At 39.0% G+C, this 71,833-nt stretch overlaps 5 protein-coding genes across 5 annotated transcripts in view; 2 read left to right on the forward strand and 3 right to left on the reverse strand.

Moving 5' to 3' along the window:
* Positions 1–5,494: 5,494 nt before the first annotated feature.
* LOC145466458 (uncharacterized) lies at positions 5,495–21,132 on the reverse strand. The gene is made up of 15 exons (XM_081450179.1): positions 19,741–21,132; positions 17,684–17,808; positions 16,204–16,269; positions 15,713–15,770; positions 14,930–15,007; positions 14,544–14,644; positions 12,576–12,672; positions 12,000–12,068; positions 11,099–11,188; positions 9,725–9,782; positions 8,719–8,837; positions 7,724–7,804; positions 6,623–6,669; positions 6,432–6,499; positions 5,495–6,335 (listed from the first exon to the last, which is right to left on the reverse strand). The coding sequence occupies exons 1-15, from the start codon at positions 19,822–19,824 to the stop codon at positions 6,109–6,111; spliced, it is 1,368 nt and encodes a 455-aa protein (XP_081306305.1). The 5' UTR covers positions 19,825–21,132; the 3' UTR covers positions 5,495–6,108.
* A 551-nt stretch (positions 21,133–21,683) lies between these two features.
* Positions 21,684–37,637, reverse strand: LOC145466459 (uncharacterized). Its single transcript, XM_081450180.1, has 15 exons — positions 37,416–37,637; positions 37,202–37,326; positions 35,430–35,495; positions 34,599–34,656; positions 30,836–30,913; positions 29,617–29,717; positions 28,908–29,004; positions 27,766–27,834; positions 27,352–27,441; positions 26,993–27,050; positions 26,340–26,458; positions 25,885–25,965; positions 25,674–25,720; positions 24,917–24,984; positions 21,684–24,262 (listed from the first exon to the last, which is right to left on the reverse strand). Exons 1-15 carry the CDS (start codon positions 37,497–37,499, stop codon positions 24,042–24,044), a joined length of 1,362 nt encoding a protein of 453 aa, XP_081306306.1. The 5' UTR covers positions 37,500–37,637; the 3' UTR covers positions 21,684–24,041.
* Positions 37,638–46,432: 8,795 nt separating this feature from the next.
* LOC145466426 (uncharacterized) lies at positions 46,433–64,738 on the forward strand. Its single transcript, XM_081450143.1, has 18 exons — positions 46,433–46,963; positions 48,710–48,920; positions 49,329–49,445; positions 50,195–50,424; positions 51,020–51,218; positions 51,533–52,487; positions 53,305–53,565; positions 54,205–54,332; positions 55,057–55,295; positions 55,621–55,713; positions 56,191–56,245; positions 59,238–59,490; positions 59,910–60,030; positions 61,012–61,073; positions 61,552–61,643; positions 62,201–62,313; positions 62,763–62,970; positions 63,914–64,738. The coding sequence occupies exons 1-18, from the start codon at positions 46,858–46,860 to the stop codon at positions 64,278–64,280; spliced, it is 3,810 nt and encodes a 1,269-aa protein (XP_081306269.1). The 5' UTR covers positions 46,433–46,857; the 3' UTR covers positions 64,281–64,738.
* Positions 64,739–70,385: 5,647 nt separating this feature from the next.
* The window catches only part of LOC145466423 (rotatin-like), a 193,396-nt gene continuing 191,948 nt past the window's right edge, over positions 70,386–71,833 (reverse strand). The window contains exon 35 of the transcript XR_014041887.1: positions 70,386–70,397. The gene's annotated coding sequence lies outside the window, so the exon portion shown is untranslated. The remainder of the gene's footprint in view (positions 70,398–71,833) is intronic.
* LOC145466465 (beta-1,3-galactosyltransferase 6-like) overlaps positions 71,575–71,833 on the forward strand; it is a 6,219-nt gene continuing 5,960 nt past the window's right edge. The window contains exon 1 of the mRNA XM_081450186.1: positions 71,575–71,833. This exon is cut by the window's right edge and continues 63 nt beyond it. The gene's annotated coding sequence lies outside the window, so the exon portion shown is untranslated.

Consider the following 71,833-nt stretch of genomic DNA (forward strand, 5'->3'; position numbering starts at 1 on the left):
TTTTTTAAATTGTCAAAATTTTCGTTCACGTCAGTCTAGAATTCACAGACACACGTACGTGGCTCATAATTCATAATGGTTTTAAGTTAAGTCTATATCTTTCCATAAATTAATGCTAGTTCTTCATTGATTTATTACAATTTAATGGTGATAGTATTACATGAATGTCAGTCCAGAAATTAAGGTTGCAGTAAATCTCTTTAATGTCTTGAAACATACTAATCATCCAAGTGTAGACGCTCAGTAATTGATTATACTTAAATTGTTCACAAATTGAAAGTATTTGCAGCTAAATGTAAGAGTGTGTTTGGCAGCTAATTGCATTGCTGTGGTAACAAAGTATGCCCTGACTTTGGTGACAGTATCTTGAACATGATCTGACTATTGTATCAGTTCATTAACGGATGTAGAGGAAGCACAGGATCTCTTATAATTAAGAGTTCAAAATATCAGGAAGATGTATTACATATGGATCGGTTAGATCAGAAATATCCTCATTTCGAGTTCAGATACTTTTGCAGTGCTGAAAGATCTTAGAAAAGCCGACATGTTTGAAAGAAAAATTCTCCCAGTGAGAACTTAAAGAATGTATAGGAAGAGTTAGAAGAATTTTGATGTTGAGAGTTTTGACCTTGGAGCTAAAAGAGTTTTAATTAACCAAAATAACAACAAGACAATAGAAATTGTTTGTTCATCCCAAATCACACCATCAGCTAAACCTCTCGAAAATAGTTTTAAAGCTCTCTGATTTATCGAAATATCGGATAAAGGAAAGAACTTTAGACTCTCGATTCAGGGACCGCGGAGGGGGAGGGGCTAGTAGGGCTACAGCCGTACCACTTTTATTGCTGGGATTTATTTTCTAGGGCTCCAAATGACGCGCAAATGCAAGATAAATGGCGAAACACTGACCTTAACGTTTGTTTGTATTGGCCAGATTCTTTAGCCCTACCACTTAAAAATGGTCTCTGCGATCCCTGTTATTTATAGTGTTTTCATCGCAATAAAGAGTATCTGATTGAACGTGGTTTACACAGGCTAGCCTTCTTCAACATCCTTGGCTCAACGGATAAATGTGTGCCCTGTTAATTAGACACAAACAGAATAGCGACAAAGTTTCTCGTCTCAAAAATTGGATACATGTACGTTTGACATTAAAAGAAAAACGGTGAGGTGTAGATATTAGAGATTTCATTGACTGATTACACGTTTTATAAGATATGTGCCAATGCCAAAACGCTTACGCTTCATGCACGTGCAGAGTGGCGGGACACCTGTGCATGTTGATGATCTTTTTCCCCAGCCTAATCTGAAACGGGTCTTAAGCTTGAATACTCAGTCAAAGTATCATACTTATATAGAGACAAAAAGGGCTTAATTTCAGTTAAAATGGACTCACTAAAGGCTACATTTTCAGCGGAAACCTTCAAGACTAAAATGTAAACTTTATCTCACGAGAAAAGTCCTCGATTCTTGCATTCGCTGTGGGAATTGTGTTATGATAAATGTTGAAATATTCCTTTTCTTTCTTTGAAGAACGTTGTAGGTAATTTCTTTTAACCCTCATGGTAAAGGTGTTGGGGTTAGCTGAAAACTTGAGACTTCGTAAACGTAAATTAAACTCCCAAGGCCTTGGTTTTCTGAATTTTAACCTTGCCAACTTCAACTAAGTTGATGATTAAGTGTTTACAAGACACATTAGTGTTTATTCACATGAATAATCAAATATTCGTTTCGTCTCCTTTACAGCGGGCTTAGCGGCGAGGAATGTGGAAGAGATCTGAAGGACATAGAAGAAAACCTGGTTGAAATCTGCCGACTGGAATTCAACAAGAGAAAGACCAAAGATGTAAGGGAGTAATAATTATAAGCTCGTGATCTAAGAATCGCTTTTTCTGATCAGAAGTTTAAACTAACCAGCATTTTCACTTCGTTATCTTTAGCGCCTTTTATTTTCTTGCGGTTTTCGATTTTCAAAACATTGTTGACCAAATCTTTGCGGAGAAATTCTCGACGAGCGACGGACATGTGCTCGTTTAATTTCGTAAATATTTAGCAACCGCTAAATGACAGAAAACAGAATCCGCCAGGAAATGAAATGCTTCAAGATTAACGCAAGAAGTTTATAATTCTCAGCAACATTCTGTCATATTCGGCTAACGAATATCGAGCTTATCCTTGCGTCACTGTAACTGTCGTAGCAAAACTGACGCTGTCACTTATATTCTCGCACAAACAGCCGACAAGCTGCGCAGTTTCTAGTTAGAAGTAGTCAAGTGAGCTAACAGTTTGCTAAAATAACGATTACACGGCGAGGAATCTAGTATTGATGCTCTAAACCCTCCAACACGGCGACTTGTCAATTGCACGTGTTCACTACGACAACGATTTTACTACCCATTTTGAGAACTATTTGAAGGAAAATGTTACAAAATAGATGCTTACCATCGGATTAAGTGGTGCAAAGGCCGTTTCCCACCAGTCGTGCAGGATTTCCAGAGGTTGTCCTCCCTTCAGGGTACAGAATCCTTCTTGCCCGGAAGAGACGACAAGCCACGTCCGCACAACTTCACAACTTGCTTAGTTTGACGCGAATACCTCACTTGTCATGAATGTGGATTAAGAACTGCAACCAATGGCTGTAGAACTATGCCACGTGCTTTGGACAGAGAATGACTCATTTGCATACTTTTCTCGTCACGAGAAAATTCTATTCATCTATTTTGTATTCAATTTGGCCTACGTTTGTTCCAACAGGCTCGTCAACTATTCTTCTTTCTCAGTACTCAGTACTGTGTAAGCATTCTTTAGGTCGTAAAAAGTTCGATGGCCTCCTTGTTTTGTTAACTTAGAAAAAATAGTTTTAAAAGGACGCAAAAAATCGAAAGGTCTGCTTTTCTTGCACAAAAGTCTTCTTTAACGTAGGGCTATATATTAATAGACCAATTTCAGTATTATTAAATTCTAAGTTGGCTCCAAAAGTTGGGAGATAAAGCAATAGAAATGACATCGAGGTGGAGGAATGAATGAATAATTTCTAGATAATATATTAACAGATGAAAGAGTGGTTTGATAAGCAGATAGCTGACAAGAAAAAAAAATTAACATAATACATACGAAGGGAAAAAGGAAAAGTAAATGCGACTTGTGGGATTCGAATTCATGTACGCCTGCTGACTATACAGGTGTGTAGACCACTGCAGTATCGGAACAACCACGTTGGGAAAAAGATATTTTTACGTTGTCACTCTGGTACATGCGTGAGACCCCTGAGCAACTCTCAGTCTCTTAATAAAGTTATTTCTATTTCATTACGTTATACCAATGTACCTGAACAAATTAACAGGGCAAGTGTGAATAGAAATGAACGAATTATTAAGAAAGTAAATCTGAAGCTGATCATTGTTCATAATTCTTCTCCACACAAGCAGAATAGAATAAAAAGATGATTATGTCAAACACATGGAGCTGGAACTATATTATTAAAAAAATCTTAACGTGCGGATAACGAATTAATGTCTCTTCGGCAATATTAATAATACTCTTTAATCTTTTGTATACCTCATTAAATGCATAATACACATCTGAGGTCCAAAAAGCTTGAATTGATGTTTTGGTATTCACCATGGTAATCCACGCCACTAAGAAATTACGTATCCGCTTTTGAGCTGAACGTCATTATACAGCTTTTGCAAGCAAGGTTTTTGTACAAAAGGATAAAAAACGCATTTGCCAATGTCAAAAGTTATTATGGGCAAGGCAGTGGTTCCTTGATTGAGGCTCAAGGTGTTTCAGCGTGATAGAGAGAAACTGCACAAACACGTTTTTTCATGGTTTCTCCTTCCTTGTTGCAAAAACACTGTGAACCTCAATCAAGCATCGCCAAACTATTACTACTTATAATACCACTCGGCATTGTCGCGAACGTTAGTTCTTTCTTATTGGAGAACCTTTGTCTAAACCACTGATAAGTTCACACGCGAACAGGCGCGACGACCACACAATATTGTCGGTTTCATGACAGGCTTACATCGCCAGTGATTGCCTATTCATATGTTGTCATGGCAACGTTTACGGTGGCATATAATAATGGCAGACGACGGCTGGCAGTACGTGTTGGAGTGGGGCTGGGGAGGGTCGTGATGGTGTGGGTGAGAGCAAAGTGTTGAACCACTGGGTGGGTAGTTTACGTCGTCGTCATGATCGTAATCAAGAGGGGAGTACCCCCTTAAAATAAAGGTTTTAACTTGACACCACCAAAATTTAAGCGTTATTGGGAATAAGACGCGTCGAAATTTTGCTTTTTATCAGATCTGACAGAAACTAGGGATCCGGTGTTATGCGTACACACAGGTACTTTCTAACCGCCACCAAGTTAAGATACTCCAGCTTTCCTTCTTCACGTTTATTTTTATTTAGCATAAACAAAGCCGTTGAGATCTCTGCACTAAATGATAAACCCGTTATGCTCAAACACTGTTTTTGAATAGGTAAAAACACACATCTCCTTCGAGAATCGAAGAGGATCGGAACAAATACACTACAGTTCACAAGTTGGAGGTGTTGTGATGTAATAGGCGTACATTAGGAAAAATTGTTACCACAGGGAAACCTTTATTAAACTGACCCCATGTTAAGCGGACACACTGTACTAAGCCATAGACAGGAATGATTATGAAGCCCGGCAAACTTCAAAGGAACAGAGCTGAAAGATGCCAAGATTGATATTGTGAGGTACACGACCGGGCACAAACTTTTGTGCTGCTCTCATACACTATGCGTGATTTACGAAACCGTCCCGTTTTTGTTGGTTAGTAGCTCAGGCAGAGTAAACACTTGTTGTGGTATGTGCACGTTCAAGGCCAAAACAGTGAACACAAAACCATCCTCGGAGACCCAGGGGCAGTTAATGGGAACAAAGAAAAGTCGAAATTTCACAGCGGGGGAAGGTCGGCGAAGAAAAGTTGCAAAGAAAGCGGGAGCCCCGGCTCCTCGCTTTGTCACCGACTTTTTCTCACTAGTTTTTTTTTTTTTTTTTTTTGTCTCCCGCTTTGAAAAATCCATACTGCAAATCCATACGCAATTCATATTCCTTTACTGTTAGATCTTATTTTGGAATTATTTGTTGCACCCTCATTGATATAAATATTTTCAATATATTATCAAATTAATTACTCTTCAAAAAAGTGTCATTCTTATCAGTAATAAAGATAATAATTGAACTCCTTAATTTAGCTTAAGAGTAGCTCCTTTTTAATTCTAATTACAATTCCTTTTAGACTAACAGTAATATTCCCCGTTTTATTGCCCATTAAGATAATCCCCAGTCAAGTTTATTAAAATAGTGACTTCCTCACTGAAAATGCTGTGATAGCCATGTAATGACAGGAAAATTGTCCTGTTGATTTTGTTGTCCTTGAGATTCGCGTTTTTCTTTGTGAAACAACTTTTCGAGCAGTGCGAGCGATTTATACCATGTAACGCATTTTTTATGTGCAGTGTATTCTATTTATACAGCAAATTACAAAAAAAGATTGAAAAGTTTGTATTGTTGTTCGGCGACCTTACAATAATACAACAAACGAAAAGACTGATTCTGTCACAATCTACAGTAACAGGAGTAATCTTTGTTTATAACATTTGCCTCATTGGCATAAAGCTATTCACTTTCCTATCGAGCTACTAAAATACCAGTTCTGAATATTGAAAGGGCACAGCATGGTTAGCTGTCTCAAGAAATTTGAGAACGATCTGTTACTGAAATACTTTTTGTGCCACTAAAGTTTAAAAAATTTAGTTTTAAAATTTCACAAAGACTGCACGGGTTCATCCAGTAATTTTGCAGTTTTTGAAATATCCCCTTCAATAGGGCAAACAACGTGCTAAAACTTCACCATGTAGCAAGCTGTACAAGCACTTTAACTGTAAAGTCAATTCGTGATGCCTCCTCAGTGCAAAGTCTTATGCTAATGAGGCAAAATGTAAAAAATAACGTCAACAAACAAGTTCGCCTGAAGCTGCCTGACATTGGTAAAACGATGTCACGTCAACATGGCACCCCAAATTTCGTCACGTTGCTTGGCAACATCCTTAATTAAAAACGATGTGTCAACCCTTCCACACCTCAGGTCTGGTGACAACAGGTTTATCTTTCTCTTGTCCCAGCGTCTTAAGATGTGAGATATGAGCACCAAGCGCCTCAAACATTGTATCCTTGTAATTATATCTCACACCAAACTCCTTGCATGCTTGGACTACGATAGGAGTTATCTGTGGATAGTAAATCTGAGCTACACTAGGGAACAGGTGGTGGGCCGTTTGATGGTTAAGAGCTCCTGGAAAAGATCGAACAAGTTAAGTGGTCAATGTTTTTTGATGAGCCATTACAAAACCATCGTTTACCATCTTGCGTTGATGTTGTCTTCACTTACCTGTGAAAACGTTACAAAACCAACTATCCGTGGCGTAATCTAGGGTCGACTCAATCTGTAGCTCTGCCCTATAACAAAAAGACAATAAGGTTATCTCTGGCATGTTTTACCTCGTAGTCAGAAGGGAGTTTTTGAAGTTGATGGTCAGAAGAAATCTGTTTGGTAATTAGGTGTTATTAAAGAACATTTACCAGTCACGATTGACCTTTCCATCTGCATCTGGTTGTGGCCAGTCGACCTGTATGGCAAACAAAGAAGACGTCTGGCACAGTCATAACAAGATTAAGGAGGCTCAAAACAGTTTCTTAAAGCCACCTCAGAGCCACCTTAATTTTTCGAAAATTTAAGGTGGCTCTGAACCCTAACTACATAATTTTTTTAAACTTTGCCAAAAGTTGCGTCTTATCATGCTTATTAAAAGTTGATAATATAAAAAAAATTCACCGTGCCATTTTTGAATTATAAGCCCCTAAAGCTGTAATGAAGGGTGTCTTTAGGAGGTCATAATGTTGCTATGGCAATCATAGCGTCACGAAAATGATAGCAACATGTTCACCAATGATTGGGCAGCTTTTTTGATACCATGATTGTAGCATCAAGTGATAAAGAGTGGTTATAACGACCCATCATAAGCAAAGTGTTGGAAACTGTTTTGAGCCACCTTGAGATAAACCATATCCATCTTGAACAAAGTTGAATAATTTTCGTCAAATTTAAGGAGACGGTAACTTAGCATGTTATCTACTATCTACCATCTACGAGTATATTACGAGCTCGCAGCGTGACCAGCTCCCAGTTGGCTTGATAGCTCTGCACTCTGCACTGGTATCGCAGAGGTCGTGGGTTCGAATCCCGTTGAAGCCTGAATCTTTTCAGGCTTTAATTTCAGAACTGCTTAAGTTGTGTGTATAACTGGGATGATCAATCATATCTTCATATTTTTCTCTGCAGTTCAAATAAATGATCTTTCATACAATCATTTGTAAGAAAACATCTGTCGTAAGCTGACAAAATTCCTTAAACATAAAATCCCTAAAGGTTCAAAAATAAAAAATAAACACTGTTGTTGTGGTCGATTTTATAACCTTTAACAGGTTATAGGGTTTATAGACTGGTATCTGTTAAATAATACGGCACTACATCTTTTTGACTAGAGACACATCTAAAGCTATACGATAACATTGATTTGCGTCAACGAAGCCTGCAGTAGCTTTTTTTAGTTTGGATTTAAGCATAAAAGAATTGTTGCTGCTGCTGCTTCAGTATTCTAGTACTGTAAGTTGTTCACCAACCTCGCTTACAACGTGGGAGGCCTGAAATATTAGAGCCAGCCAATAACCTGCCGCCACCTCCGCAAAAATTACGAGAACAATCTGATAATAATCAATAATATTAATAAAATATATATTAACAATAATAATGATAATCGAATATTAACGTTAAGAGCCAACTTTTCGGCGTCATCGTGACACCATTCTCAAGGTAAAGTGAATAAATTAATGCGAAGATCAATCTCGTTGCATTAATGTATTAATGTTTGCATTGATTTATTCACTTTGCCTTGAGAATAGTGTCACGATGACACCGAAACGTCGGCTTTTAACCTTGATATTCGCTTGTTTATGTTTTAAATAATAATAATAATAACAATAATAATAATAATAATAATAATAATAATAATAATAAAGACCGCCAGCATCACTTGCTGGGATGCTTAATTTACATAATATTAATAATGACGATGACGATGATGATGATGTTGACGATGACAAAGATGGATATTACTGTCGTCCCAAGAGAAACTGAAGACTACTTATGCAAAATTCTGGGGGGCAAACAAGGTCTATCATGCGGCATATGGAAATGGCGAATAGACACTTTTCATAAATGGCCGCAAATTAAAAATTCTTTAGTACATATTTAACTTAGCCTTACTAACCTCGTTTTTAAGTTGATAATTTAAAATAATTTTTGCTCCAAGAAGAGGTTAGTGTGGCTATTTATAAAGCATGAAGATAATTTTAACTTGGCTGCCAGTTATGAAAAGGTATTGATTAAAAAACACGTAGTATGATAGGCTCGCAATACGTAATAAAGCTTTGTGGCTGAAAATGGCCAAGTGAGCCCAAGTGAAGAGAGCCTTTGAATGGTTCCTAGTATTCTGTGTTTCTGGTTAACCACAAAAATGACTCAGATACTTTTTTTACTGACTAACAGAGTTTGATCTGACCAATCACATGACATAGTCCTATGGCTGACCTCACAATAGATAACTACTGGATCTTACCATTTCCCTGAATGAGAGCAGCATCCACGGAAGAACCACTTTGTGAATTAAGAAGCAAAGTTTGCCGGTAAGGAAAATAACCAAATGAGACGTGGGCAAAGTGTTGAAAGTACTGGTGCCTGGGAAATAAATCATGGCACGATATCATTTAAGGGTCAATAATCTAAGCGGCTGGGTGCAATATCTACTGAGATTGGGCTCTCGTCGTGAACCGTTATTTTGAAACTGTCTACTTTTGTTTTCGACACTGTCAATAGGTAATAAAAACTGCTTAACCGTGATAGATTCCTTCTGCAGTTTGGTGGAACGTTGTTTTCCTTTTGTCTCTGATGGAAATTAGAAGACTGTTCTTTGGACATCAGCTGTCAAAATCTCATTAATTTTGCAAGTTCGAATAAAAATGTCTCTCTTTTCATGATAGGTAAAATGACTATTTTATTTTCTGTGAATTGTGAAAGGACATTTTAAGTTTTATTTAAACGTAATCTAGATCGCTCCCCCCTCCTTTATCACCCACATCTGTGTATAGAGGCTACGACGTTTGTGTTCGTGTATGTCATTGTTATCATTATCATTGTCATTCTCATTCTCATTCTCATTCTCATTGCAATTATCATTATTATTATTAGACGCTTGTTTGATTATGCGCGTTAGCAGTAATTGATCCTAATAAGGCACTGTTTTATATAGAGTTAAAAACGCTACGTTGCACGACTTGTCAGATTTTGGGAAACTGAAGAATCAGAAAAATATCAAGAATCTTTCCCAAGGCCTTGGTTAACCTGCTGTAGCCTTTGCGAAACTATCGACAATATTCTAAGGGCACCTGTTACCCTCAGAAATCCTCAAAATTCCTAGAGCTGTCTTTGGAAATCTTCAAACCTCTACAAGTCTTCGTGTTATTTCGGAATCGACGTATATATAAGAACTTGGGTTATAACAACAGCTTGAATGGATTCTGAACATTATGGCGTTAAAATTGCTTAATAAAGTGCATTGAACTTACTGTTCCTCTTGTTAATTATAAATACAAAGAAATCCTGTATGTGTGTTTTCAAACCCAGCTGCAAGCAGCAAGAAAAGAACGTCAGTAAAGTATATGCACATCATTTTTATTAACATGCATACAATAAGTCAAATTATTCTCGCATTTTGATTTAGTTCCTACTCATGATCAACTGGAGGATAGACGCATAGATGACGTCATTAACATTTCGTTTTGTTTTTTCTTTATTTGATAAAGCCGAGAGATTCCATGTTGTCGTGCGTCTGTTCAGTAATAGATCAAAGAAGACGTCAAAATGTGGTAAGAACATCACTGACACACTCGCCTAATTAAAGACTCGTGTGCCACGTTTTTGTTCTTGCCACATTTTGACGTCACACTGAACAGACTCCGGCGCACGGCAACGTGGAATCTCTTTCCCAAACTTAACATGAAACCAAGTCAGTTAAGTAATAATAGTTTTATGATCACTGAGTATTTTCAATTTACGTCACTTGCAGTCTTACGATGTTGTCACTTGTGATGTAGATGGCGACCACATCGATCGTGAGACATGAACAGTTGCAATCGTTTTTTACGACTTGCAGTCTTGTTAGTAGAGACATTAAGAAGCCCGTCCTTATATCTACACATTTTTTGCTTCATGTCCATAGACTAGGCATGAATTATATAACCACCTTTTGTATTAGTATTTTGCCAGGTTTTGTGCAAGGTCAACCTCCAAAATAGCCAACAAAAACAACAACAAAGAACTTTGCCAGGTTCCATAACCATTCCATCTATTAAGTATAGTAGAGAACAGGTTCAACTGCTCGAAAACAACATAATGTCTGGCAAATAAAAGAAGTTTACACTGATAACGTTTCTGGAAATATTGGTTCATTTTCGCAATTGCCAAGTCCCCTTTACCGTTACCTTAATTCGGAATTGCACTGGATTTCTGAATTGGGAGCAGTTACATTAATTGCCGAAGCACAGCGAAAAACCTCCATACTCCTGACTTTGAAACAACAAAATCCTTTGTTATGAACAGTTCAACTCGAATTGCCTTACTCCCGGGGGGGGGGGGTTGGGGGGGAGGGAGGGGAGGGAGCTGATCAGGGATGCTCGTCGTTTTGTTTAGGTACGAAAATCACGGAATTTGGTCTCACTTACTCGCTTCAGGACGAAAAGCTACTATATTTTAAGCCGTCAAAGAAATAATAAAGATCGCTCCCTGTCCGTTTTAAAGTGGTATCTTTTAGGGGTTAAATAAAGCTCGAGCCATGCCTAGGTTGGTCTCTTATGGGGGTTAAACTCGACCTTCCCGACAAGCATCCCCCACGTTTTCACATGGGAGTCCCACAGGGTGAATTGATACGGATCAAAACGTACCATGCAATACAACAGAGGCATATAGACATGCTGACGAAAATACCGAGGCAGCCATTTTTGCTTCCACTTGATACGTCGTATGTCTGGCTTCTGACGAGAAACAGCAAATATTAAACAGTTAGATTATGAGCTCGAGATTTCTATCGCGCGATAGTTGACAAGGGCGCAGCCCGAGTCGACTTTTACGCGTAGAAATCGAGAGTAAATAACCTAATTGCTTTCATACACTTCGAAAACGCAAAGAAGCGTCCTCCAGTTTATTAACAAGCGAACACTGCCGGGCTATACTCACTATCCACTTAACAATTCGATTATCACCCCATAGAAATTGAGAGCGAATAATCTAAATGCTTTAGTAGAATTTTAACTCAAATTAACGCAGATAACGGTTTCCAATTATTTTTTCTTCGCATTATTAAGCTTTAAAATGCTTTAACAAAATCAAACGGACTGAATTGTCATGGGAAATTCGCAGTTATCTACGCGCGCGCACCCGTTTCTTTTTTTCAATAATTTCAAGTTTTTAAAGTCAAAAAACCGTTTATGTCCTTCCTTTAATCTTCTTAGGAATTTAATTATCCATTTGGATCTGACCTTTCCTCCAAAACTTCGGGAAAACGAAAGACAACGTCGCCATTTCGTAGACGACCGCGGCCACTGCACTTTAATAGCCGATAGTATATTAGTAGGTCAGCCAATCAGATTGCAGCATTTGCATTAGTATACCAGTAGAATTCTACTAATAAGGGTTAGAAAAGGACTAAAGATCTATCTAGCATGAACCTGTTCAGACTAGCTAACTTGTAACTTGTGAAACTCAGTTTAAAAATCAAATGCAGCGAAAATGAAACATTAGTTCATATGCGTGTATTTAAAGCCTTTTTATTGTTCAAGAACTCACATGATTGGCCGTACTGATATCAGGATCAAAGCCATCAATGTTGGTGTACGGGTGATGACCAAAAATATGCTGGAAATATATCAAACAGTGAGATGCAAAATAAGCAAAAAAGAACAACATAAATATTAATAGTGGCCCACGGCCGATTTAATGCCTTTCATGTTAACATACACGTGACATCAGGACATTACAGTTACTCCCGCCTGCTGATTGGTTAATTCAAATTTCCGAAGCACCGGCATGGCAATACCAGGGAGATTTTCTCTCGTTCAATCTCTCATGGTTATTCTATTCGTACTCTCGACAGCATTGGAGTGAGAATAGATACCTGCTGTGTCTCATTAACCAGTGGATCATTCAAAAAACAAATAAACTTCATAGTTTTAGTTCGGAGTCAATTTGTGTTGCATACAAGCCTTTTTTTCAGTTAGTTGACTTAAGTTTGACTTGGTTCGGAATTATTTCACGAGAGGCAGGCTTTGAGATTTTTCTGAGCTTTTACTTTTTTTCTCGTTTAAGGCTCCTAACTCCCCTGTTTTTGGGTATGTTTAATTCATGTAAACTTGAAACTCTGACCTGATGAATCCAAACATGATAGGAACATCCGTTGAGGTAGTCGTGAATATGGCCAACCACTCTCCATACAATGGGATTACTTGTCACAGCAAAATGACTGAAAGAAAATCCATGAAACAAACAATGTGATGAACAAAAAACACACACAATAAACTATTCCCAGTTTCTATCCTTACATGTACGAATAGTTATTTTACATGGCTAGTAGCCTCATAGGTGCCAAGATTGAAATCGATTACATATCATCACTTGCGAAAAATTTCGGACGATTTTAATTTCGGACAAAAAAGTGTCCGAAAATAAAATCGTCCGAAATTTTTAAACGTCCGAAATTTTAATCGTACTCAAGTTAAACGTTTTATACTGAGATGTAATTATTTCGGACTTTAATTTGTTCTTGAGTTCGTAATTTCTTGGGCGATGCCATCACATGTATTAAACATGAATGAGTTAGAACTCGGATTACGCTGTGCCCGATCTTTTTAACACTATAGTCGAACCTCCCGTAAGCGGCCACCCAAAATGTCAAAATGTCAAGCCTAGGGGGTCGCTTACTGGCGATGGTCGCTTACGAGAGCTTAGACCATATTGGGTCAACATTGTGCCACATTAGCATATGGTAATTGCAAAGAATTTCCCCACGTTTAAAATGTTTTATTCATCTGATCATGTGATAAGTCAATTTCGAGAAAAAATCCGGTACTTTCCATTGAGAAATTTCCGTCTCTTTTACTATCTAGAAATGCGATAACGTTACCACACCTAATCATAAATATTACAATTTCCTTAATTGTGATTAGTTTAAAAAAAACTCCTATTTCCCGCTAATTCACTTGCCAAGCTGTTATCGGACAGTTTGTTATCGGACAGTTCAATAAGCCAATCACATTCAAAGTTGTAGTTTAAATCAACCAATCACATTTGAAGTTGTAGTGTAAATCAATCAATCACAATCTTGGTTTCAATCACCATAGAAGTAGTGTGCAGACTCCTAAATTGGGGCTTTCTTCAAAATGGAGAATTTTTCCCCTTGAGCAATGACAATCTAATGACAGTCCTTTAATGCAAATTTTACCTTTCTATCATAACTTGGCTATTCTTCTTTTCCCTTATGATTAATATATTGGCAATAAGACTTCGTGTCGTCCAATCTGGTCTGTAATCATACTCGTAATAAACAAATCGGACTCCCGCTGCGCGGTCGTCCGATTTTGTTATCACTCGTATGATTACAGACCGAATTGGACTAGTCCACGCAGTCCTATTAGCATTACTTATTATCCAATTTACGCTATATTATCCGTCAAGTGGTCGCTTACGGGAGGTTACGAACAAGAGAAAATTTCAAACTTTTAGCTTTAAAATTAAAGTGGTCGCGGTCGCTTACAAGAGGTGGTCGTAAAAGAGGTTCCAAATATAGTGATTTGACTGGCAAACGTTTAGTATTTTGGAAAACTGGTCGCTTCGCAACCAGAGGTTCGATTGTAGAAAGAAAATTTTGTTTATAAAGAAAAAAAAAACCTAATGCAGATAAATTACATTTTCAGTCTTATTCGTGTTTGGTAGGCGTTAATTTAATTTAACTATGTTTTAGCAAAGTGTCCCGGTAATGTCTGTCCGAAATGAGATAAAAAATGTCCCGATCTGAAAATAAAAACGTCCAAATATTTTTGCCAGTAATGTATTATGTATTTATTAGTAGGCATTTCTCCTTTTTATATAAATTACCCTTCACGCACGCTAATATGGAAACATGGGATGTGCGGATGCCACCATGTTTTTAAACTGCTTTTCATCAGGTCACGATCGTCGCGAAATTAGCATTGACTCGTTTGCCTCAAGCATTACAGCAAGTGAAGGTGTCTCCTTCTAAAAGAAGACTTATGTTAATACCTTATCAAATGAAGGCATATTGGACAAGCATTAAGAGTAATTAGATAATTAGTTTGTTTAAATTTATGTAGGTACCTTGCATCGTGAATGTTTATCATACATGACAACGCAGAGAACCAGCCCAATAGAGCTGCCGCGATGCAAGATAGGAAGAGACTGTAGGACGCAAAGAACACCTGAAAAAACAAATTCAGCAAAAGCAATTTAACCAATAGAAAAGTATATACGTTCAATAGCCAAATAAAGAATTATAAACAAGAAGCTACAAAGATAGCTCTAAAACCGATTCAACATTGTTCTTTTCTGGCATTCCACCAAGCTCTTGATTCTCAGACGGTCCAGGTCACTCACGGCCACGCACTCTTTCCCTTCCTGTTCTTCGTCTTTTGCGTGGCTGCGAGCGGCCTGGATCGACTGAGAATCAGGTTACCAAGCACTTTTCAGACAACAGTTCAACCAACCTGTGCAAACCACATCAACACAACCAAGGATGGAATAATTAAGTGCCTTAACCACATCCATCCTGAGCTCTTCGGATCCTGTTAATATAATTTGAAGATTTAAAGTAGAAACTACATGGGAGCGGAGTTTTCAAGGGGGGGGGGGGGGTGGCTGGCACCCTGCGATTGCAGAATCAATAGGGCATTCCCCCAAAATATTGCAATTTGAGAAGTAATGGTAATGTCACAAAGTAGAAATGACAATGAGGTTCCTGTCCAGACTGTTTGCCTTTATTCCAACCGTTTATATGCTCAATCTTTTTTTTTTTTCTCATATTTTTGCTTTTCCAAAAGAGGAGGGGATGACTAGCCATCCAATCCACCACCCTCCCTCCCCCCTCCTAAATCCTCCCCTGCTACAGTAAGGTACTCAAGTACTCACAGGATCGGCACGAAGGCTCCTGGGCCCACTAGGTTTATTTCCTTTAACGGTTTTTTAAAAACGTCTTTTTGACATTTGTTCAGGTTTTTGTTAAACATGATAACGGAGCTGACTACATTTGATTGAAACTTATTATTTCTTCACCCTTCGTTGAAGACAAAGTTACCACTTTACTTGCTAATTTAACATCATAGGATGTTCTTTGAAAAATGTTTCCTAACGTTTGTGCCTTTACACTGAGCTGTTTATATGCATGTGATGATGAATAAATTTGAAAGACAATTTTCCGAAGCAACAACACCAAGGAATGAAATGTTTTGGCCTTAAGAGCCAAGAAAAGAAAGGCAGAACAGGACATTTACCTGCTTCGTGTCCTTGAAATGTTGCCGTACCCTTTTTCTTACTGTGTTATAGAAAGCCCTACCAAAACAAACAACAAAGAGAACGCTTCAATTACCTCGACGTTAACAAAATAAATTATTAAATTTTGAAATATGCGAATGCCTTATTTCCTAATATATCATGATCAAGTACAGCGGTTGAATTTTGTAAGGAAATAACTCTAGCCAGTCACGGAGGACACGGGCAATTCAGTGAACCAATCAAAACTCGAAGTAATTATATGTCGCTGACGCAAAGCGCGGGAAAACGAGTGCAAGCGAGGCGTCACAATTGGTTTGGTTTTACCTCTGATTGGATAAAAAAAAAAAGTGGCGCGAGGGTTTTTTTAAGCCAATCGTGTGGCGCAGTTGATGCAAAACCGATTACTTTCGACACTCAAGCGAAAACCGCTCTATGCAAAGGAATAAATAATTATGATAGTAATTAATGATGCAAGCATGATTAACCTTACCCAGGTTCTGGAAAAGTAGGGACATTACTGGTTACCAGATCACCGACGCAATACTTTTCTAATATTCTGTTGAAAGAATTGATATAAGTTAATTATCCACTCCAACACACTACCTTTTTGAATGCTGGTAACAACTGGAAAGTAGATTAGACAGGACTTAATTTTGCAAGAACATAGGGTAACTCTTCTGATAACCTGTAAGAAGGTTTGTTTTGCCTATCCGAAATATTGCAGCAAAATTAAAGAATTAAAAAGTGACCACTTTCGAATGTTTCACAAGTCTTGCATCTTGACAAACGTTTTTATCAGGCATAGATTTAGTGCTTTGAACGAAGCCATCAGAAAGTGGTATAAAACTAATCTAAACCTTTGTCAAGTAACAAGGGTTTGGCGATTTTCACCCATATTTCGCCTCACTCGGTCCGTCTTCGACTAACGTGACCTAGGGCCCGTTACTCGAACGTCCCGAAAAGTTTTCGCACCCGGAAGGCCGTAGCAAAATCTCAAACCTTATGATTACAGAGCTGCTTCATTCACATATTCTTAATATAAACAGAGGTTCCATTCCGTACAATACGTTTTAGCCGTTCACACCTCTCTGTCTTTAAATACCAATTAACTAAAAATGGTTTTTCGGGCCCGAATAGTTTCCGGGGCTTTCGAGAAACAGGTCCCTGGGGCCCGTTTCTCGAAAGCCCCGGAAACTCGTAAAGCCATAGCAAAATCTGGAACCTAACGATTACAGAGCTGTTTCATTAACATATTCTTAATATGAAGAGAGGCTCCCTTGATACAAGAAATTTCAGGCGTATACACCTCTCCGTTTTAAGATACAGATGAACTAAAAATGGCTTTACGGGTCCGAAAAGTTTCCGGGGCTTTCGAGAAACGGGGACCTGGTCCGAGGGCTTCCGAGGCGATCTCGGATACGTCACCGAAGTCAATTGACCGTGAAGGCCTGGAGAAAGCCGTACAGGAACTACGTAAACTTGGTGTCTGATCTATTGTATTAGCTAGTTACGCCAAACCTTTTTCATTTTACTACTTCAATATTACAATAGGGCTCTAGATCTGTACGACGTTGACGACATAAGAACCTGGAGAACAATCTGTTCCAGGTGCAACATAGCGAGGACTCTTCTGTGCCCGCCGTCGTGCTATTTTGTTTCCTTTTGATTTTTCTTGTTTATATAAGAGTAGCTTAAGTTTAATTCTTATCAGTACCCTGGGATCCACTGTAATTGGCCACGCTGTAGTGGTCTCCCTGCCTGATGCATTTTGTTGTATATAAGTTAGTATTTTAGCTAGGCGAAGTTAAATAACTAAATTTTCAGGAGCGTAGCGTGAATTTTTCATGAGGTACGCAACAAAGAGAAAAATATCAAACGACGAATCGAAGGCGCGAGTCGCCAGGACTTCCTTTTATTTTATTTTGGGGAGCAATAACATTGGTGGTCTCATGCATCACTCAATAGCTTACTTGGGTGCATGGTCGCTGAAAGCGTGATAAGACTGAAACACAAGTGTCACATCCCTCCCTGCCGCCATACGTAAGACATCTTTACCACCGGGATGAACAGCGAGAAACTTACTGACGTCATAAACCTACAAAGGTATTATAGATTATATTGAACTCTATTGGTTTGTGATAATGTAATTTATTTTATTATTTATCCATAGTTCATATAGGGGAATGGTTATGAAACCCGACAAAGTTCTTTGTTGTATGTTTTGCTCGCTTTTTTGGCCTTGACCGTGCACAAAACACAATAGTTGTTTACTCCGTACTGTGGAACTAACCAAAAGAGAAACGTGTTGGTTACGTAATCATGCATAGTGTATGAGCGCAAGACAAAAGACTGCGCACGGTCGTGGACCTTCCAACATAACTCTTGGCATCTTTGTTTGCTCCTTTGATGTTTGCGGGGCTTCATAACCATTCCCTTCTATTAACTATGATTTATCTATTTAGTGTTTTGACTTTTGAAGACCCGTTCGTATTTTGATCGAGTTTACTTTTTGCTCTTAGGTGCAACGTGTTGAATTTAAGTGTTGTTGTTGATTGATTGAAGAATTGAAGAAAGATTCAACAGCCCAGCTCAACCAGCTGAAAAATGTACCGTGTTTGTACAGTTGAGAATAACAATAACAACAATAACATTTATTATTTGTATTGCGCCTTTTCTATAAAATATTCAAAAGCGCATCACAACAGTAATTAATAACTAAAATTTTACAAATCTTTCTGAATGACACTAAACAATAATCAAAATAAACAAATAAATAAAATTAAAAAAAAAAAAAAAAGATGGCCGTAAGTTAACCACAATCTTGATCAATTTAAATAAAAAATTAATTATATAAGACCACCCCTGACATTTCAATAATGGGAAAAAATGGCGGGTTTCGCTTTAACAGACAGTTCATCATTGATTCGAGGGGAGGGGTGGTTTTACTTCTTATTTATTTCGACCAAGATTGTAGGGTCACCGGAGGGTGAGTAATTTAAATCAACAAATCGGAATGTTTTTTTTTTCCTCGTCAGTCCTGTTATCCTATTATAACACAGGGCATAATAAGTAAGATAACAAAACAAGCACAATGCTTCATTGCCCGGTCCACTGATAATCTCGTATTGGACTGAGCATAGCATAACAAAACATAAGTCTTCTTCATCGCATGTTCAAAGGTGAACTGATAAGGACAGCTAAGAACAGTTAAGCCTGTCAATGATCGTTGCACGCAAGGCATAAAAATGATAAAAGCGGTGAACAGGCCAACAGTTTTGCAGAACACGATCATACATAGGGGTTACTAAAGTTTTTTTCTGTTAAGGGAATCGTAAAATGAACTTATTGCGTTGTACGCCAGGGTCAATCTGATAAAAACAATCAAGAGCGAATTTCACTGTCTTATACGGCCTTAGTTTCCCCAGTATTTTCCTTAGCCTCTCTTAGAATTCGAATTCTCGAAGAATAACTAACTCAGAAATACCAAACAAAAATCAAGTAATACATCTAACATGAGTTATATCTATGCTGCGTGACTACCATATGCATAAACATCAATATCGCGAACCCAAGACGAGAGCAACCAAGCATAAAGGTTGGATACAGCAGAGTCTCGGCCGTTTACTTGAACAATGGATTTTTCGAATCCCTCGTTCGAACTCGAACCAAAAGTCATTTCACGTCCTCCGCTAAGTCTAACACTGCAATTCTACCTCTGATATATCGGACTACCCGACTTTTCAAACCTATTCTGTTTCCCTTGGCGCTTTCCACTGTATTATAATATTCTGTAACTTGAATGGTGACCTCAAGCAATTCGAATACCGAATTTACATGTAAAGTTCTTATCACCGACTGCTGACTCGAATTTTCGATCTCCACGTGGGTGTCGAAAAGCGTGTTTGAATTTTGGCGAAAATACTAGCAAATAAAGTGACGCGAACGATTAATTCTGCGTTACCAAGAGCACGTGATCGTTATTGAGAATCTGTGCTAACTCAACGCTCCAGTTGCCTGGATTTCTTACCTTTCCTCGCACAGCGAGGTGTGCATTGTGTTCTTTGTTCAAGGAGGCAAGCTCTTGCCAAGTAAATTGTCTTTTTGTTGTCATGTCTTAGCGAGAACGCTTCGCGAATTCGACATTCAGCTGTGACTCCTCAGACTATCTGGTTCGGAAACAGAAGAGCCGATTAAATGCTAGTGTCGTCTAATCTTTGACTCCTTTTATTATTTTTTTTTTTCATTTGACCAATCAAAAGTTAGTGTTGTGATGTCGTGTGTGCGTGGGGGGGAGGGCGGTGTAGACGTCGACATGCCGGCCATTTTCGACGTCAACTCTACCCTCGGAAGTCTTATAGACTTCTCAGTCAAAACAAATGGAAACTCCTTGTAAATGAGCCAACAATGTTGAAAATTAATTCCATATTTTGTCGGCGAGTGGCTACATTACCTTGAGGGCATCAAACTACTTATTGGACTTCATACTGCAAAATATGCTCATTCGAGATGTCACATAACGTAAACCTTTCTTTCGGACGTTGAATACGATTAATACGTGACATTATGCTGTTGGCGATTGCGTTACAATTTTAGCATTCTCATACATTGTCTTATAAACGGCTAAAACTGTAACGCAATCGCCAACAGCATAATGTCACGTATTAATCGTATTCAATGTCTGGGCCGCCTGTGATTTAAGCTCCCTCAGCGCCCGGTCTCATCCTTCCTAATATGAAAAAGCCAGGAAAAACAAACAACTGAAATCAAACACTGTAAGCTGAAATCAAACACTGCCAGTGAAAACGCAAACGTTGTAGAGTGGCTATTTCGAGGAACACAAACCACAAAGGTTTGGCCGGATTTACAAAACGGAACAGGGCAAGGCTGTGAAATATTTACACAAGGCGTGGCAAAGTTTTGGGATTAACTAAAACCGTGGCCCACATTAGAGCTTACTAACAAAGGTTAGCTGTAATGTTACAGTTTTCATGTAATAGACGGTACAATCTAGCTAATCTGGCATAGTCTGGTAGATTACATTCTTGATATGTGCGTAACTCAGTTCAGTTGGAGGAAGTTTTGAAGACAACGGTCCTAGACTAGATATATTCTTAGGCTTCTGAAAAATTCGCTTCTTTCCACCATGTTACAAATAAAACAGCGGAAGCAGAAAGCTACATGGATACCCCTTCGACTCATCGCCTCTTCAAGAACTTATCCCGCCTATTGTCAGAGAGGACTCGTACTGGGACGAACCGGCTTTTTCCAGCATACCTCATTTAAATACTCCTTTGAGAAACGCTTTCTTATTGCTGGAAGGGTGAAACGTCAGTCGAAGGGTGTATACAGATATTTGTTAAGGGGCTTTCCAAAGGTGGAAAATTGCAGTACAATCGAAAAAGCATCAATAAACCCCCACCCCCCCCCCCAAAAAAAATCGCTGCTATCACTAATACAAAAAGTTAGCTTAATGCGACCGATTTTGTTGTTAAGGGCGTCTAGAAATTCTACAAGGGTATCTTCAGGCCCACACTAGATAGCAAAATTATCATCAATAAATTAATTAAAACGCAAGTATAGTGCGAGAGATGAGGAGTAATGCTCCAGAGTATATTTCTCGTGATGTTATAATTCCGGAAATAAGTCATTGTTTTCAAAGACAAGTTTGGCGAGCCGAATCAACATTGGAGTCTCTTGAACCCTTGCCTCCTGAAGAAGTAATTCGAGAGCTACTTATGCTCTCTTGGTGTCCACGTTTCCACTCCGACAAGCGCGTGAAAAAGGTTTGGGTGCCACGGTTTTAAGCCAAAATCATCCTTTTAACGATTGTTAAAATGTGAACTGATGTAGAAACAAGCCGCGAAAATGATAGTAGAACCTGGCAAAACAAATGACTGTCATTTGTTATCTGGTGTCATCTACCACCAGACAACGAATGGATTGTTTACGAATTAACAGTTAGTTCATGCTTAAATGTAATCAGTTTTCAAATGAAATAAAACTGTTCCTAAGAACACATTCAATAACCTTCAAATCAAATCTGTAACATAGATTGAAATATTTTATACACACCGTTTCAAGAATGACAATACAGTGAAACCTGTATTAAGCGGACATCCTTAGGGCACTCACTAGTGTCCGCTTAGTACAGGGTGTCCGCTCTAAACAGGTTCTAATAAATTGTGCAATATTAGTTAATTATTAACCCTTTTGTAAGCTTTTACAAGTAAAAAGCCCTTGAGGTGTCCGCTTATTGCAGGTTTTGTAAAACGAAACGGCATCAGTAATATTGGTGTCCGCGTCTGCTTAACAGAGGTGTCCGCTGAATGCAGGTTTATTTTACAGTAAATGTGGGAAGAAAATTTAGGGACTCAACCTGGTGTCCACTAAATAGAGAGTGTCCGCTTAATGTGGGGTCCGTTTAATACAGGTTTCGCTGTGCTGCAATCCTGATACTTAGATAACTTAGAATTTTAAAACATTTATCCCTTTACCCCTTAGCAAAATACACCATTTATTAACTACTGAATTTCATTCAGCGATCAGCAATATCTCACAACTTTTCGTCCGGTGCGGTACAGGAACGTTATACATTCTACACCACAAGGTTTAAGACAAAGAAGCGTTTGAACTGGGCAAATACATTACAACTAATAAAACTACAGTGAACTGTGTCTGAGAACTTTATCTTTCTTTTACTTTCTCGGACACATTCAGGACAAGCGACACAGCTATGTAAAACCTAGGAGATGTCCGCTTTTAGAGGGCTCTAGTGCAATCTGTCGTAGACGGGACACTGCATGATGTGATAGTTAACAAATTGACGTCAGTTTTTCATGCGTCTGTCCTCTTACTGACAATGAATTTCGCCATAACATTGTCAAAGTAGCTGTGGATCCACGAGGCCATAGCCGAGTGGATCCGCAGACTACTTTGACAATGTTTTGACGAAATTCATTGTCAATAACAGAACACACGCATGAAAAACTGACATCAATAGCTGTTATTGCAGTTATCAGCGGCTTGACACACAAACGAGGCGAAAGGATCAATTCTGCACTGTATTGACCCTTTCACCTTGTTTGCATACCTATTAAAACAAAAGAATATTGGACCGCAGACTCAACTCCAACTTGTTTTTTACGATAACAAATTGTCAAATTGCCCGCTCTCGCTCGTTGACGCATCGCATAAATTATAAATTCATGTCTGTCCGCTTATTGACAATAAAAATTAGCCAATGAGCGCGCGAGAATTTCTGCAGTTATCGTAAAAAAAATGTTGGTGGATACATATATACATCTCTGGCTCTAAGAAAGAGATGACATGGCCAAATACCCACTAGCTAACTACCCACTAAAAACTACTTCTGCATAGATTCTTATTACAGTCCACAGATAGGTTTAAATCAAATTTTGCTGTCGCAGGCATAATTTCTTCCCTTTAAAAGAACTATGTTATGGTAAAATTGAGTAATGTTTAGTACAAACTTAACTTCAAATATATGAAAGTTAAAAATAATAATTTGGTAAGGTAAAAAAAAAAAACACTCTCAAACTGAGAGAATGGCGAAGAGGTCTGGGCATAATTACGCTGTACTAAGATTGAAAAGCTTGAAAAATTTAGAGTAAGTCTTTCAAGACCCATTGAACGTAACATACTGTACATATCTAATCCAACCACTACAGGCTAAAGGCGACGAAATACGAGATACAAAACCCTCAACTTGCCGCGCAACATGAGCAAATTTGTTGCGTGACAAGTTGTGAGTTTGATGAAAAACGAGCAACAAAGCCAAAATTTGTTGCTCAAAGTAGACCCGTGCTCTACTTTTCGCAACAACTTTCTTCAACCCGCAACACATGTTTTTGTTGCGCGACAAGTTGATCACGCAAGGTGAAAAACGCGAAACATCGTCCCAATACTTGCAACGAAACAACGTTGCGCGACAAGCTGAGGTTTTTTGTATCTCGTATTTCGCCGCCTTAATACACAAGAGGCACTGTAATACATTTGGTGCTTTACAGAATCCGCTATATTCAGTTGGTCACAACCTATTGAGGAAACACTGAACACAATAAAAGAAATGTTCTTTCATAAATTCACTTGCAGAATTAAAAAAAAAAAACTGTCTCTGCCAAGCTCAATTATCATAAACAAGGCCCAGGAAACACTACATGTCATTATGGCGCCATGGCCATGTGACAGTTCTAGTAAGAACTATTCTTGACTAGTTATGAATTGGAGCAAGTTACAAGTATTTTGAACATTATTGTTTCCGAGGAGATTTCCAACATTTCTAGCGCTCCTCCAAATGTTAAAAAAGCCTCAGTCATTCCTGGAGCTAGTAAATTTATGTTGTTGTGTTTGCTGTCCCAGTCTCTTGAGATGTCCAATGTGAGAACCAAGTGCCTGAAAGAATGTATCCTTGTAGTTGTACCTCACACCAAACTCCTTGCACGTTTCACGTACAATGGGAGTTATTTCTGGATAGTAAATCTGACTCACGCCTGGGAACAAGTGGTGAGTAGTTTGATGGTTCAAAGCACCTGGGAAATGGGAAAAAATCACTATCAACAACTTAACAGTCACCATCAAGATTTTAATCAATACCTCCTATTATCTAATAAAACTCGTTGATCATCTACATGTACGTCTGCAATCTTCTGTTCTCGGTTTTTCGTTATGTTGTAAGACACGATCTCTTGTGTTTGATATAATACGTAACCACACCTTCTTTAGGTAGTTGAAAGGGTCCTGATCTCTGGTACAAGTTTCTTTTGCATTTTGCATTGCATACAGAACTGCATGCATGATTTTGAGAATAAAGAACTGGAAGGACATAAGCATCCTATGTACTGTAAACTCTCGGGCACTTTTTTTAAAAACGAATCGAAGGCTACAAGAAAAATAGCAAATCCGAGAAAAAGACACCTCTACAGACAGCATAATGTGGTTATATCCGGAGCACGTAAACTACTAAAATGTTGCGAGTTTTTCATCAACACTATTGTATTTATCATTATCAGTAGTGCAGTTCACCAAAAACGCATCCATCACTGGAAGGTGATTCCTTTGAACTGTTAAATGTATGGTCTTGCTGTGATATACTTATTGAACAAAGTTCAAGCTGAGTGTTTCATCACACGATGTATTCTCATGTGAAGCTTTTTTCACTGTCAGTCTCGAAATATCTTCCTAACCTGTGAAAACATTGAAAAACCAGCTGTCTGTGGCATAATCCTGAGTTGTTTGTATCTGGAGCTCTGCCCTGCAAGAAGATTTCAAGAATAATCATTATCACAAAATAAAATATGAAAAGAGCGCAAGTTGCACGACAATATTGGCATGGATTGCATGCATTGCACATGAGTCACAACGCACTTCATAAGAGCACGTTTAACTGGCTGTTGCTCTCATTTGTGCATTGGTATAAAGTCTCACAGGCACACAATTCATGTAAATGCTACGTAAAAAGGTACATGTACATGGAAAAGGTAAAGTCTGCATACGAGCCAAGTGACCCATCAGGCCGGAGTTTATCCCCTGATGAGATGCTAGTCCATTGCAGGTTACCGCAACATTAAATTTGCTGGTACCCATTTACACACCTGGGTGGAGGTAGGCACTGTGAGAGTAAAGCGTGCCTTGCCCAAGAGCACAACACAATGTCCCCGACCAGGGCTCGAACCCGGACCGCTTGACTCTGAAGTGAGCGCACTAACTGCAAGGCGACTGCTCTTCCACTATCTAAGGCTAGGCTGCATAATGTACCTAATACTATGTAACTACAATATTCACTCTTCCCCCTCTCCATCTTTTTTGTTACAGTGTATTTAATTCCCGCCCTCCTTTTTTGCAATGGTACCAAAAAGCGATATTGCAATGCTCAGTTATGTGCAACCAAGCTGATTTAAATTAAAAATTAAAAAAATTGCATTAAACATTGCACTTAATTACCAATCTTGTGTCATCTTTCCATCTTTCTCAGGATCCACCCAATCTACCTGCAAGATTTAAAGTAAAAAAAGGTAACCAAAGGTTACAAAAGGTTGTGTGAACTCTAAATATTACTTACATCAAGTTTAGTTAGGCTTTTGATCACTTCAAGGACTGGATGTTTGACATAGTATCTAGAATAAATCTGTTTTAAAAAATTCATTACACTAACCTCACTCACAACATGAGATGCCTGGAAGGTCAAAGCCAGCCAGTAACTGGCAACAATGTCTGCAATAATAAAGAGCACAACCTAAAGGAATAAAAAAAAAATCTTGTTTAATTTAATGTTTCAGTGCTTTTAGTGAGACTCTACACTCCTCCAAGCTATGGCAGGTAGTCTGCCGTAACTCAATCACCAGCTATAATATTAGCAGTACTGTTGTAATGCAGGCCCCCTTATGGTTTTCTGATGGGTGCTATGCCAGGGCAGGACTTCACCTACATGAAATCCTATTGTAAGTGCTGTATTTTGAAATCAGCGCTCATGTGATATACAAAGGCAAAACTTACGGGTCAAATTCATTCATTTGTGAACTTCTTTGAAGCTACCATAAGTGCACATGTAAGTGGCTAAATGCTAAATAAATTAAATAGTGCATTAGTCGGCATGAACATTTAACTCACCATTTTCCATACTGAGAGCAAAAGACATGGGAGAACTACTCTGTAAAATAAGAAGAACAGCTTGCCACCAAGAAACACAGTCAACTGTGACCTGGAAGGAGGATTTACACGAATAACACCTGAAAGACAAAGACTGTGTTTTACTACTCGTAACATCTCCTGTTTCAAACTGAGATGCTGACGAAATATTTATTTGACCTACATGTACAAAACATTGTGCAAAATGATCTTAGAAATGGCTGGAAAATAAAGCGAGAGGGGAATATGCTTAGTTTTCAGTGATAAGTCGTTGCCTGGCTCGTGTTAGTTTTGATTTAATTGAAGAGATGGAAAAATCAGGGTACTTAAAGTATCTCTCATTTTGTCAAAGCAACATTTTACGCCTTTTGGCCCAAGAACACATGCAATCCCGGTGGATGCACAAATTTCCACAACACTTACTGTAAAGGTAAGACTTGTGCTCCTTGCTGTTGACTTAATATTGCATTTAAATAAATAATTGATATAAATAAAACATGATCAGGTTACTTGGAAACATGTACCGTTTAGTTACAACAGGTAGATACATATACAGTGAAACATCCAGGATGGTGTGTACACAGAACTAGCAGTTTATAATTATGTTCAGTAATAACTGAATGAAGTCAACTCACCATTTTTCTTTATAAGGAACATTATTGTTACATCCTGAATTCTAGTCTTTAGTCCAAGCTTTAGAAAATGAGAAACAAATGGAAACTATCAGAAAGAGGGAAGAAATAATTGCTTAAACAAGTAATTCAATGTTAGCATTGACATGTACATGTAATTCTTGAAAACCATTGAAGACCATCAGGTTTATCAATTTGGCCAATAATTACAAAGTCATTATTTGGTAATAATTATTAGGCAACTTGTCATACATGTAAATCACGGCCAACAGACATAGTTAATTTTGGGAATTACCCATTACGTCTTAAAGCACTTTTAATTTCTAGAGGTCAAAGGGACTGCATTAATTCCCGTAACTTACCAAACAGTAAACAAGGGGCACATAGACATGTTGATATAGATATCGAGGCACCCACTGTTGATTCCACTTTATCCGTCTTATATCCGGATGCTGACAAACAATTGATACAGAAAGGAATGCCAATAAATTATTGTTTAGCTAATGAAACAGCCACAAGAAAACTCTGGATATAAAACTGATACAAGCAAATAACTGCAAAATTTAAGCATATCGAATAAAAATTATACATGTCTATAAAGTTCTTTTTTTTTAATTTCAGTTAATTTTTATTATTTTCAAACAATATGTATGTAATTATTACAACTGTTTGTAGGAAGAATATCACAAGTTGAAAGCAGCATTGATGAGTATAGTTTTAGCTTGTTTGTTTGTAAATAGGAAACAGTTTTACTAATTTATTTTCTTTATACTTACATCCTCAGTTGTGACAATATCAGGATCCAAGCCGTCAATGTTGGTGTACGGATGATGACCAAATGCATGCTAATGATACCAACATAATTAATGTTATGATTTAATTAACAAATAAAGAAGCCTAAGCCGTGTATTACACTGTGTTAAAACACAATGGGCATTTGAGAACACCAAGGAAATGTAGAAAACACGAGCCAATAAAGTGATAAATCAATACAGATTTTACATGTCCTCCAATAGCTTGACAAAACGCGACTTCTCAACTGTTTTTCTAAGTTCTTCTTCTTTATTTAAGTTAACCTTGTCTTCCAAACTTTCTGTTGCTTCGTTGAGAACACCATCACAAATTTCTTGTTTTCCACCACCTCTACAAAAATGTTGACTAGAGGTAATGTCGTGAAAAACAATAAAACACACTTTTTCTATGCTTTAAATTCTGATAAAACATGGGTTTTTTGACCAATCAGAGCACGTGCAAGGTCCTATACATGTTATAAACTGTTTTAAAAAATTGCATCAACATGGTTACGTGATCCTAGGGTCAGTTACAACTCCACTAAAACCTGAGTGTTGAAAACCAGAGGTAATGCATGTGCCTGCAGAATTTGTTTAAAAATAATGGCCAAGTAACACTGATTTGGTTTTTATTGACCAGAAAAATTCTGAGATCTTGATGAAATTTTCCACTTCAGTGTATAAACCAACAAAATGTCCACTCTAAATAACACACTAATCGCACCCCTTGTGATAGATAATCTGAGTTAAAAAAATAAGGTAACACTAAAACAGCCTGGAAGAACATGTGACATTAGGAGGATATTAATACTAACATGCATTTTACAAAAATTCTCCTTTCTTGTATGCAAATTGCCCCTTTAACCATTTCAAACAATATTCGTACTAATAACATATTACTTTATAATTATGGACAGAGACAATCTATATGCTACCCATTATCTTAGAAGTCATTCTGATAATGAGTCTGGATAATACAATGAAGAAGTTAGACTGTCACATAAAGCTGATTGAAAATGGAAACCTTCTATTGATGTACAGTGTATGCAGCCATATGCAGTGTATGGGAACTCTTAAATGAACCAAACTAAAAACAAATTGAGCCTTAGTGGCAAATTAACACTAACCTGATAAATCCAGATATAGAATGATGCACCATTTAAGAAGTCATGTATATGACCAACTACTCTCCACAATATAGGATGACTGGTCACAGCACAGTGGCTTAAAGTTCAAAACAACAGAAAATATTACTACAATCATATAAACTGAACAGGCCTTTGTCCACCAAAAGAGGTTAGAAGTGTCTTATGTAATTTGAAGGGTGGTGAATGGTTAATCCATGACTTGTGAAGGCAGTGCCTCACCAAGCTAGATTGAGACTTCCTCAGCTTTGCAAAAAAAATAATTGAGACTCAAAGATAGCAATCCAAAAGTCTCAGCTAGCCAGGCATTGAAATTTGACAACAATTCTGTGAGATGCATATGCTAAAGGACCATTTGCCACTGCTGCATGTGTAATTTGCTCTCTCAAGCCAGTGCTTGCCTTTTTTCTTCAAATGCATAATTTCATTACCTTTTCTGTAGCTAGTCTGGTGCAATGCAAATTTTTTTTGGTAAGTTCATATAAGTTATTTGAAACTTGCTGCACTCCTAATCTAAATAGTTACATCACAAAATTAATGGGTTTACAACAACTTAAACTTCCTATCACTATATTAATAAAGTTTAGAATTCACGCGTCAGGAAAAATGTCGTGAGATTTATCAGCCGAGGTCTTTCTGGTAGGTACACCCAAGGGGGAGACTTAAATTACCATGACGACATAATCCTTACCTGGAATCATGATTGTTTACCAGTCCAATCATAGCACACATCCATCCCATAAAAGCCGCAGCAATGCAAGACAAAAAGAAATTATCGGCCAACCAGAACATCTGCAGAGAACAATTCAGAGAACAACATCAAATACTAAACTGTACTTCAGTATAGTGTTAAGCATTGATAGCAATGGTTATGTCAGAATTACAAAATTACAAATGATTAGTTCAACAAACAACCCTTTGTGTGTATTGCAGGCCTATCGTATTACAGTGGAACCCCTCCTTACAGTCACCTCTTTGATACTGTCACCTCATTATTATGCAGGGTAGTCATTAAGGGCTGTAACCTGTAACACCTCTTATGGCTGGGTATGCTTGATTTTCCCTTGACGCTACAGGTGAAACTGCCCATTACTGAAAGAATTTACCCACAAAGTAACAAATTTGCTATGGGTGTGGAGAACAAGGGTTAATGACAGCCCTGTTATGGCCACTTTTTTTTGTCCTGCTGAAATGCCCATGGATACATTTTCTTATAAGAAAACCCTTTTAATGCAGCCACCCCATTAATACAGTCAATGGCCACATTCTGAAATCTCAAACCTGTATAATCCTCTATAATTACACCCCATTTATATGGCCACTCAAACCAGTTATGTTCATCTGTTAATATTGTATGAAGTAATTGAAGTTTCAATTTTTAAAAATTATCTGCATTCCAGACACTTATTAAAGAACAATTGTTTAGAAGTGCAATTGTGATATCTCTGTTAGCTTCTGTTAAGATGTTACTCGATTTGGACCAGTCTCGAAATATGAACGTACCCTGTTAATACGGCCACCCCGTTAACATGGCCAAATATTATTGGCCCATTGGTGACCATACTTGTGAGGTTCCACTCTATATTAACAGTAATTTATATGGTTCAAAACACATTGCAGGCTTATGATAAACGCAATGCAATACTTTTTTGAGGATTCCAACTTCACCAAAAGTGACTCACAATAGCCCTTTTCACAGTTAATTTTTCTCATTTGCATTACAATGTAATCCAACGCAGATGTGAGGCAATTTCGGGCTAAAACTACAAAATAGCCCGAAATTGCCTCACACACATGCTAGATTTTATTGTAATGCAAATGAGCAAAGGTAACCATGAAAAGGGCTATTGCATGCCTATAAAGTTTCCTTGGGGGTTCACTGATCATTGCAATCACTGCATTACACTAACCTGAGCACTCCAAAGAAGAAGTAACACTGTTGGAATTCCGATGTAGCGTAACCACATCCATGCTGAAAACTTGGGATCCTAATAACAAAACCATAATTTAGCTATTGTACAATTCCTCTCGTACATAACCAGGGGGATACTCAAGGAAAAATAGTGGGAAGGCCAGGGCAAAGGATTATTCTGAGTGAGCAAATGGTAAGATTGTCATCTTGGTTCTTTAGGGGAGGGGGTGAAAGTGGCGAGAAGAAGTGATATCATAAAAGTTATTTAAGAGTGCCTGCCTGTAAAAATCAGACAAATTCTTAATTTCGCGGCAAGGGTCGAAAATTCGATTTCGCTCATATTCTTGTGGTAGATAGGCTAGGGCATGACAAAAACTACTGGATAGTTTTTTTTGGCAAAATATCCTTGTATTTCAAAGAAATATGCAAATTACCAACTTCCGTTAAAATCGTCATTTGACGCACCATTTTCTTAAGCAAGTTTGAGAGCCTCGCATGCAAAACCACATCATTCCTCCGTCTTTAAAACACTCAAATATTTTTGTCCAATGTTTAAATGTGTACTGGGTTGGTTTTAGGGGATGTTGAGTTGTCTTTTTGGGTGCAAAACAATTAAATTTCGAAGAGAGGTATTTCATTCACTTAAAAGTACTTCGTGAATATAATTGATTTTCACCATGTGCAAAACCTTCAAATGGATTAAGCTTCTGGTGGTTGAATCGCAGAAGGATGATCTACAGATTCCTGTAAAAATTTCTGTGGGCAAATGATTGTGAGCGACGCGAGAGCTTTTCAAAGTACGTCAAAAATGCAAATATTTGACCATCCGTCGTCAAATTTCAATTTACGGGTTAGACGTATATTTTAGCATGGGCCACATGACTTGACCTATAATAAGTTGAAATAGACACAGAGCTGATAATTTTGAAATGTTCTAACCTTATTTGTTGCAAAAGGCAGGTCCAAAGCCGATTTGACGTGTTTCTAGTCGATCTCTCACCATTCGTCGTACATAGAGCAGAAGTTTGCTTTTGTTTACACAAGGTTAACGTCCGATGTACATCGCCAACTGTCAACCTATTATTCGTCGAATACCATGGATCTGTGACCATCTTTCTGCGCATATGAACATCACTGCATCTAAAATGGCTGAGTCATTTGTAGATAGTTGCTTGCTTTGCACTGCGCCAAAATAATGCGTTTGATTGATTGCTGACCATTGCTGATAAGCGTGTCGGCGCAGCGCAATCTTACAGCCGTTATTTGTTCGTCACGCAATGCTGTCACGGCATATGCTGCATATTTTGATCCATTTTGTATAGAGCACTCTCAGGATAAATGAAACAATTTAATCATTGTTCATCTGTTTGTTCATATATATAATAATATGTGTATATCTATATAATCGTATTCTATAGTGTACGTGGCCTCGGTCCAAATCACGTTTGTTGTATGTTTTGATGTTTCAGACAACAGCTGATAAAGCTAGTGCCAGTACTCACTAGAATTTTAAAAAAATCGCCATGAAACAAATTATAGATCAATGAAGCAAGAACTAGCTGAAATGAAAATAGGAAATCACAACGTGTCTAATTCATGTGAAAAACAGACTAAATTTAATTAGTAATTACACGAGTAAATAGCCCTGGCCATGCCATTTTATTTGGCGTATTTTGTTTGCCCAGTGGCGAGGCATCGGTATGTTTGTAACAGAAAATAGAGGACTGTTGTCAATACAGTCCAAAATTATTGTCAGTAAAATATTGTAAATAAAACACCTATTGACCAGTTACCTCCGCGGCCACCATTTAGTCGTTCCGATAAGGGTTTCACTATTGTCTTTACCCCTATCATAGGGGTAAAGACAATTCAGCGGCCACCCAAAATTTAAACACTTTGTTTTGGAAAGGGCGATGGTAGATAAGGGTCCGAAATTGAAGGTGCATGACGAGTGATAATTCAAATACACGTCTATCGTGATTGTCTTGAATTGACTCCACGTTCACCAAGAAATTTATAACCCGATAGTGAAAAATTAAATATTCAGGGTACACCTCTATTTAAGCGGCTAGCCCCATAGTAAGCGGTCACCACCCATTTCCCCGGGGGTAGCCCACTGTATTACATGTAAATCAAAAATAATTGCACAGCCAGCGCGAAAAGACCTAGGTATGAGTTTAGCGTTACAGTATTACGCAGGCCATGTAGGTAGCGGTGGTCGAGTAAAAGATATCAACAGGGGCAATGGTAAACTATTCATTCTTCTCATTTCTTAATTTAATCTCTTCCTACTCAACACAATTGTGTGTTCCCAGTGGTTCCCAGCTTTACGGAGCCTTATATATTAGGATAGAAATTGTCCTACCCCCACCCCCTAAAATGGGATGACAGTATTGCATGACGAAAAAGGAACCGCTGCAAGCAAGGATTCAAGCCATCAAACCATGATGATCAAACGTAATATTTTGGTGTAGTGCAAAGCAAGCAACTATCTACAAATGACTCACCCGTTTTAGACTTAGATGCAGTGGTAATCATATGTGTCGAAAGAGGGTCACAGATTCATGGTATTCGACCATTAAATAAGTTGACAGTTGGCGATGTAAATCGGACGTTATGTAAACAAAAGCAAACTTCTGCTTTAGGTGCGACGAATGGTGAGAGAAACATGTCAAATCGGCTTTGGACCTGCCTTTTACAGCAAATGAGGTTAGAACATCTCGAAATTATCAGCTCTGTGTCTATTTCAACTTAACATTGGTCAAGTCATGTGGCCCATGCTAAAATATACATCTAACCCGTAAATTTTCTGGTTACCATGAAAATATGAGCGAAATCGAATTTTCGACCCTTGCCGAGTTATTTTCCATTTTTATGGACAGGGACTCTTAATATGTTTGGCATACATGCATTTCTATTTAAGGTGGCTCAAAACAGTTTCTAGCACTTAGATTGTGATGCGTCGTTTATAACTACTCTTTATCACTAAATGCTACAATCATGGTATCAAAAAACTGCCCAATCATTGGTGAAAGTGTGTTTATCATTTTTGTGACACAATAAGTTACCATGGCAACAGTATGACATGCTGAAAACACCCCTAATTACAGCTTTAGTAAAGCTTTAAAGTCAATTGTTAAAGCACAGTTAATGGAGCGTGACACTATTTACGCACAATCACTAGCTTACTATTGTTAAACGTAACGCAATAGAACTGTTATGTGTTAGAACATTATAGAAGTCTTTCTTGTCTAGTTTAAACAATATTCACAATAGCCTTTCACGCATGCATGTTGCAACAACGTCTGGTTTAACTATATCGTGCATTTTGTATGGCTAGTATTTTAAATAGCCCCATTCTTGTTTTGTTCAAGGCCACATGGGCTCTGTACTTTTCATGGCACACGATTTTATACTGGTTTAAACCCAGACCATTGCTATGGTAACCTATTGTGTCACGAATATGATAACAACATGTTCACCAATGATTGGGCAATTTTTTGATACCATGATTGTAGCATTCAGTGATAAAGAGAGGTTATAATGACCCATCCAAATTTAACTGCTGGAAACTGTTTTGAGCCACCTTAACCTATAATTTTACATCATACACAAAACTGAACACAATATTGTTACGGAAGTTGCAGGTTTTAATAACATACAATTTTCAAACAGGATTAATGAAACTACAAAATTATTTGTAAATGACAAGACTTTGCAAAGTTTCTTGTTTATTGCATGCTTATCACTCTCATTTGTACCTGATCAGTTTCCTTGAAATATTTTTTGACCCTGTCTCTTACTGTTTGATAAAAGAGGCTGCAGGTAAAGAAAATTAGCAATTTGTTAGTAATCTGACAAATTTAATCTAATTTTTTATATTAATATACAAGGCTAAAAACTAAGTTTTTAACTTATTGTTATCATCAACCCTCATGATGACAATAAGTTGAAAATGTTTGGTTTTATAGTCTGCAATTTTTCTGGTTATTGGCCTTGTACAAACAAAATGTACATGTACAAACTTTTACCTCTTTTAGTACATTATGTAGAACAAATTTTACTGTTCTTTCTGTATTACAACTGTTACTCACAATGATGTCTCTGTAAGCAAATTATCAAATAAATTCAGTTTCTAAGAAGAATAAATGTGATAATCAATTTATAAACCCTCTCGAACACATGTATGTGCACACATACCACTTTTTCCCACCCAACCTCCTCAATCTACCTCCTCCCTGTTCTGCACTCACTAGATGCCAGTTTCTAGTGAATGGAAAGCCTCCAGCCAGCTAAGCGAGATACTTGTAGATTCATGATTTTTCTATCCAAAAGCTTTTCTTTTTTGGTCACACTGGGTAACATCAAAAGGTGCACTCACAGCCAAAGGCTGAGCCATTTGCTAACCAATATACCTGCCAATCTGACAGTATTGTGTTACTGAGTCTTGAATTCCTTTAGTGATTAATTTGTTAATTGAAAAACTGTTATACCATACCTATTAAGTAGCTGCCTAACCTTAATTGATGACCTCATAGAGAAAGAGATTATTGACAGTAAGATGGAAATTAAACATAGTGCCATTAACTTACCCACGTTCCGGAAATGTAGGTAACTCATCTGAGATCAGCTCTCCAACATAATACTTTTCCAAGACCCTAATCGAGACAAAAGGTACAGTTGTGTGTTAAAGGTTTATAGCTACCATCCTTCGTGAGCATAGAAGACTTATATGAACTTGTTCTTCCTGCAGAACATTAGATCAACGATGGGGTTAATTGGTTGGCACAGTGACAGAATGTGGTGTCCACTAGCTACATGTACATTACACAGTTCATTTTTCTGGCTAGAGAGAGAGGCATAAATAGAAGGCAGGGCTGTTGTCAAGCTCTTGTCATGACCCCTTGAACATAAGGGTACCACAACTCATACATTTAAAAGTGAAAGGGGAAGCACAGCAGAGGAGAGCTGGAGTGGCAGGAGGAAGAATGAAATGGGAAAAGGGGGAAGAGCAGTAGAAGGCTGGATGGAAAGGAGGCTGTTGGGTGAGGGAGGGGTGGAAAGATGACGACAGATGAGGGAGAGGGGGTAGGTAACAGAGAGCAGATAGAAAGAGAGAGGGGGAAGGTGGGGTGATAGAGAGAAGAAAGAAGGGAAAGACCAGGAAAGGTGGAAAAGGAGGGAGCAGGAGAGGGAGAAAAAAGATTGGGGTGGGGAGGGCTGAGAGTGACACAAACGAGAGGAAAGGGGAATGAGAAAGAGAAGAGGGACTTTATACAGAGGCTGGGCTAACAAAATTATTATTCCTACATTTCTTATGGATCACAAGTTAGAAATTCATATAAGCCTGTAGTCCTTCTGCTTTCCTGACCCTTTCATTCTCACCTAACCTAAAAGCATCTCACCTCAATGTAGAGAGCAATTTAACAATAGTCTTGATTTCATTGGCTGGAGTGGACAATTATATTTTCATTGCACCAGCATGAGCTTGTTTCATAGGCCAGCTCAATAATGTTGCTGCTATTTTCTGAATAACTGAGACCCTAGCTAAGCAATGACTATCTGAAACACAGATAAGCAATGACTATCTGTCTGTCTGTCTGTCTGTCTGTCTGTCTGTCTGTCTCTCACTTCTGAAGTTAACTTTCTGACTAGCAGATTCAATGTCAGCCTGCAAGCAAGATAATTCTTGTGAGTGGCAAAGTTGCTTGGACAAGTCAGCGAGCAAAGGCAGCATTCTAGCACTATGAGTATCTGAGGAAATGTGTGCCTGCTCGCAGGTAATTACCTGGGAGGCCAGCTGACTGCCTACCATGATTGACTGACTGACTGACTGACGGCATGCATGCATGTGCAAGAGTGTGTGGTCACATGGGATAAATGTGAATGATAGAATAATGAACCATGGAAACTAATGCAGAATGAAAAGATGACTCAAAGATCATTAGTTTTGACTAATCTTTTGATTTCAATTTTGTAGTTTAAATTTTCGCCAAGCTATTTAGACTTATCCACACAACTTTACTTGCTTATAAAATAGATTTAAGTATTAAACGTACATTCCTGCAAAAATACCCTGAGAACTGCAGTATCTTGTTCATACACGTAACTCAGACGATGTCATTATGTAACCCTCTTTTCAGCCTTTCTTTATTACTTGCTATAATTGTATTTTTGGGCTCTGATGGCCTTTTAGAATCCCACGTTTTAGCTCTCAAACAGATAAATAATTGCATAACTATGATTAAACTATTTGTAAAAATGCTTCACATACGGACAGGTAAGCTGATCACCGTCAGGGAGGTCAAAATACAAAATTTACTCTTCGACGAGTTCAAGTCTTTAGACTTGAAACTAAGCTTACTTTTGTACTGAATCACTAAAAGCGTGGTACGTCTCGAACACAATCGTCACGTCTCTCCCTGCACCCATCAGCAGCATATCTTTACCACCTGGATGACGGTTGAGGAATTTACTAACATCGTACACCTAAAAACGAAAAATAAATAAGGTCAACAACATGGATCATGATCGCTGCCGATCAAAACTGGCGCGTAAATTCTAAACTCAAGCCTTACCTTTCCTCGAACCGCCACGTGAGCATTGTCTTCCTTGTTCAGAAGACTAAGTTCTTCCCAAGTAAATTGCCTTTTCTTTTCCATGCTAGAATTTGGGACCGCAAAAGCCAAGACTTAGTGAGTTTCTCTTCTGTATGTAACTTTGTTACCAGCCCATAGTCTTTACCCGGTCAGATGCCGGCTTCCTGCTGATTGGTAGTCTCGCTCTCCTGAACACGTGTTGAAGCTGTGCTGGAGGTCATTCAAGGAGACTGAGAAAAGCTGCACACGAGATGAAATTTTCCGTTTACTTTCTTTATCACCTCTTTTAAACAGCTACGTGCGAGTTAAAAATCAATTCATACTTCTATTTTATTCTCAAAGTCTTCATAAATGGCAGCATTTGCACACCCAAAATTAAATTCCGATCGCGGACTTTTCGGCGTTTAATCCTTGAAGAATGCAAAAGCAAAACCCGACGCGTACGTAGGATGATTTTTTGAAGGTGTACTATGTTTCGGCTGGCCAAACCAGCCTTCTCCAGGTACAATGAAAATTTTACATTGGGACGTGTTTTTATGTAGCCGATATTTACGTAATACCGGAAATACGTAAAAGTAATTGACAGTGTAAATTAAAGATAAGCCTACGGTAAAATAAAATAACATGATGAAAGAACATAATAAAACAATTGTATGTTATTAAATGGAAACGATTAATATATTTCTTCGCGGATGTTCAGAGCATCAGGATCAATTGTTCTGCCTTTTTGAATTAAAAAAAGTTTCCCTGGCCTTACGGATAGAGTCTCGGTTCGAAAAGATTTTTTCGATGGGGATTAATTGCATGTCGTTAGCATTGTGGTTAGGAGAGGACAGGAAATGTTCGGCCGCTGTAGTAGGTTTAGATTTGTTGTTAGGATTATCTATGGTATAGACTACGAGTAGTCCCTCTTTCGCTTAGTCCGTCGTTGCGTGACGCGAAAGAAAACCGCGAGACAAAAATGGCCGCGCGAAACCCTGGAGGCGAGGAGCGCGCGACACGCGCACTCCTCGCCCCCAGGATTTCGCGCGGTCATTTTTCTCTCGCGGTTTTCTTTCGCGTTACGCACGACGGACTAAGCGAAAGAGGGACTACTCGTAGTCTATCTATGGTACGGCGGTGTTCATTGAATCGGTCTTTTAATCGTCGTTTCGTCTCTCCTATGTATTGTAAATTACAGCGGTTACATTGAATCGCGTGGATGAGGTTTTTAGTGTCACAGGTCAGGTTAGATTTTATGGGGCGCGTTTCCCCGGTAGAAAAGAAGGTATATGTAGTAAGTCCGTCAGAAATGTAGGGACAAGTAGCACAGTTTTTGCCACAACGGAAAGAACCAGAAGGGAGTTGGGGATTAGAAGAATTAGAAGAGAGTTTAGCTGTAACTAGTAAGTCACGAAGGTTAAGTGAGCGTCTGAAGGCTACAACAGGCAAATGCTGAAAAACGTTTTTGCAGCGGTTAGAAGAGAGCAACAAATTGTAATGTTTTTTGATGATGTTAGGGATGTGAGGAAGTGATGGATTGAAGGTAGTTATAAATGGTATACGTTTAGGTTTGTTGACGTCTTTGGTTTGTAAAGAGAGTCTGCGGGGCATGTCGGCGGCTCGTCGTATTTGTTTGGTGACGAAATTACGGTAATAACCTCGTTTAGGAGGTAAGTGGTAAGTTGAGCCGCGCGAGTATTAAACGTGGCGTGGGTAGAACAGATACGTCGCAAGCGCAGTGCTAGACTGAAAGGAATGGCTTTTTTAGTAAGTAAGGGATGACAAGATGAATAGAGTAGATGTTGGTGTTTGTCTGTAGGTTTAGTGTAGAGGTCAGTAGATATACTACCGTCGTTAGTCAAAGAGACACTAACGTCACTAGAAAAGGTACGTTAGTAGAAGAGTGTGAACTGGTGAATTTAATGGTGGAGTGAATGTTGTTAAGATAATCGATGAAAATTTTTAGTTTGTCTGGACCTTCCGTCCAGATCATAAAAATATCATCGATATATCGCAGCCAAGTGTGGGGTTGAAATGGGGCATTTTCCAAAGCGTTGGCTTCGAAATAACCTAGAAAAAGGTTAGCATTAGAGGTGGCCACTTTAGTACCCATGGCGGTTCCATGGATTTGAAGATAGTGGTTATCATTAAAAGAGAAATTATTCATGGTGAGAATCATGCAAATGAGGTCACAGAGTGTGCCAGTAAGAATGGTATTATGACAGGAAGTACGTAAAAAATGCTCACAAGCATTAATACCTTCATTATGTGGGATATTAGTATATAATGATGAAACATCAAGTGTAACTAGTAAGGAATTAGCGGGTAAATTACCGATGTTAAGGAGTTTGTTAAGGAAGTCGTTAGTGTCTTTAACAAAGGACGGCAGTTTATGAACTAAAGGTTGAAGGTGGTAGTCAACGAAGTGGGATATGCGTTCAGTGAGATGGCTTGGCTTAATCCTTGTCACACAAGAAGTCACGCAAGGGAGGGGCTGTAGGGGGGCGTGAGCTATGACAGTCACGATATTATAAGATTATTGAGAAGCTTAGGTACTGGGTGAGAAACGAAAATATACGATTTCAGGAACGGGATTTAATACGCCAAATTAGGCTATATAGATGGTTTTCAATGTCACGCAACGAAAAAATAAATCGAAAACTATTCAGTGGGTAAAGTCAAGAAAATCTGATGTTACAGGAGATAGGTAAAGATCAGAAGACACTTCTCTAAGTTTTGGGTCTCTGCGCAACCCTCAGATATTCGTCGAAATGTTTTGCGCAAATTTACAGAGCCCAGTATGGAGTCGCCATGATGGTGAAGCTCCGTGTTCCACCAACATGGCGGCCGGAAAATAGCGTGAACATCTGGAACTTACTTTGGCTATCTAAGCGACTAATTATCTGAATTGAACCAACAAACATTTACACAAGCACTTTTCTTAACACCTCCTAAAAAGGCTAAAAAATCACTAACGTGATCGGAGGGGTATGTCACGCACCGCCATAACTCTGAACTTAAAACTGCGTTGGTTCAATCTCGTTCCCAGAGCCCGTGTGTCTTTTGGTCAGCGCTCCATGTCTTGACGCTGACCAAAAGACACGTGGGCTCTGGGAACGAGATTGGCGCTGGTTTAGAAAAAATGGCCGCGTGAAATCCTGGGGGCGAGACGCGCGCGAAGGTAAGGCAAGACGAAACTGACCAAGAAATCAATCACACAGCTTCGACTCAAAGGGGTCTTTTTGTAACGAACATTTCGGTCCTCTGCGGAGGAGAGAGATTCTCTGCATGGGTGCAAAACTTTATGCTTGATTACCAGAGGCTGTTCGCTGTGCTTTAGACCGGACTTGAGTGAGCGGCGGAATTAAGGGGGTATGGTACCCTAAAATATGGCGATGTTCATGAAAGATTCAATTTCTTGGAAATACCAGACTTAAGACCCTTGAGGACTTGTCAAAAACATTCTGAAATGATCTTTCCGAATTTTTTTCTAGATGAGTGTGAAATTTAAGGAAAGTACACAGTGGTATAAGTTTATTCACGTAGCAACGGCCATAGCAACGACTGTTTACTATAAGAAAGTGGCCAAAAATATAGTTAAGTTTTAACATATATGAACGAAACTATTTAGAAATACTTTAAAGACATGCACAACTCGATTGGTATAATTAGTTGTGAAAAGCTTTGCCTCGAATTGCCATCACAGGCTCATTCATTTCCCTTATGAAACGGAATATTTCCCACAACTGCGATAACTTTTTACAAAATAGAACAACCATTGCACCCCCTCCCCCGAGATCCAATCTGCCCCCCCCCCCCGCTATTTGTGGTTGTTAAATGCTTAATACTTCGCGTAAGAAACTTAAAGTGCATTTTTCTCAAATGTTTACTTTTGTACCGACTGACTTCGCGCCAACATTTCTACTTTGCAAGGTTTTTAAGTAGAATTTCTGAAACTTGGGCTCATCAAAGACCAATAGTGTCGTGATGATATAAACCAAAAAAATCGTAACATTTTAACGTCTGTCACGTGACATGGGATGATTTGTCCACTGGGTGTGGTATAGAATAAGTTTATTTCCAAATAAAGCCTGTAAAAAGCACTGAAAATAAGAGACTGTCAAAACCTACGCTCATTGCACAGATACGCTTACACGATATGCTTCTTTGACAGTCAAATCTTGTTTTGTAAAAGAGCGGGAAGTGTTGGCGTCAATACTGTAAAACACTACCTCAAAAGGCTGTGGCTGGTTTCCATAGCAACCATTTTGAGTTAAACTGTCAAAAATTTAATTTCTCTTCTTGAGTGCAATAGCGCACAATTGATCTTTCTTCACCATATTTAAACAAACTTTTTGGTCCATTTTAGGGTACCATACCACCTTAAGCCTACGCAAACTTCTACTATGAAACAAAGCACATAGTAAAAGTGGGTCAAAAGTCTGCACGCAGGCTAAACGTATTTCAAATTTTAAAAAGTGCAAAACTCAAAGTGAAACCAAAGCCAATCATGGCTCGTTCGCACACGCCGTTTTCCCGCGTTTTGCATCGTTGACCTGTATTTGCTTAGAGCAAGAGATTATTCTCTTGCTTAGAGCCGATGGTATACTGGATCTCGTCTGCATCCTTTGTGATTGGTCAGAATGATTACTTAAGCTAACTTTACGAAAATCAAATTCAAACCACTCTAGGAAAGTCACTTTTCGTTTGACTTTGCTCCTGACTCGATGAAAATTTCCACATTTCCACAATTTTCTTTGACCTGATTGGTTAGAGCTGAATTTGTGCACGGTTTTTTTTAACCAATTAGAAAGCTCGGTACTTAGAAAAGCGCCAATGCAAACCTTTACAGCGAAGCGTGAGGTTTTAAAGTTACTGATCCTTTAGTCTTACTTGAAATTAATATTTTTAGTATTATATTTTAAATATTCGCACGAAACTTCGGAGAAACGAGAAACTTCGCCATTTTGTAGAAGACCTTTAGCCACCGCACACTAGTGGAAATTGCATCATAATTCCAATAATTAAATGGCAGCATTTGCATTATAAGTATAAATAGATGAACTAATAGAATTCTACTAATCGATATTAGTATCACCCAACTAGTGGAATAATGCAAATCCTGCATTTTGATTGGCTACGCTACTAGAGGACTATTAGTAATAGTCCTCGAGTAGCGAAATTGGCGCAATCGAGCGTGACGCTTTCTTTCGTTTTATTCCCAAATAAACATTTCTTTAACTTGCATTTGCTAACTTTATTATTGCCTTTTCTGTCCGACTAGTTGAGTGATACTAAAACAATTAGACCCTTCGCCCTCAAGGGCCACGGGTCAATAGCTATTGACCCGTAGCCCTTGCGGGCTACGGGTCTAATTGTTAACTAGACTTAATGATAATGCATATATATATATCGTGTTATTTCCACTATCGACTGCTGACCGTAAACAGGATTTTTTCAGGCGAAGATATGCACCCCGGTTAGCCTGAATGTCACTTAGGTTAGCGTTAATAACATTTCGGTTAGTGAATATCACTCAGTTTAGCCTAAATAACACTCCGGTTAACCTGAATATCACTCAGGTTACCCTAATAACACTCTGGTTAGCCTGAATATCACTCAGGTTACCCTAATAACACTCCGGTTAGCCTGAATATTACTCAGGTTAACCTAATAACACTCTGTTTAGCCTGAATATCACTTAGATTAGCCTGAATAACACTCCGGTCGGTTAGCCTGATTATCACTCAGGTAAGCTTAAATAACACTCCGGTTAACCTGTTTACGGTTGACTCTCCGGCAATGATGGAGATGGTAACACGATTCAGTTCAAAAGTCTGCAGTTTGTACTCTACATTTTATCCCTGGTCTGCAGTCTGAATTTTACCCATCGTATGCACGTCTGGGTTTACACTGACCGCCTCCTCATCTTATTTAACTACCAGGAGTATGGTAGAATTTAAACTCTGACACCCATTTAGTTTTGTCAGGAAAATTTACTTCTAAAGAAAACTGCGCCAACTAAAAATGTTCTTAAAGTTTCGAAAAGTTCGTCTTCTTTTTAGCACTTGAGCGAAAGTTGATGGCTTCGTCGCTCGCTTTTGCGAGTTGCTCGCTCTTGAGAAGCTAAATTAATTTGTGCTACTTAATTTTTAGTTTTAGTTCATCAAGTGTCGATCTTGTTATAGTTTGCGACTCAAGGTTAGCCCACCCGTATCTTGTCAAGGTCCTTAGTTTCCTTACTCGTTTTGTCTCGGAGGTTTAGTTTTTTAACAATAATAGCTGCCATCGGTGGTCATGTTTTGGTTTGTCCACTGACCTTGTTTAGGCCCCCCACTGAACTTCCTGTTTCGGCGTAAGTTCTTAAAGGCTGAATGTTCTACTCGATGTATCAAGTGCTTTGCTAGTCATTTGCTGGAGTCGCATGAGAGCGTTTAGGTTAGTGCTAGATAAAGATGTTTAATCCTCCAAAGCCAGTGCAGTGGTCCTGTCTTCCGACACATGCCTAACGATAAGGTTTTAAAGTTCGTTTACATTTGTTAAAAGAGTAGCTAGGAAGGAGTTTGCCGCGCAAGTCACAAATTGGAATCAGCCAATAAACTCAGTTAGATTCTCGTCACCTCTCGCAACTTGTTGCCGAGCGTCCTCAGTAATATAGGTGGATCCCACTTGTAGCAAGTCTCAGCTATCGTGAGCTGTGTTTACACCGTGCAGTTGTCCAACCTTGTCTTCAGGCGTACGTTCCTGATGGCGCGGTTTTGTGAGTGTGGAGTTGTTTCGATTCCTTATCATCCAGTCCCGCAATCCACGTTTTCCCGCCCTTTTCCGACGAAATACACCCGCGCCTGCATGGCAGCGAGGCAGCGAGTTAACAGTTTTAAGTATAAATCAACTAGCGCTCCATCACGAATGCCGTTTTCTTATTGGCTGACGCTACTCACAGTCTGTTCTGGTGTACGTGTACGTGTTGTACCATGTAGATAGTGAATATTCTGGCAGTGTGCGGCTGATAACAAAACGGACCGGAGGCCGCTTCTTTGCGCTTTTAAAGTGTCTGTACAGAGGATTTAGTAAAAGGTTCGAATGACAAGTAGATTTGTACTGAAACAATTAGATTATTCGCTCTCGATTCAGTCTGTGTGTGATAGTTGACCCTCTTGAACTATCACGCGATAGAAATCTCAACTGAGCTCGCAATCTGATTCACACAGTTATATAGAGGTCTATAGAAAGCTGTGTTTGTCATGAAAAAAACACCAGTGTCAGCTATCCACCCTTGAATTCAAACATACAACCCGTGGGAAATCAATGATTGCTGGGGAAGATAAAGACAGAAAAGACTGACGGCATGGGAACAAAGCTGGGGGCCCACAAAGCCACGAAGTACTTCACAAACCGCGGCGAAACTGAATTCCTGCCAGCTGCATCCCACAAATCTCTTCTGAAATGTAGGGTTTCCCACCGAGTGAGATACACAATGGATTTCAGTAAGACCTCCTTCATGAGTTGTTTTATTGTTCTAATTAAATATTCTTTTTGGCAAAGAGTGTCTGTTCAATCAAAAACTCAAGCGGCCACGCTCTGGTAGACCATCATGACACTCAGCGATAAGAATCCCCCCCCCCCCCCCCTCCAAATATGAAAAAAATGTGACCCAACATTAAAAGGACAAATCAATGCGTGCCTAGCAGATGGCCGCCCATCGACTCAACGATCGACATCTACGATCTCACGGGAAAATAGGGACTGTGAACAGTCTAAGCAGATGATTTGGTCTGCTCTCTTAACATGATTGCCTAATCAAATTAAATCCACTTGTCAGATCGATTTTCACAGTTTTCGACATTTCGTTGAATTCGAAGGTCGCTCATGTGTAGCCCAAACTTCTTCCAAGGCATAGGAAGTCTTCCCATACATTTGCAAGAAAATTTCTGAGCGAAGAAATCAATTCAGATCGCTCCTTGTTGGGAGTAAATAAAAGATACTATGTCAGTACGCCAAAGTTACATGCAAATGGCTTTGAAAACAATTTAGGATCTCAGTCGGTTGAGATTATACGGTAGAACAGAATGAAGGACACGCAAATGTAAAGGAAAAATGAGAGATTGGACTAAGTTAATATGGTTTGTTTTGGGTGCTTATTCAGTAGCCAAATCCTTGACAAGTATGAGGGCCTGAAACACAGCTAGTAAAGCAACTGATTTTAAACGTCACCATCGCACCTGTTCAAAGAAATAAGATCTCTGCCGTCTTCGAGCCGCCCTATTCGACCCCCAAAAATGATCAAAATGAAATTAAGTCCATAAAACGAGTCCCGGCTGTGACCTTGTTGGAAACATTTGCACATCACATGTCAATATGTAAAAGAACCAGTAATAATTTGCCTTTATTGCTAAACCATTAGCGACATTTGTCGTCCCAAGGCAAACTTATTGCGAACGCATTTTGAAATAAAATTGATTTTTGACACTTAGGTGTCTAACTTTTCACACAGCACTCAACGAAGAAGAAACTGCAGTGATTTTTTTCTTTTTTCCATTTGCACTTCCTGTTGCGACACTATTGATAATTTTTTCTTTGCATTAGCCTTAAGTGCACAGAAAAGGCCTCTTTTGGCCGACAAAAAATACAGCGAAAACTAAATTCAGCGGCTCAAGCTGATGCTTAACTACTTGCAATAAAGCGAGATATTTGTCTTTTCCATTCTAATATAAACGGCGCAGTTATTGACGCTACTCTATCACTTCTGCCAAACCATTTGCCGTTTTCACACTATCTAGAAAAAAATACAGAAAATCGAGATTTTATTGTAACACGTATGAGGGAGTTAGTGTCTTTTTTTTTCATAAAGAAAAATTACGGTATGCATAAAAATAGCGTATTCTGATATGCATAATAAAACCAATCGCGGAGTTTTAATAATGGAGCAAACATTACAAAAGAGAAAAGCTTTCCATCAACCTGTTGGCAATTTGCATGTTGGTTTTGAGAGAATATAAACTTATAGGCGGCAAGTGGGTAATTGCTGTGTTTTGGGCAAGCGGTCGTAAGCTCATTTACACTCTCTAAGTTTCAATTGATCTCGTTTCTATTGAGAAGAACAAAGGGGAAAAAGAATGCAGTTGTTTATGGTTTAGTAAAATGTAAATTTAACGCACCGATGGATGTTACGGTCGTTTGAACTGGAATCGAACTCATTGCCCTGAGGGGTCGTACGAACTGTCAAACACTTCTTCCCTTAGAATCAGGGCCGGAATTTCAAGGACTACAACTTCAATCCATATTGCACCATTTCCTTTCATCAATGAATTCAAATTGGACGTATGATCTACAGACTTGATGTTGCTTAATTGATGTTTGCCAATGTTAGATTGGTTTCGTTAAGGTACAGCAGGGAGCCTACTTGGCACGATTTCAACCAAATCCGCACTGCAGCGTGATGAAAATGTTGTGTCGTCTACCAACGTTATTCATGTGTTTCTTTATCACTACTTGGTTCCAAATCAGACTCGTTTCAACCGGAAAATGCCTTACCAACTTGCCAGGTAAGTGACGATTTGTGTATTTTAAGTAATAACATTTCACTTCGCATAAAGGAAAACTTTACTGTGTAACGTTTATGGATCCTTACGAATTGTAAATGATTACAGCATGTAATAACGCAATTTGGTTCAGTGGAGTTAGGTGGCTTCCACGCACGAGGACTATTCAGTCAAAATTTGGATTGCAAATTGAGATCCAGAGATCAGTTTTGCGTTATCTAATAAATTTTGTATCGTAGCGAATTAACGCCGGCATCCTTCACTAAATATAACAATAAATTATGAAACTCTCTCGTTTACGGCGTTTGCATTGTAAATGAAATCACGCGAATTCTTAGAACTCTTCAAGATAAATGTATTCTATCACTAACGCGCGCCGTACCTTTTCCCTATTGCATCGTATGCAGGTCTGCGCTTTACAATTATTCAACGTTGTTCTGTAATATACTCGAAGGCGGCGTTTCTGATCAGCTGAATATATATACTGACAAATTGTTTCGACTCCGCGGTCCGACCTTTGAAAGAAAAAGATGATATTGCGTAGATGTACGAGCGAGGGGTTTATATAATCTTTAGTGGATATTGGGAATCGTTCCGAAACATGATTACAGTATTACTGATAACGTAGAAATCACTAACTAAAATAGAATACAGGAAACCGTGGTTATAGGAGTAATATCAACATAAACAGCAGCTGGGGATCTCAATGCCCAGTGATGTTTCGCGAAGTTTCACGCAGAGCGCGTCAACGGTGTAAATTATTATGGTTTTACGTGCGTAAAATAAAATAGAGCAAATGTACGGAGGGCTTATCTACGGACTCATTGAAGCACAATTAACTTTTTTCCCAAACATAAGTCCTCCATAAATTCGCTCTACTTTATTTTACGCGCGTGAGATTACTTAAATTCACACCTGCTCTGAGGTCCGCTGGCGTGCAGGAAATAACGCGACAGTCAGTGAATTCGCGCGAGTCTCCGCTGCCGTAACCCACAATTCTGATGCGATCAGGCGTTCTTCTTCTTTTTTTTAAGTGATCGTGGGTTACTGCCTAAACAAAAGCACTCACGCTGCAAATACTGCCGAGTGTTGTGCCACAGGATAAACAAGAAACCACTTCTGTGCTTGTGCAGGTGGAGTACTGAGTATACGTTGTGTGTACCCATTTTTGGTCATTGTCGTATTGCTCCACGAATGCTCAAAGCACTCGATAAAACCAGGGTTCGCCTGGCAAATCTCATCGCCAATCAACACTCAAAACGGAAGCATTATAAGGGGATTAAGTTTTTTTTTGAAAATCTTTTAATGACTCTATATCAAAAGTCCTAAGAACGCGGAAACTTAGAGCTAAGCTGTGCCATGTTCGGCCCCTCTACTACGCGCAAAATGATTCCTGAACCTCTTAACAATTTCCAAGCTGGACCTTAAACATTGAAAAGATCGATTGTCTTTTGTCGACCCGTAGCTGCACTTTTTACAGCAGACAAGTCCAGAATGGGCTATTTTTTAACCCTAGGGTTTGACTTTCCTGCGAACTGTATGTCATTCAATACGCCAAGTGTGAGTGACTTTGATGAAAACCGATTTTTTTTATATGCGAGTATTGAGACGTAGAAGTATTTGTGATTTGTTGCAATTTATTTTTACTTGGGCCATACATGAAGCTTTCTTATTTATTTATTTATTCATTTATTTATTCATTTGTTTATTTATTTATTTATTTATTTATTTATTTATTTATTTTATCAGATCCACTTCATCGAAAGGAATTCACCTTTCAAGGAGAGGAGATCCCGCTGACCATCTCTTATGGTCACCGCGTTTCCCATCATGCCTCTGCGGAGCTTACCAGGATATTGATAGAGGAGGGCCTGGGTTACGATAATGTGAGGCTGGTGCCGTGCTCCCATGATCCATTGAGCAGCTATGGTGACGTCACTATGGGTTGTGGGAACGACAGGTAATAAGTTGCCCAGTTTGAGTCTGTTCTGTTCTTTTGCAAAGGAACTGGAGGATATTCCGCTGTAGTGTTAGACTATGGTTTACCCGATCTTTGCAGCAAATCAGAAGCGAATTAGAATTACGAATGCAGTGCATCTTTCGCCAATTACGGGTAGATCGAAGAACGTACAGCACTTCAACAGCCAATCACAACACAGACCTTCATGAGCCATGCCAATTATTGCATGGTCGATTCAGATATCCGTTTTCATTATCGTATAGCGAAGACATATTTCCTGACGATTACGCTACTACGACTGTTTCGTGGCCAGAATAGTTAAGGGAAATTTGAACTCAGTGAACAGGACGGACCACAATATATTTCGCTAAAGCTTTGTTTAACACACCTGTCTTATACTATGAACAGAACTCCTGGTGTTCCTCAAGTCATGATTGACACAGAGGTCTGGGTACCATTTGACCGTGAAGAGCCTGTGAAGAGTCAAAAGATGGTTGACGTCGGATCATTAGGAATCACGGGAAGGTGGGTTTGAGACAAGCACTTGATGAATTCAGCCTTCCGTTTTAACGCGTAGAAGACCTAAAGTAAATAAAAAGATTTCACATCAACCTCTTGTATCATGTTTGTTTGAGCTACTAAAATTCGTTAGTATCACTGAGAATTTTGAAATTCAATCTTTCTTTGGGATCATAGGTTTTGTTTCCAAGGACATATTTAATGTTCAAGGGAGAAGAGATCAGGGTTTTGAAATCAGCCAGCATCTATGTGAAAAGAAACTGGCACTTGTGCATGAGACTTAGCGCGCCCTTTCTGATAAGAGCCGCGGTTTTAAGCGCCCCCTTCCAATAAATTACCCCATATGGAAAAGTAATATTCAAGACGTCAAACAGACTGATTAGACGAACGAATTATCAAGTCTTCCTTCTCAACTGAGTATAGTACAGTTATCAGAGCCTCTACTGGTACAGTTTCCTGAGTTTAAGTCTCTGTTGTTTTTCATTAAAGTATTGTCACTGGCATTGCAGGATACCATGTTCAGATGTACATGTTCAAAAACTATTGAGCGCCCCGCCCCTAATAAGCGCCCTCCCTTGCCCTACGGGAGCTAAGCTACATTATGTCTATTTACTTTGGGGAAGTGAAACAAGGCAGAGGAACTTCGAATTCATCTCTTGAAAGGGTTTAAACCAAATTACAAATCAGTCAAATTATCGGCCTACTTCTAAGTAATCTATTTTAGACCAACTCACGTACGCAGTTTTTTTTCTCAGACAAGGTTGGTATACAACCGCTGATTTTGCAGACCGTGTGTGGACTGTTCATCATCAGCCCGCTGACCACTGGAGAGCCCTACAGTTGCCTGTAGTACTGGAGCAACTGTCCCTTGCCTCGACATTGGTCACGTGTCAAGCCTGCATAGAACACGAGTTTAACCCTCCGCAGTGTTCTCAACAAAACCATACCGGAGCGAGATGTGTTGCTTTGCTGGCTGGACATAAAGGTATTTATTCAGAGAGTATTCTTCCGTTTCTTATGTTTGTTTTCCTAGCTTTTCTCTTCATCGGGCCCTGTTTCTCTCGACCTTTCTGCTCTGAGTTCTGATTAGGGGGGACTGAACTAGAATATTGATGGGGAGATCTCATGATATTCAGTTATACAACTATCAACATTCAAAGAAACCCTGCCAAAGGTAAAGAACTTTGTTTCGTAAGACAAAGTGTTTTGGAGATTAACGAGAGTTCCAATTAGCGTACACAGTTTCTCAACTCTCTTAGAACCCCGGCTTTTTCGCGCTGTTTTTTTTTTATGTTTTTGAGTGAAAAAGTTAATTCAAAATGAAGAATTCTGAAAGGAATGCAGAAGTGAAAACTAATGATATTTGTAAAAAAAATACCACAAAATAACTTTTTTTTTAGACATTAGGGAATTTTGGCGCTAACATAGCAAACAGCACCATGCTAAGGACATGTATTTTTCTCAACATACGATTTTGCATTAATCTTGTTATGCAAGCGCTTCTTTGTTCCCTCTATTCAATCTCGAACATTTCAAGCATTATTCAGTCTCAGTTGATCTTTTTCAACCCTATCTAACAGATAACGCCAGCGAGGTTTTGGTCGAGGGCCAGATTACAAGTCTTCATTTGAACGTGTCTATGACATGGCTCGGGAAGAGCCTGGACGCCAAGGTTTTAGAGAACGAAGCAAAGGGGAAACCATTGCTATTTTACGCCTGGGACCCAGACCCTTTAACGACTTCGGACAAGTTCAGGAGGATTACCTTCCCTGACTGCAGGTAATTATGAAGGTCGTTACCAATCCCTCTATGCAATTAATATAGTTCGTCTTCATGATATTTTTAGGCGTTGTTGAAAAGGAGGCGACCAGACAATAGATCTGTTCTACTGGGTATAATGTCGTCTGTACAGTTTGCGTGCAAACCAGTTGTTTTCCACGGTATCGACAAAAGTAGAGTGTGGCAAGCTTCTTCCTTGTCTACCTTTCAGTCTGGCTCTTTCAGAATGTCGCTCATATAAGTAAAGTTTCTACAACATGTGCATTTGAAATAATTTTCAAATTACTTATCAGGTGTTATAATTCCATTTTCAGTTTTCCTTGGAATGATATGATGAAAAATCTCACGAGTGAAACCTGTAGAGGGTGCGATTTTCCCATGTACGATCTGCGTAAGTTTGTGTGGAAAGAAATACAGAACCGCTACAAAGATATCTACGGACTGGTAAGGGCCATCACTCTTACAAGAGAACACATCGCTGATATACTTCAACAAATCAACATAACTCGAAACAATACGTCGATAAACGATTCCGTCTGCCATTGGCTAAATAAGTCACGTGACGTTTGGTTGCCATGGATACAAGCAGAAACTAGCGTCAAGAGAACTGTGCTCATTGGAGGGATGTTTCCAAGCCTCGTGGAACCCAAAGCAATTTGGTCAAGTCCTGGAGTTGAAGTCGGAGCCCAATTGGCTGTAAAGGAGATTAACAAAGATATAAATATTTTGAATCGTTGCAGGCTTGAGTTGCTCGTTGCTCCAACTCAGTGTAGAAGGGAACTCGTTATTCCAGCTTATGTGAGATATCTTAATCGTGACGAGTCACAAAAGGTAATTGGTATTGTAGGTCCTGCATGCAGCAAAGCCACACTTCCAATCGCCGAAGTGTCGCGATTCCACAACACGATTCTAATGGGTTACGGAGCTGATGACGTGTCGCTGTCTGATAGGACGCGATTTCCGCTGTTTTTCCGAACGAATCCGAGCATCGACGAGTTTAAGTTAGCATATTTGTCGGTCTTTCGCGCGTTTAAATGGAAACACTGCGCGATCTTGCGCGAAGCAAAGTACCCAGTTAACACAGTCAGATCTCGCACCGAATTTCTGACTAAACATGGAATTCAAGTGCTGTCACGTGAGATGCCGTCCGATGGGGACCTGGATGCTAAAACGTACATCAATAGCGTCGCAGAGAGTAAAGTGACAGTGATTATTCTGGATGCTTACCCAGCAGCCACCAGGGCAGTCACTTGCCAAGCTTACAAAGAGGTATGATTATTTACATGTGTGGTTCTTAGTTGTGTGTCTTTTTTGTGCGAAAGATGCTTGTTTGGGTTTAAAGATCGTTAGGATAATTGAAGAGGAGAGTTTAGTTAATACAACATTCATTTGTAAGATGTAATGTTATTAAATGTATCATAAAGGCTTTTGTTCTTGGGCCATCGTAGTTTAACGAGGAATAAAACACAAATAGCGGTGATAAACATATGAAACTTACGCATTTTAATAACTTGACGTTTCGTATGCTACGCAACGTACATTTTCAAAAGTGGAATAAAGGCCGTTACAATTTTTGAAAACTATATATGAAATGTAAATAAGGGGTCTGGAAACGAGATTAAGAAACATCTGTTTCTTAACAGTAAAACAATAAAAGCCTAAGCTTATTAATGACGTATCAGCTTCTCACTGCTGACGTTTACATTAAGAGCCGGCTTACTTATATTTCATATATAGTTTTCAAAAAGTGTAACGGTCTTTATTCCACTTTTGAAAATGTATGTTGCGTAGCATACGAAACGTCAAGTTATTAAAATGCGTAAGTTTAATATGTTTATCACCGCTATTTGTGTTTATCACCGTTATTAAATGTGTTTTAAAATTGGTTCCCGAAGGAATGAGTAATTTAATGCACCAGCATTTATTCTTACACTGGCCAGATTCAATGTCGCATCGTCATAATATCCACTGCTAAAAACGTTGTATTTAATGCCGCTGAAAAATCACCAGAGACCCAAGTGTTCATTATCTATAAAGGCGAACTCAACTCTTAAACTGCAATGAACTGATGTTACATGCATTGTAGGAACTTACCCCTGATAAAGGTTACGTGTGGTTCTTACTGGACTGGCTTGACGCTGATTGGTGGAATGTGGATTTCTATAATAGCAACAAGCACGCGGCACCGGAAACCGTTCCTTGTTCCACCGCTGAACTGAAGTCGTTCGCCGAGCAAGGCTACTTCACTCTGTCATCTCCTTTCTTCGGAGATGACGGACAAAGCGTCTTGGGAGGAGGAACTGTCCAGGAGTGGAAGGAGATTTACCTGTCAACTGTAAAAAAGGAGGTGAGTATGCGTCTAATCTCCCCAGTCCGACCCCGACGGACTAGGGACTAGGACCTAGGGCCTAGTCCGACCCCAACGACACAGAGATCGGTGTACTGGACAGATATCGATACTAACTAAACTCGAAGGTAAAAAAAAATCATTTTTAATAGGCGATGTCCTTGGCGTCGCCGTCGTCATTGCTTAGAAAGCTTAAGCAAACCACGTACGACGGCAACGACAACGAGAACGCCACCAAACAAAAAGTTTATATTTGATGAGCAAAACAAGAGCTGTGTACTTGCGTCCGTTATAAATCTTTGTTCATTTCTTTGCCGTCCTCTGCACAATAACAACGTGAAATGATTAAGTTCTGCATATCTTGGAGAACGCGAACTACGGCGGCTAATTTTTTTGTACCTTCGTTTCGAAGCGAACGCTGGCGTTACATATTTAGCTTTAGTAAGTTCTGAGACCATTAGACGTACTGTACAGATCTAGTAACTAGAAAAGAAATTCAAAGGTAAAACAAAAAATCGTTTTTTACTATGAGATGTCCTTGGCGTCGTCGTCGTTGTCAATGCTGAAGTTCCCTATTATCACGACAACGCTGCCCTCTAGTAGAGAAAACTGAAATGGTTTCCTTTCTTCTTTTCTCAGAGTAAGGAATGGTCAGATTACGCCTCTTTTGCGCATGACGCTATATGGACGTACGCTTTAGCATTGGACCAGCTACTCACGAATGACCCCTCAGCTTTAGATTCAATTCACTCCAATACCACCTCAACGTATGTAGAAGTTGTTTTGTCACACTTGATGGAATAAACACGATGCTTCCTACGGGAATGAAAACAATGGAAATATACCACTATATACCACTGCCACCTTTAATTGTTATATATCTTTTTTTCTCTTTTATGCTAATATTGTAATTTCAAAATGTAAGTGCAAAATAAAGTGAAGTCAAAGTTCTAATAGAACCAACCGTCCTTGATCCAAATACTGTTAGCAACCGATAAGAACGCGAGAAAACGCCATTCAATTCGTGTGGAGAGAGGAGGAGAGTTCGCCAACTGATTTTGGTTAAAACGTGTTTGGCTGAGACAGCCCTCACTCAGGTTTCACAAGTTTCTTTGCCAATTTCAACGCTATTACATTTTCAACGTTGTGACAGTTTAATAGTTAGAAAAACAAACTTGTTTACTTTGCCAAAATTTGGAAGCCTCCGAGGCAGCACTCCGATATCTTTGACGACTGGCAGAAACTTGACAATCTGAAAAAAATTTAGCAAGTTTTTGAAACCGGGGGTAGCACTTATTTTACGTTAATTGTTGACAGTTTTCTTACTTATACAAACAAGTACAAAACTGGCTCTAGTACGACCTGGCCCTTAGTAATATTTTGGCCAAAATTTAAGCCCTTGAGCTGGTAAAGAGACATTCACGGCGTAAAGGCAAAAAGCGAATTGAGCGTTTTATATTCTCAAAACACTGATGTCATATATCTTCGCAGGATGTTCCGTCAGCGCATTCAGGAAGTTGACTTCCTGGGAGTCTCTGGACGAGTTCACTTCAAGAACGGAGATCGTTTGTCCAATATTCTTATCAAACAGAAGTTCGCCTCACACTCCGTGGCTATTGGTCAGTTTGTTCATGCCCACGAACAAAATGAAACATACGCAGGAGGTCTGGAGTGGGATCCCGACAAAATCACGTGGGCCACAGAAGGGGTACCACGTGATCTTTTGCCTGGTAAGGCTTAGCTATTTTGTTTTCGATTACGTTAAAAAATGGAAATAAAATAAAATAAATAACTTTATTTAGCAATGTTGAGTTAATTGGGCATACTGTAAATAAATAAACAAATATTGCAAATAGGACATGAAGTACTAAGAATCCCAACTATAATGGGAGGCAGACCAGTTGGCTATTTACGCAACGTGGTCAAGGAGTTGAACTCTGGACTACCGAGAACAAATCCAGATAGTGGTATAGAGGAGGATTTGACTTATCATGTACTTCATGACTAGCAGTAAGAGAGAATCTAAAGTGTTTCCCTTTCTTTATACTCCCAAAGAACCTGACCCGAAGGCGATATGTGGAGTAGAAAATTTGAGAAGAGCTTTGGATGTTTCTTGTAACGTGGCTATCATTGTTGCTGTTGTTATCGGTAAGTACAAGCATATTAGAGTTGTTTTCAATTGAGTTTCGTGAAACCAAAAACCAAAGTAATCACTCTAGCCAATCACAAACGACAAAGACAATCCAGAGAACCAATCAAAACTCGAAGTAAATACACGTAGCTGACGCGAAGCGCAGGAAAACGTGTACGAGCCAGTTGCGAATGGTTTTGGTTTTATTTCTGATTGGATGAAACAGTGACCCAAGTTTTTTTTTAAATCAATCTTCTGCTAGAATAGTAATGCAAAACCAATTACTTTTCGACAAATCCGCTCTCAAGCTCGATACAGTTTGAGTGCTTTTGTACTGTACGCTGCGCCAGTACTCTTTGCTTCACATTCGCATTTCTTCGTGTCGACAAAATACAGGATTGCATTGGATACTTATGTCCCAATAACATCTCTATATATTCACACACTTTTTATAACAATAACCACTTACCCAAATTTTTTTTCTTAACTTAAAGCATTGGCATCTGTGTCCATAGTCCTGATATTTGTGGTGTGGATTCTGAAAGGAAGGTGAGGTTCATTGTTAAGAATATGAAGGTGGCTAAAAAAATAAGACAAATTTCAAATCAAATTAGCTCTACATGTGGACACTATGGTATTCTAGAAAAGATCAAAGATGATAAATACAAGCCCACGAGGGACTGGTGTAGATCGGAGTTAGCGCTACCAGTGTTGATAACTCGAAGTTACTGTGTCTAGATAGATGCAAAGTTCATTCCAAGAAAGGTACCACGAAATTGACCCGTGGATCCATTTGTCTAGTCCCTCTTGAATGAGACCAAATTCACGATTCTCGTTGTGAAACCTAGAACAGCTACTATCAATACATATTATTAATACGGAGACATTGATCAACAGTCAGAGTAGTTTACCCTTAAGGTGGGACAACCTAAAAACACACCATGTTTCAAACATTTTCTCGTGGCTAAGAGTTAACTCCAGACCATGGCATTTTAAAAAAGCTCAAAGAGCAAAGATTATGAAAAAAATATTTGTTTACCCTATAACTATATTGTAACCTGACACCGGCTGATTAAATCTGCCACCTGCTGGGGAATGCCAGGGCTTACTTGAGAAAAGATAACTCCTACAAGAACTGATCAAAAGGAATAATTTTTACATTTTACAAAAGAAGACAAATGCACTGAATGGAAAAGTTCTGTGCTTATCCCACAGAACGTACTCAGAACAACAAATCCTGAAAATTTTGGCTCAATTGAATAAATCCTTCTCAAGATATCTTTTCTAGAAGGCGAAAATAACTCGTTTTGAGAAAACGAGCTTTAAACTTTCAGTAAAAGTACTTGTCAAAATAAAACTTCAATACCTTAAGATTCAACGGTTCCGCAAAAAACAAAACTTCGAATTTCTTTCAGAATTTTAGGTTAAGTCCCGCCTTAAGTGTAGAAGCATGATGAGATCTCACACCAATTTACACAGCTGCATGCTTTGCCCAGCTGTGGCGCACACCGACTGATCATGAAATGGACCTAAACAATTTCCCGTTACAAACATCCGTAATTTGGAGAGAAATCTTTGGAATGTGACTAGACAAAACGTGTAAGGCTGCCTAAACCAAGGGTAGACAACTTTTAAAGAGAGAACTGGTAGGAAGCTATGCAAAACTTATCATACAAACGTGGCCCAGAATAGTGATAACCTTAAGGTTACCGTATACCTTCAGGGTGTCTCACGTCCAAGCGATGTAGCGCGTCCGGTTTAAGCTGTAGATACCTTAACCCCTATATCAAATTAAAGCTTATAGAGCTGGCTATCAAACCATACCAAAAATTTTGAAATAAAATGAATTGCCAATTTTTTCACGGTCACCAAATGCAAGCGTCCTAATCACCTTTTGGAAGCTACAAGTCAAAGCGAATTTTGTTTTTCGCCAATTTATTTTTTTCCTCGGTTTCAGGACAAAAAGCACTAAAAAAGCGTGTCTGCGTTTTTCCATATTCAATTGTAGTAAAAAGTTACAGAACATTTTCGAAATAGGATTAAAAAAATGTGAAGTGATCGTACAAAAATCGCTCTCGGAGAAAAAATATTTCGAAATAAACAATTCGCAGACACGTTTTTCTTTTTTATATGTTAATCTAGCCACTGTCCAAATTTGAGGGCAAACAAACAAATTCCGTTTGAGTTGTAACTCTTTAAAGTGTCTGCTTCAAGTGAAAAAATTTATCCGAGAAAACAGCGCTAAGAAAAATATCTTACTTCGCAAGCAAACTCCGCCCACAAACGCCTTCAACTGGGTTCTCAGATCACTGAGCCAATCAGCGCTTGGAAAATTTACTACCATTAACTCGCGGTGGAATTTACGCGTGAATCTGCAAAAAAAACCTTGCGTTTCGCAATGCGCTCAAGGCGGAGAGATAATTTTTCTGCAGCTGGGTTTTTCTTGAAGCTGGTTTGGCAAAATGGGGAAGACGAAAAAGGATACGAACGTTAGAGTAGCTGGGCGACGAGAACAAACAAAAGAAATCGCGGCAGAGCAAATGTGCATGGATAATATTACAATGGATCTCAATGAGTTGGACAATTCATCGGTATCGAACTCAACAAAAGAGTCACTGTAAACATCGCTGTTATCGCTGTCGAGTTCCCAAATTTTACACAACCTTTCTCTTCTCTTGACTCGATCTTTTTGCCCGCTTGATACGTCCGTAGCTTCATCCGGGAGGCCAACTTTCGCTTCTTCACTCATTGATGTATTTTTATTCATTCTTCGCTCTTTCGAACTGGTAAACGGACTTTTCCGTGGTCCATGTTTACTTATAACTTAATAGAATTACATCTAACACGAAAAATGTTTGGATTAACAATGCTGATTAACTGAGTAGCCAGCCAATTCGTGGTATCAATATCGGTAATATTCCCGCGAAAGTAGTCTCGGTTGATTGCATACACGTTATAGGGCTGTCAATCAAGAGGGAACTTTTACTTCCGGCCATAACGTAAAACATCCATTTCTCCGCCAATATTAGGTTTTTTTCAATTTTGTTTTCAGAAATTAGAGATTACTCTTCGACCATTAGTTTGAACCAAAAATCCAAATTTGAAGAAAATTGCCGATCTGAAGGTATACTGTAACCTTAAACCAAAACAAACAAATCAGCCAATCAAATATCAAGGTCGTCCTCACGTGACACATTCACTTGATTCATATTTATTTAAATATTACAATTATTTTAATTAATTCATAAGGATATATTCTGTTCCGCTGTAAGTTTCCATTCTGTTTGTATCTTTATATTTGTGAGTGTGTGTGTAAGTGTGTTACCGTCCGATAACTGTATAAATAATCTATGTAACTTAATGTCTGCCCATTCTTTTTAGCCCTTTTGGTTATTTTGGGCGGGCAGTACTCTATACTAATTTAATGTTTATTGTAATTATTTTATAAATTGTGAGTACAAATAAATGGTTGTTGTTGTTGTTGTTGTTGTTGTTGTTGTTGTTGACATTTTAACATGGTGACCATTTTTCTTTTCATCAGATATTCTTCAAAGTACCGCAACACTAAAAATCGTCTGCGTGAGCTCGGTCTGCTAGATTCTAACTTCACAGGCTCCATATTCACCTTGGATGAGTGGGAAATACCGAGAGAAAAACTCATTTTAAACAGAAAGCTGGGCGAGGGAGCCTTTGGAGCAGTGTTTGGCGGTGAAGGCCTGGGACTCATGGGATCTGCCGTCTCGGTCCCAGTAGCTGTCAAAACTCTCAGAGTTGGAGCAACAATTGAAGATAAGGTTGGCGTTTCTTTTAAAAGAAGTGAGAGTAAATGTATAATTTTCCGTTGTTCAAAAGCCGATCATAGGATTCAATGTTATCCCAGGTTTTATTCAGGTTGATAAGAAGCATGTAAGTCACAGTTTGAGTTGCGGTTAAGTCTAACCTAAAATGAAGGGCAGAAAGAAAATAAGACAGATCGTTACCTAAATAAAATTTAAATCAAAGTTGAAGCTTATCTGGGATCATAGTTCGAACTGCTTCACTACAAATATATTCAAAGATTTTGCAACTGTTCTTTTACAAGTACCCAAAAGATTAGTATAGCAACTTGTCTAACCCTCGATCTCACGAAAATTGCAACTCATTTCTTGACGAAGACCGGATTCCATCTACCTATACATTTTCTCACTCATTTATCTTTTTTATCTCTTCTCAGGTAGAATTTCTTAGTGAAGCAGATAAGATGAAGCTGTTATCTCATCCCAATCTCGTTAAACTCCTTGGGGTATGCACCACAGGCGAACCAGTATATATTATTATGGAACTTATGATTCACGGTACGAATCTACCTAAACCATCATGATTTTGACGTGTGTTTATTATATGGCTGTGTCTCACAAGGACTGGGGACTGGCAAATTCATGAATTTGATTGGCTGTAATCGATATTGACCGCGGTCTAGATTTTCCCATCTAGACGGGCATCTAGACCGGTAGTGTTTTGCAGTGAAAAGTTGCAAACTAAAATACAAGGATATTGACAATTTTAGTTTCTTCTATCTATCTTCTAAAAATATTACTGGAAGTGTCAAAAAACCTGATGAGAAAAAAAAGTAAAGACAACGAGCAAACTGCAAACTTTGGCAGTTTTAAGTTCAGCTCATCGCCGTTCTTAATCATAATGTCAGCTAGTTCAAACCAGTTACATTACACGAATTAAATTTTTCTTGTTTGCCATATAATAAACAGCTTAGTCGGTCTGTAAGGGAGAATCTTGACCTCGGTCGTGGGTACAGACCTCACTACGTTCGGTCTATACTCACGACGTCGGTCAAGATTCTCCCATACAGACCTGCTGTTCGGTTAACAAGAGCTAAATCTTAACGTTCTGTTGGTTCAAGTCCCCTTGGGCGTACCCCTACAGTAAACTGTACACGGGGTGCGGAGTCCGCCCGAAAGGGGTACGTATTTTAGGCTGGAGGTACGTATATGAAAGAGTAGGTATTTGAAAGGCGTTTCAAATGTCTCGAACAGACGCAACTAACGGCTGACGAATCCCAGCATATTAGGGTGACGCCGTTCGTCCAAGGGTGTCAAAAATTAATGCAATGTGTGCGTCTGCAGACGGGTTAGGCCACCCCACCTCCACAGGTGTGTAATAGAGTTACCATTTTCTATCGGAGGTACATAACAAGGTTACCTTTTCTGTCAAAAATGGAATCTACAACAGCAAGGGTTTGGATCTCGGGGCAGAGCCTCCTCGTAGAAAACTTTGTTGAATAGCCCCGGGGTTCAGACTCGCACTTTTTGTTTTTCCAGGTGACTTGAAGAGCTTTCTCCTAGCACGACGTCGCTTAGTGGATCAGCAGGGGTCTCCAGAGGTAAGCTTAAGCCTAAAATGAAGGACAAAAAGGAAATATAATAATTTCCCATTAAATTCGAACTTGAAGCTTACCTTTGATACCCTATTGAGGCTTGGAAGCACCCTAGCACAAACCCATTCAGAAGTACCTGGATATATATCTCGGCAACTGTCTTTCGCTTTGGTCGTGTAATCGTCAAATACTGTAATTGCATGGTAAAAAACTGCATGTATCCACCAATGGTAATGTGAGGTAAGGTAAGGTAAGACGAAACGCGGTATGCTATTGTGTTTTTAAGCAATCAGGAACAAAACCCACACCAAGCGCGACTTGGTTTTACCGACTGCATTTAGAGTTCTGATTGGTTCACTCGTCCGATAGCTGCGTTTGTCATTGGCCACAATTTTTTTGGTTTAGTTTCATCAGAACCTTTAATCACTTAAAGTTATTAACACACACTTCCGTACTGACATGCGCCTTAACCTCATTTTCGTAGGCAGATGATGTCACACCTCGAAGGCTGACGAGTATGGCGCTGGACATAGCTCGCGGGCTTCAGTACATTACAGATATGAAATTTGTTCACAGGTGAGATGTTTTTTACTTGCTAGGCTAAGACACGTTAAAACAGGTTAAGAGCGATAAAGACGACTTTAGATGACTTGTTTTCCTCGTTTTCTCGCTCGCTGGCCACTCGTTTCTTCCAGCTTCAACCACTTCGCAGTTTACGAAGATCAGGCGTTTCTTTATACAAAGAATTCAAGTCATTATCAGTGCTTATGTTTAATCGGCCGTTTTTCTTGCATTTCTCTTTGCCTAAGTACCCTAAGAAAAATGATGACGCCTTTCCTACCATGTGGAGACGCGGTGGCCTCATGGTTAGTGCGCTCGTCGGATCGAGCGGTCCGGGTTCGAGGCCGGGAACATTGTGTTGTGTTCTTGGGCAAGACACTTTACTCTCAGAGCCTCTCCCCACCCAGGTGTATAAAGGGGTACTGGTGAATTTAGGGGTGACCCTGGGATGGACTAGCATTCCATCCAGGGAGAAGTAGAAATATTCCTTATCGCTTCATGCTCCGTCCTGACGGGCCACTTGGCTCGTATGCAGACTTTACCTTGCTTTTCCACCATGCATTGTTTTTCAGGGATCTCGCTTTACGAAACTGCATGGTGGGCTTTGGAAACGCAATCAAGATTGGAGATTTTGGACTGGCACGGACTCTACAACAAAATGATTACTACAGGTTTCAACGAAAAGGTTAGGAGTTACTCTTATAGATTGGTCTGACTTCAAGAAAACCAAAATAAAATAAAAGGAGCTTCCAACGTTACTAGCTATATGTGAATTGGTACCTCAAACAATGAAATACCCCAATGCACTCGCATACAACGTCAACGGAACACCATGTGGCTACAACAGCATTGTACTGTACTCTCTAATACACGTGACGGTCCGAATCATACGTTAGAATCACACATCCTTGTTTTCAGTTTCGTCAGCCAGTGATTAAAAGCCACGGGCCATTCACTGACCGAGCAATTTGGAGACTAGACAAAGTCGAGACTGTGTACGCCTGATAACAGGCTCAGGAGTATTCTGATTAGCTAAAATACACAAGAATTGTAAGAGAATGGTTGTCCATACAGTTATGCAACTTAACTATGACTTACATGCTACTGAATCTTTCCCATTCCTCTGTTTATCAGCAATGTTGCCCGTTAGATGGATGTCACCAGAGTCCATTAGAGAGGGCTTATTCACTCCGTGTACTGACGTTTGGTCGTATGGCGTCACACTCTGGGAGCTGTCTACGATCGGAGGCTTTCCTTATCAAGGAATGTCTAATGCCCAGATCCTGGAGAGGGTTGAGCAGGGCTGTACGTTAGAAATACCGCATCAGTCGAGCTTGGAAATGTAAGTGGGTCGTGTTATTTGTGAGTTGTTATGGTATTCCCTGATGAAAAACGTTGACAGGATCCTTAAACATGGATCTTTCAAGATCTGTATTTGCATCTTTTGTGGATATTGATGAGGATAATACAAATCGTCATCATTTCGTCAAAGATCTTGCAGGATCTTTCAAAGATCTTTCAAGTCCCTGCTAAGTCCCTGCAAAGATCCTTGAGGTCCTGACAAGAGATCCTTCATTCTAGCAAGGATCCTTCAGGTCCCTGCAAGGATCTTTTAGGCTATTTCAGGGATACTTCAGTTCCTTAATTACAAAGATCTTTCAGTTCCCTGAAGGGATCCTTCATTTTCCATAACAGTGTAATCTCTCGTTACAGTAAAAACTGTCGAATCCTGAGTGCTATTCTGTGATGTTCAGTCTGCTAGAAGTTTATACAGTTCATCAAACGTGATTTGAGACATAAAGCCAAGAAGTCAAAACAACCTCTGCGGTGAAATTTTGAATATTTTGGTAGTTATATACATATATTTTGTTGTTTAGCTGAATTTCTTCCCTTCTACACTTTTGGCATCTTTTGTTCTGTTTCAAGATAATAAAGTAATTTTATAGCACGCTTTCGGCCATACACCACGACACATCAGCCGAGACACTGACCCTTTATTAAATATCATTAAGGGATGGGTAGGGTTGAAGTTCAAATTCTCTATTCCCTCCCATGGACTTTCAAAAATAGTAAAGACGATGTTTATTTGACATGGTTGCAGAAAGACAGATCGGCCAACACATGGTATAAATATTCCCTATACTCAAAAGTAACGACCGCCGCGAGTTGCGATAGATAAAAAAGCTGCCAAATCCAAAAGGAACGAAAGTTGCAACTTCAAGAAATTTACCCTTAGGATTTAAACAATTGTGTTGTTTTATTTTGTTTTGTTTTGTTTTTCATAGGGCCTCTTTACTTCGGAAGTGTTGGCATCAAAACCCAGCTCTGAGACCGAAACCCTCAGAGATTGTTAAAACACTGATTGAAAACCCAGAGCTTGTGCGCGCATGCGTTGATGTGCCTGGCACCACTCTCCTGGACAACAGCTTGGAGAATTTCGACTTCAGAAACACTCCAGCGCATGCGCGTGGAGGCACGGAGAGCCCGCAGCCAAGCCATTCGACGAGTCCTGAGCACGTGAGTAGCACCTTGGCTCTAACAGCCAAAGAACGTGAAGACCGCGTGATCAGAAAACATAGCGTCAAGCCGAGAGCAGAGAGGACAAAACGACATCCTGCTTCGCTATGGAGGAAATCGTCGGTGTATTTTTAAAGAAGTATTTTTTTTAATTGGAATTTCGTTTGCTTGGAGGAAAATATATGAAAGTAAACACATTCGCTAAATTATTTTTCGTAGATAAGTCTGACAGTCGATGACAAATGGACATAATTTGATGGGGATTTAATACAAAATTAACTGCACTTTATTTAGTTGAGAGTAATTACCAGTAATGAAGTTAAAGGTTTGAATGGATGTGCCTGAAGAACGCTATCAAGATCATAATATGACGAAACTTTTCAAACATTTTGCATTTTTGTGTAAAATATCCATTCATAGGGAAGTATTGAATGATGATTTAAATAGATATCTTTTAGACAAGTTTTAAACGTTCCTGTTAAGATACAATCTCAACTTACGTAAACCGGAAGTCTTTCATGAAGACCGGAAGTAGTTGCACAGGGAGCCCTTACACCTGTTTAGAATATGAATAAAAGATCAACCTACCTTTATCGCGCGTGTTGTGTTTTGTGGCGGGGCCGTTTTGAATTTTAATTACGCGCGCGGTCTGCTAGTGCGAGGTCTGGAACCGGCGCCCGCTCGGAGCTCTAAGAAAGTGACAAGGGATAAAACTGATCATGACGTTCCGAATTTCGCATTAGTTCGAGGGGAAATTTACTTCGTAATTTGCCGAAAATTACTCTGTGGGAAGAAGAAGAAGCATTAAGCTTAATATATCTAAGCTCATTTAGCCCAAACATCCAGAAGGTCTGCGATATTTTGTGGCGTTGTTTTAAACTACCCGCCTTCGCACTGTCTCTGCCATTTGGGGGCCACGGAAGTCAGAAAGGCGAAAAGTTAGTTGATTGACAGAATCGAAGCGGAAGTGATAGTGTCGCTTGTTCTGATTGGTGAGTATTAATTCCGGAAGTTTGATGATTTTATTCCGGGAAATAGAATGCTGCCACAAGGCCGAAAGAGTTCTCATTTCGTTTATGTTTGTTCCGCTACGCACGAAGCGAAGGCGGGGACGCGACTGAGGGATCGGTGCTGTTAACTACTCCGGTTGGCAAAAGTTTTATTGCTTGAACACACACACTAATAATGAATGAAATGCCGGGCTAAACTTACAAGTTTTTATACTTATGTAAATCTTAGAAAGTTCCAGAAGCGTCTCTGCATATATTTGGGCTTGCGGGACAATGCATACTAATTATCAAACACTCTGCATTACGACTATGCCTGAAAGGTGACAGAATAAATAGAACTACATAAGCTGATTATGTAACAGGTGCTTGGACGGTTGTTATGGAAACCGACGCCATAGCGAGGCCCTTTGCATAGTCACACTGGCCGAAGCCAGTGGAGAAGGGAAAAGGAAAAAGCAGGGAGACGAAGGACTAAGGGAATGAAACGGTTGCGCGGAGCAAGCTACGAGCGGTACGCGTCAGCATGATAGCGGCGCGCGAAGGCAGATACTCGCGTGCAAGCGAGCCTACGCCGGATCGAGGCTTAGACTGCGATTCAGAAATTTTAAGACTGTTATGCCGCGTTATGTTAAGAATTTTTTTTCTCCTGACAGTATCAGGTAAGTATAGTAGGAGAAGATTTTGCCAATGTTAATCCTAAGGTAATTTTGTGATTTGAGACGACGAGGTTCTCGTTAATTGGCGACCTATTCAGTCATGCGATTCACAAACAGCTTGAAAATTAAGTTGATGTTCGTTTGCTTCCGGTGGTTTGACTTCGACTGTCAAAGGCAAGTGCTGGATGTCGTTTTCGCTCGCCACCATACTATTATTGCTGGGGCCGCTGGTAGTGGGAAATCCTGTCTCCTAAAGCAAATTTCTGAGCGCACAAAGAAAGCAGTTAGTGTAACAAGCACCACTGGACGTGCAGCGAAGGTTTTCAGAAATAACGCAAGAACAATCCATTCATTTGTAGGAATATTGGTGACTGCCACGAACCTAAAGAGGTATGTTGTGTGTTTGCGTGTTTTATCTCCCTTGGCTGGGTTTCTTTGTTTCAGAAAAATACTTATGTTTAATTATATGGGCGGTATAAATATGCCAATACACGAAATTCGTATTATTGCCGAATTTCAACGGAGAGCTCTGTAAATTGTCATGGTCCTAATGTGTGTCTATGCTGAAAAACAGCGCGTAGTTTTTAATTGTTTATTATTTCTTGCTTTGCTGTAAGCTTAAGTATACGTTATTGAAGTTTGATTGATCAAAAGTTTTCTGGCTGAATTTGGGCTCTGAAAACAGATAATTAAATAGCGCAAGCTAACGAGAAATCTTATGCCAGTCTGTCGGTTTTCGCAATGACCAAACATTTTCATGCAATGTCATGATGCGTGGAACTCGCTCAACTATCAGAGCTTCTCTTTTTTGCAATACACATTTGGTGCAGAATTGTTTAACTCAAACATTTTCATTCAGCTTCTTGTTTTAGCGACTTCAACTGCCGAGGATGACGGATGAAAATGTTGATCGTTTTAAAGTGACCGGCGGTTCCACGGAGCCTTTCAAATTTTCGCGAAGTAGGTAAAAAAAGAGCAAATGTACAGAAATGCATTTATCACAAAAAATAAATCTACCGCTATTTTGCACAAAACCCGTTTTATTCCTTTTTGGTTTGGAAAATGAGAAGCTTGAAGTTTTATCAGTGTTAGACTTGGAAGTGGAGCATGTCTGTCCCAAACGAATTCTGTTGATGGTGGTTCCATACTGACAGTAGGTTAAGGGTTGCTATTTTTGTCCGTTGCCTCCCCTAACCTGGCCAAAAATGTATTCTTCTAGGTCACTGTTTACAAACATTGACTTAATGATGGATGCAACAGGGGTTCAACTGAAATGAAATGCTGCAAATCTGTTCAAAGCCAATAATAATGGACTTCAAATCAAATAAGAGCTTGCCAGAAAAAATTAATTTGTTTCTGTCTGATGCACTTAGGTCTCCTCTTCTACTGACTTCTTAACCTCCCAATCTTCAATCCACTTCAGAACTCTCCTGTTTTCAATGAACCTTTCATCTGTGGTGCTTGCATCCCACTTGCATACAGCAGTGGACGTGTGAAATTTGTAACTAAAATCTGGTCATTTGCAGGAGTTCCACAGTTGAAAAATAAATAAAGAAATAGGTGTGTCAGTGACTCTTTTTGTGTTTGCTGCGATCGCTCTAACATGCCTATTAGAGAAAACATCAAGCCAAAGTATTCTCACCATTGCTATTGAACTATATTTCATCAATGAAAATGTGTAGGGGAATGCATTCTACTTTAAAGTTTTCATGATGACAAATATTTTGCAAATTCACAAACAGTTATCTTAAGTTCAATAAGAGTTTTTCGATCCAAAAAAATATTTAACTCTAATTAAAATTATTTTCTGTGGTTATATAAAGTGTGACCTTGTAGACAAAAGGTGTGTAGTAATTGGATGCTTGTTGGAGTTGCAAAGCTTTGATATCATTACCTCAGGAGAATTTGACCACAGAGTAATCTTTAGATGCCACAGTTTCTGATCACTGTAAAATCTCAAATATAAAAGCAAATAAATTTGCTCAGTCATATTAATTAGTCATCCCCTCAACCACCCAAAGGAAAGAAATAGTGTGAATATTATGAAAATGAAAGGGCATAAAATTGAGTTTAATCTCTTTAGCTCACCTTGTTAGTCAATTAGGATACAAGGTTGGACAATTCAACTACATTTATTAGTAATAATATGTGTATCAGTAATGATATCTGAGCCAGTTGGGACCTATCCTGAAGTAACATTTCCAACATTTTATTATTCAGCACATTTACAGTGAAGTGATTTTACATTCATTTTGTATCACCCAATGTGAAGTGATCCCTTCATATTTCAGTTTCTCATGGATAATTTAAGGGACGGGTTATTCTGGTCCCCATGGCTTCTTTGAGATGAGACCAGTACACTGACTTTCCATGCAGTAACAAATTTCTTGATGTCTCATTTTCGGAGCTCTTCTCAATGTTAGTTATTCCTAATGACAACAGAGTATGATTATGATTAAAAATAAATCACATTTTGAAATACTTTTGTTAGTACAATTTACAACTTCATTAGAACTTTAGAACGGTTTTCAATTGAGTGTTAAAAGTAATCAGGCAATTACTATGGTTTGGTTTTGGTTTTACGACACTCATGGCAAACTATCCATTTCTGTCACATGACTTATGACTTTTAAAATCCTCTTGGTATATACTCAATGCAGAATGCTATATTTCAAACACATTATTTGGAACTATTGTAATATGCATGTTCAGGGTTTCAGAATTCCTGGCTACTGGTTTAATTTGAATTAGCAAATTGAAACATTTCCTGAAAACTAAAGCCCCATTTGGAAAGTGTTCAATTAAGATACAATTGAACCACCCGTAAGTGACCACCCAAAATGTCAAGCCTAGGTGGTTGCTTACGGGAGATGGTCACTTAAGATAGCTCAGACCATATCAAGTCAAAATTTTGCCTCATTAACATATGGTAACTGCAGAGATTTACCTCGTGTTTTAAATGTTTTTCATGTGAAAAGCCAATTTCAAGAAAAAAATCCACTTCTTCCCATTGAAAAATTTCCATCTCTTGTACTACTCAGGAATGCAATAATGTTACAACACCTTATTATCCAATTTATGCTCTATTATCTGTTAAGTGATCGCTTACGGGAGGTTAAAAACAAAAGGAAATTTCAAACTTTTAGCTCTAAAAATGGGCGCGGTCACTTTCGAGAGGTGGTTGCTTACAAGAGGTTCCAAATATAGCGATTTGACTGGGAAATTTTTGGCATTTTGGAAAACTGGTTGCTGAGGAGAGGTGGTCGCTTACGAGAGGTGGTTGCAACCACAGGTTCAATTGTATTTATTTGTTTATTTATTTATTTATTTATTTATTTATTTATTAGTATAGGTAATCGCACTACCAGAGCAATTTGAAAAAATTCCCAAATATCACAAGTAGTGTTATTTAATTACTTAATTGCTTGAGCTTTCATACGATTACTAATGTATTATAACTGAGAAAATTTTGAAGGTGTACACATTAATTTGCACTTCAGTGCAAATTAAAAATTAAGGATAAATTGGCTTACTCTCAGCCAATCACAATGAAATAATTTTCTCAGTTGTATAATAAATCTGATTATGTATTTAATTATTTAATTAATTATTCAGAGCAGCTTTCAATTGAGTGCCGAAAGTAATCAGGCAATTACTTTGTTTTTAGTTTTGGTTTTACTTCAGTTGACCCTCATTACATAGTGAAGGAACAACTTTACTGAATTCTACTCCAGTTTCGCACCGGCACTTGATTTTCACCATTCGGGGTAACTGTAGCTGAGAGTAAAAAAAGGACCAAGATGGAAAACTTCTGTCAGTTGGGCAAGAATCGCAGACAAGGGGATCCCTCGTTCAGTTCTTCGTTTGGTTTTCGTGACATTTGGGAAGACCTTTTCAATTACACGACCAAATGTGCTCGCATTTACTGGCTTCAAATCCGGGCAGTTTTCTTTCGCCTACCAACCATTCACCAAACATATTTCGCACAAGTCCGCACAGGGCGCATAATTTTTCTCTTCCGATTCATTGTAGTTTTCAACCAGCCTAGTTTAAGTCGAGAAACATTTTTCACTGCGTGAATGACACGTTCACCATCTGCATTAAAATATTAAGGCTTACTTCAACTTTTGTACTCACCATTCCGTGTCGACTCAATGTTGATACTTTCACATATCACTTCCGTTGCAGCGACGACAGGTAAATCATTTTCCAAAATATTTATAACAATCGTCTTTTCAAGAGGAGGCCATTGGTCCGCCATGTTGCAGCACTTTAGACAAGCGTTTCGACTTCCGGTCTCTTTTTCACATTTCAAGCCGAAAAGGACTAGGTACGAATCTACAAATTATGGGATTAGCAACTATTGAGTCACATAGTCATAAAGTGCACACCAAGCGTTACGAAATCCCCAAGTTTGGTGCAAATAGACCCAATAGTAAGCAAGATATATACAACCATTTGAAAACATCAAAATTTAGAGAAAAATGTTTGGCCATCCGGACTCCGTGTCCGGATGACCAAATATTTCTGTGTAATTTTGGCGTTTTTAAATGGCTGTATCTCAGTCAAAACTAGCCTGACTAACACTAAACTTAAGGATTTTGTGAATCTCGGTGTGCTCTTTCTGACTATGTGGATCAATAGTTGCTAATCCCATAATTTACAGACTCGTACCTAGTCCTTTTCCGCTTGAAATCAGCCAGGCGATCGGCTCCTACAAGAATTTACGAATTTTCCCGCCCGTCCCAGACTTCTTAAATTACGGATCTAGACCTCGCACTAGTAGACCGCGTATTAAAAATTCAAAATGACTGCCACAAAACACAAAACTCGCGCGACAAAGGTTGATCTTTTATCCATATTCTAAACGGATGTGAGGGCTCCCTGTGTAGTTGTAAGCTCAACACCAAGTTGAGGCTATGCATTGCACCATATTGAGTTTTTACAAGAGTCCATGTTGTGATGTAGAAGTTTTCGTCGTGTAAGAATGAAACTTGAGTTCCAGTTGATGGATGTCTCTGATGTTTTAATCCACCGAAGAACATGGCCACGCTCGCAACAGTTCCAACCCTGCTTTGTTATTAGGTTTAATAAAGTAATAAAACAAAGTCGTGGATGCTCATTGAACACAGGATTACCATGTAATTGTCTTTGACTTTTTTTTACCTTTTACTTTTTTGACCTTTTTTTTTTTTTGACTTATTCTTTTTAACTTTTGCTGATCAAGTCTTGAGAACCGGAATTTAAAACTCTAGTTCAAAGGAGACTCGTTCCCATTTCCCTCTATAAGTACAAATCACGCAGCTATGGAGCATAAAAGTTGTAAGGCGCGTCGGATCCTGGGAAGTGGAACTTAGCGCCACTTTGTCCGATTGTTCTTGTCTAGAACAATATCGTACTTTAGTGAACAACAGATACTTAATTCAAGGACTTTAAGATTTATTTGGGGCTCGCGTATTCGTCACGGCAGTTGCTTCATATTCCAAAACAATATGCTCAGTGATACGTTCACATGAGAAAGCAGACCACATAGATCACTTGTTTAATCTTCCATACTATGTCAATGCTTTTCAATATCATAGCAGAGGGCGCTTATTCAAAGGAGGGCGTTAAGTCGAATCGTCATGGTAATCAGAAGAAGACAACGATGACAGCCCGAGGGCTACGAATGCATTTGTGATTTCATTTCCAGACGGCGTTTCAACTCTGGGATTTGGAGAACTAATGTTCCTTGTTAAAGAGAAGAAAGGACGAAAAGGGGGGGGGGGGGAGAGGGGAGGGAAAGAGAGTAGGATGGATGAGACAAACATTTGCACAACTGTCCCTGTGTCTTCCCCCTAAGAACAACGCGAGTTGACATGCATCACCGACTGGCACCGGCTAGCAACAGGTCGCTGTATTGGCTTTATAACTTGAAAGCCCACATAACAGGTACCAAAACAAATTGCATTTATCGCATTTTATTGTTTCAAGAGAGACAGGTCAGGAAAACTTTCATTTTAACCAGTCTATTTTAAGAGAA

This window comes from Orbicella franksi, chromosome 13 (assembly GCF_964199315.1).
Source record: "Orbicella franksi chromosome 13, jaOrbFran1.1, whole genome shotgun sequence".
NCBI classification, from domain to species: Eukaryota; Metazoa; Cnidaria; class Anthozoa; order Scleractinia; family Merulinidae; genus Orbicella; species Orbicella franksi.

Bases quoted from the DNA above. Each gene is read 5' to 3' on its own strand.
- LOC145466458 (XM_081450179.1), bottom strand. From the start codon at position 19,824: ATGACAACAAAAAGACAATTTACTTGGCAAGAGCTTGCCTCCTTGAAC. The intron at 11,189-11,999 runs GTGAGTTCTTGA...GTTTCTCGTCAG, and splicing joins ATATCAGTACGGCCAATCAT to AAGCCAGACATACGACGTAT. The intron at 9,783-11,098 runs GTACGTTTTGAT...TGCTGCTTGCAG, and splicing joins TGCCTCTGTTGTATTGCATG to CTGGGTTTGAAAACACACAT.
- LOC145466459 (XM_081450180.1), bottom strand. From the start codon at position 37,499: ATGGAAAAGAAAAGGCAATTTACTTGGGAAGAACTTAGTCTTCTGAAC. The intron at 26,459-26,992 runs GTGAGTTGACTT...TTTGTCTTTCAG, and splicing joins GTTCCTTATAAAGAAAAATG to GTGTTATTCGTGTAAATCCT. The intron at 24,985-25,673 runs GTAATTAAGTGC...ATCTTCTTGCAG, and splicing joins GGAAAGATGACACAAGATTG to GGCAGAGCTCCAGATACAAA.
- LOC145466426 (XM_081450143.1), top strand. From the start codon at position 46,858: ATGAAAATGTTGTGTCGTCTACCAACGTTATTCATGTGTTTCTTTATC. The intron at 55,296-55,620 runs GTAAGGCTTAGC...ATACTCCCAAAG, and splicing joins ACCACGTGATCTTTTGCCTG to AACCTGACCCGAAGGCGATA. The intron at 61,074-61,551 runs GTAAGCTTAAGC...TCATTTTCGTAG, and splicing joins ATCAGCAGGGGTCTCCAGAG to GCAGATGATGTCACACCTCG.